Raw genomic sequence first — 72,089 nt, forward strand, 5'->3', positions numbered from 1 at the left:
ATTAGGTGACAAAAGTATCAATGCTAGGAGTGGGAGTTATGGGTGGATTAGAGATAGGAGGAGGAAAAAAACCATTTGAAGAATTAGGGACCAATTGGAAGAACAATAAAAGAATAATCTCATTTTTTAAAAAGTGTTTTACAGGAATACAATCTTATTAGTCAAGGTGAACATCTATACATCCTCATATGGACTAAACCAATACAGATTGATGTTAACGGGCGGTAAAAACGATGCCCTTTTTACCATTTTTGTAGTAATAACACAGTGACATTCCAATCAAATCAAACGACCTTCATTTAAACTATACAAAGGAGTGCATCCTTAATATGCTTACAATTAAAACCAACAAGACTGGACAGAGAGTATTTTTATTTTGGAGATCCATCAACAGTGTTAAAGATTTCACAAAAGAAGTTCAGTATCCACTGTGGTCATGATGTTGTCTGTTTTAAATTTAAATGAACATTTTTGAATGTTTTTGAAATTCAAAATATTTTATTTGAATTTGTGTTGTGAAAGTTTGCTAACATATATAGCAACGACAACATGTTGTTTCCATGAGTTTAACACATGCCTCAAGAATAACAAATTAGGTGTAAATTACACACATCACACCTAAGCTATTTAGTCAAAGTTGTAAGTCCAGTCCCTCAAACTTATTCAACAGATGATTGACTAAAATGAAGTTATCTCACTTACCGTCCTGTGATATTGTGTCTTATGTATAGACTTCATGCTATTCAATAGTTCGCTATTATGATGGAGATGTTGTTGAGAATTATAGTACTAGCTGCAGTGTAATAGGAGGTTAGTGTAGTTCCTGACAATTTTACCAAATATTGGAGAGCTCTGTTCAAAGTGACTCTTGTCCACAGTATTGTAAAATGCAGTGAAAGTAGAAAGATCAATTTATCAAGTTTAAAATGTTCAGGTAAATAAATCATACATTATTTTATGCTACACATACAATTACAGATACATTATGTGATACTGAGGTTGGCTTTCACTTTTTTTGAAATTCCAAGGAAAAAAAGTACGATTTCCACTCAAATGATTTTAACAGACAAAGTTTTTTAATTGTACTGGAAAAGTATATGGTTGGAAATGGCGACAAGATGGCATTGCTAATTCAACTGTCTTCAAATTACAAGTATGGAGAAGGATAACCAATCAGTTTCATTTGATAGGATCCACCCTAATATATCCAACCTGAACCAGTGATTATCAGTCAAAGGATATGAAGAGTCAGAGTCCACATACCTGTCAGAGACTTATGAATAACTTACTCAGCCAGGAGATTTCTTAGGAATTGATTCTATGGATAGATTTTCTAATATTGCAGTACTAGCTAATGAAGTGACTTTCTGAAGACCTGGATTCCTCAAAAGCCTATGGGTACAGAGGCCAATAGGAAGTGTACTAGAAGTTAGCAACAGTAAACGCTACTTTGATCATGCTGCGGCTAACTTTGCAGCACTTTTTACAGAAGGTAAATACACATAAAAAAACCTATATATCATATTTTTTTCTTTTATTTAGGAACCCATACTCAAATGGCTCTGGTAGAGTGCATCATTTTATCATCAGCTGTCATCACATCATCCTTGGCTAATAATCTTCCCTCAAGTGGGACTTTCAGCAGACTAAAACATACCCCCTTCAAGAAGTGATCAAACCAATATAGATAGTCATTCTACAACAGGTATTACTACATGATACAATGTTTCTCTGACCAGTGACATAGTTTTTTCACCAACAATAGATCTATTATCATACAGACATCACTATCTCAATTACTATCAGCTTCGCAGCATCAACATTTCAAATATTCTCTTCTGTCACACACTTCAATATCTCAACTTCTTTTTCCCTCTTCAAGTACCCATCAACACCAATCTTTTAACATTACAACAATGACCATTATTGGAGCACATTTTATTCTTACAATGCTTTATTGTGTTCATATTATCAATAGTTATTATGATACATAAGGCAGAAAAGAAAAGAGAAGACAAGAAGTCGGGGTGTTGTCAAACAGTACTAGAACTGAACAATATCCCATGAAGTACCATATGATAACAATGATACACTTAATGTTTATCAACCAAATAAAAGACAAGAAACAACAAGATTCTATCATGAACTTGAGGTTAGCATTTAACAATACTTTGTATAATTATATTATATTATTATTAGCCTTCCTCTCAATCACACAGACTACTGAGGATTTTGTAGTTGTTCCTACAATGGTAAGACTACTATAGATTAATAATCTTAATAATGTCAATGAGATATTAATAGAATCAACGTCAACCACTATCACACCAATATACCAACATAACTACACACACAAAATGACAAGTTTACAGTAAGAAAATCTTATAATTTATTTTAACTTTACTGGTTTACTTTCTCTTAGTTTGATAGTAACCAATTCTTTGTTAATGAGTCCATCTTTTGCAAACCTGCTCAAAATGAAGGAACAGCTTTACTGTCAATTAGCTGAGAAAAGATACAGAGAAATACCACTGCAAAATATTATGTAAATTATTGACAAATTAGTACCTATAGTATGGTTGCTGGTTTATAAGTGTGCTAATAGAATATGATACTTTATAATTGATACTATAATATAACAGTATTGAAGCTGTCTTTCTTTTGTAGAGTTACTGGTGTATTGGGATTGGTAATTTGGTGTGTGGTTTATAAGGAAACTGGTCTACTTCAGAGGGTAGAGTAGCTGTGGCTATGAAAACATTAAAAGGAGAAGCTGGTTATGATGAGAAGATTAGTTCCTTCAAGAGGCAGCTATCATGGGTCAATCAATCAAGCCTATAATTATTAGATTGCATGGAGTCATCACTGTAGGAAAACCAGTAAGTTGTATATTAATTAAGGTGTGTGATAAGTGACATCAGCCATGTTATTACAGTTAACAATGGTACTAAGTTATGGAAAATGGAGATTTAAAGAATTACCTTGTCTCATCAGAGAAGGGGTAACCTTTAATGTACAACTTACTATTAATGATTGATGCCTCTAGGAGCTCTACTATAGAAACACAGCCACTTTTTATGAAGTTTTCCATTGAAATTGCCTCTGGTATGAAATATCTGGCCAATAAATCTTTCATTCATTGTGATTTGGCTGCCAGAAATGTGGTACTAGATAACACATTTACATGCAAAGTAAGTTAACAAAAGTGATGCCATTTTGTTAAGCGAGTGTACATACATTCAGATTGGAGATTTTGGAATGGCAAGAGATTTGTTAGGAAAAGATAATTACATCTCTAGCAATCACTTTTTGATTCCTGTGAGATGGACTGCAGTTGAAGTAAGTATTAAATACTAGTACAGGTTTTAGCTATATTATGTCTACACAGGCTCTCCTGACATATCAATTCTCTTGGCCAGTGATGTATGGAGTTATGGAGTAGTTTTGTATGAAATATGGAGCACTGGAAGAGAAACCATTCGAGGAATTAACAAATGTAGAGGTAATTAGAGCCATGCTAAGTAAAACAATAATATACAAAGGAAGGATTTGGGTTAAAGTTAGAGATTATTTTGCAATAATTAGAGTGTAGTAAAATTACTGTGACTCTATTGCAGGTAGTTGATCATGTTAGAAGTGGTCATAGAATGACCATACCACCTGGAAGCTGTCCTGACACAATAAAGAAGATAATGACACAATGCGGTAAGTAGTTTCGTGTAAATTTTGTACTTATGGTTGGTTTATCATTTTAGGTGACAACTCCTTCTAGACGACCTAGTTTTACTAATATACTCAAATTTATTGGAACAAAACAGTTTCTACTGCACTGTATTCCTCTCATCTGTTGAAGATGAGAGCAATCATCATTATGCTATACTCTCTTCTTCCCCTCCACATTATTTTTGTATTCAAAATCCTTTAGAAGAACAAACCAACACCCACTCACAATAGTATTAGCTGACGTCTCTACATCCTCTGGCAGCATTGTACTATGTTCCCTAATTAACCCTATCTCCTTTATTGAAGAGTATCATTAGTAATATTTGCATAAAGTGGACATCAAATACAGTCATTTTAGTTGAGTGAGTTTAATATTCTCTGATTGAAATAGAACTTCTGATAATTAATATGCAACATCAAGAGAGAGAGAGAGAGATAGAGAGAGAAGAGAGTGAGCTTCAAATTGTAAGCGATAAAAGATTCCATCTAGGAAGATATTTTGACAGAGTGGTTTGGGTTAGAACAGAATTGACAGTCAAAAAATACTGAAGGTCACTGGGTAAATTGAAGGAGATTTGAGTAAAAGAGGGATGATCCTGCAATAAAAGTAATTGAAAGTTTTGTCGAAAGAGGTTTTCTTACTTGAACAATTTTGTACTTTTCAACAAGGAGTGAATTGTTGCTCATGTGTAATGCCTTCTACATTCCCCAAGAACTTTGATAAAAAGTCAGTATGGAAGGCAATAAAATCAACTTCAGCCATTTTGAAAATACAATGAGTAATGTCTTCTTGTAGAAGATCGTGTGATTGACGAGTGAGAACTTGCATGAGAAGATGAAGAAAGGGTCACACATATTGCAGCGGAAGTAATAGTAGATAGATAGATAGATTAGATAACAGAGAGAGAATTTATTCAATATAGTGAGAATTAAACTACCTTGGAAAATAGCTTGTGTTTTTCATTAAGATTTTCGAGAGCCTCCAAATTTTTGTCTGAAAATGTTAATATCAGATTGAAGAAACGACTGACCAAATGCCTAAACATATTAATCAAATTAAATGGAGCAGTCCTGTGTCATTTATTAGCACCTCCATTTTGCAGAGAAGTCCTCCTTGTGGTGCAATGTTAGATCTTTATCAATCACTATCTTTGTCTGTATTAATAGATACATTACTAGGAAAGAAATATCTACATATAATAATAATAAATAATAATAATAAATATTTCATAATAACCTCCAATTATTCAGCAAGAGCTGATACAACAGATCATAAAGAGCTAATTTGACTTCTGGCAATTCTCTATCTACAGAACAAATAGAGCCAGTAATATATTCTATAATTATATTGTTGTGATACTTACAGTAGCTACAATAGGATAAATTTGTTTCATTGCAAAAGTAATAATATTAGGAAGAAATGCCTTCTCATTGACACTGTAATTTTGGACTAGTAAACGTAACAAGTTCAGAAATCTGTGAAATTGATTTTTAAAAAAACATTTAAATAATTCATCATTTGAAACTTTACTTTTCAATAACTCTCTCATTACCAACACTATCCTCTTCTAACATCGATTGTTCTAGGTGTTCTCTAGATATTGAGACAATACTGATATTATATTTATTATATCTATTACTTTGTGAGTAAATGTCATAAATGTCTGTGTTGTACGTTCTGTAAGTGGCTGGACCCACTGAGCTAACAGTCCATGAAATAGAGTGTAAAAGAAACCCATTAAACACTCCAAACATCTTTAGAAGAAAGAAATAGTCAAGTAGAATTCACAGGATATTATAATGTCTGTTCATACAACAACTATCCTATCTGATAAGATTATATAACTATTCATTCATTTACCAGGTTCATTTAGATAGATGTGAAAGAGTGGTGTGATGTTCTCTACAAATGTACTGATGCTACGATAAAGAATGTTTTTTGATCGTTTCCTCTCATAACTGACAGACACAATCACCTCTTGAAGTAGAGAAAGAGTACGTTTTGCTTCAGGTTTAGCTGCAAAAAAAACACAACAACAGTTGATTATGAAAACATCATACCAAAACCTTCTTGAAAATATTGAGGATTTTGGTTCCATCCTGGTGTACTGAGATACTGTTGGAACCTCATTGTAGCACCTGATATTACTTCACACAAATCTCTATAACGTACTTCCCGTTCTAAAAGAAAACTAATATAATAACTAGTACTTAATATATGGCTCCTTCTTCACCTGATCTTCATCAGTTACATTGGGCCAAGGGAGAATCAGCATACCAACCATGCTTCATGTATCATGGTGTTGACCTTATATGGTAGTTGATGGAGTTGACCTCGAGAGGCACGAAGGAGGAGATCACGAATGAGAGGAAGTTGAGACAGGAAATGAGGTCGTATTGTAAATGCCAGTGAGATAAGAAGACGACAAGCGGCTAAAGCAATCTTTTTCGGGTACTTCATGAGAAATAACAGGAACAGAGACTTCATACAAATGCCGAGAGAAGATACTGGAAGACATCATAGCGCTTTTCTTGTCTCAATATTGCCAGATAGAACTTTGATAGCCAATGCTGATAGGCTTGGAGTGTACTAATGCTTGAGCATGTCTACAGAGAACAAGACAGTATCATTTAATACTATTTCTGTCTCACAATTCAATAAAATCATGTTCCAATACTAAAGGAACTGGGAGTATCAATGTTAAAGAGAAGGTTTCAGAAACTGAATCGTGCTATCATAATAAAACCTAAATGAATCAAAAAAGACTCAACAATATCCTGACAGTATCCTAATAATATCCTAACATACTGATTCATAAGTTGTTGAGCTTCAGACAGTCTCTCAGTAAAGTGATCACATGAAAAATGTTCCGCTAAACGACCCAAGCTTGAAGAACTGAAGTGAGGTCCTTTAATGTAGCATGTAAAACTCACATTGTGTCTCTTGAGAGACTATTAAAACACGATCTATAAAATATAATAATACTGGAAGCAAGACAATGGTGATAATAAATGGTCCATATAATTACAAAGTTATTATCTCAGGATTTAGTCCTTTGATAGTTAGATAGGATTACTTACTTTTTCCTCGATGTGAGATTAGCTGTGAGAGACTGAGATAAACTTGAGAATACTGGTTTAAGAGAGGAACCTAGAGACATGTAATTATATCACATGATAGTCATGTGACTGGACTCACAATCATTTGAAATGATTCTGTTGGAAATAGTTTCTGCTACTTTCCCTACAAATTCTAAACGATTTCCGAAGAAAGCTTGTGCCATTCGGTTTCATTCTGTAAATAGCATGGTCACATGATAGTCACATGATTGTCATGTAGTCTTACATCATCAATGGTATCATCATCAACTTCTCTCAACTCATCCATATTAAAATGTAGTTGGATTTTCTCTAAAACGCTACTAGTCATGCCTACAAGAATATCTTTATACCTAGAGAGAGAGAGAGAGGAAGGAGGGGGAGGGAGGGAGAAAAAGAGATTCACAACCCAGAAACATATCAGATGTACCTTCGTAATGTTTACTTGAGTGAGGAGAGAGATCAGTTTTCCATTGTCTTCAGCCATCATTATCAAATGGTCCAAAAATGCTCCCCATGTATCCAGACACACACAAAAACTATCAACCTCTGGTTGCATACAATGTATAACGATAAAACAGAGCTAAGAACTCAAGTACTGGAAAGTGTGGATTAAATTCAACTCGTTTGAGATGAGAAGAGACAACCAATAGAAAAAATCTGCACATTTAGCAAGATACCTACAAGAGATAAACATATAACTCACAGTGCACATGACATAATAACCTTTCATCAAGTCGTAATAAAACGTTCTTTTTCTACCAATACTATCAGTTCTAGTCAACTTTTGCAAGAGAGTGAACGACTGATCAAATAATTTCATCAAAAAACACATCAAATTCTCTTGGGATACAATTCTTGACTAGTAACTCATTGACACAGTCCATAGCTAACGATCCTAACTCATTGTAATAATCTGAAGCAACTTCATTGCTATAGCAACCCAAACAAGCATAACGAAATATGGTTTCAAGAATAGCAGGTGTAATACAGTAGAAAGAGGAATCCAACTGAAGAGATGATTAAGACAATGTAGACTTGTTCACAGATTTCTGGAGCTAGTTCCAATGAATAAGCAGATGAGAGAGGGGATGCTTTTATTGAGCTAGGTGAGGAATGTGGCTTAATAGCAGTGTCTAAAATTTGTACAAGAGTGTTCAAATAATAGGAGACTGTTCCATCATTAGAGAGAGGAGTTCATCTCGACGAGTAGATAAGATTAGAGCCATTTTGGTGTGGCTAATTCTTCAGAGGTTGTCTTTAACAACAAAAGTCCAAGTAACATGTACTATTTTGAGTTGTAAGCTAAAAATAAGATCAAATACATTGATAACTCAGATTAGTATGTAGTTATTAAGCTCCACCTACTTGTATTATATGATTAATAAAGTCAGGATAATGATGAGGCCCAATCTGTTCGTCCAATCAGAACAACCACATGTATAACTTTGTTACGTATAAATGGCAACAAAGTAGAGAAATTCTGTATTAGAAAATCAATTAAAAATTGTCGTAGCTCAAGTTTGTGAGTAAGTGAAAATAATGACCACCTGTAGACAATAATAGTCTAGTGAGTGAAAGAGAGAGAGAGAGAGAGAGAGAGAGAGAGGAGAGAGAGGAAGAGAGAGAGAAAGAGAGAGAGAGAGAGAGAGAGAGAGAGAGAGAAGAATCAAATGACATTAAAGAAGACATGTAGACTTACCTCCATAACATGTAGAGCATACATTAATGTGTACTGATTGGTAGAATGTTTAGAAAAATAAACACAATATTGCCATACATCTTCTTGTTTACTGAATGCATCCACATTTTATCTACAAGTAAGTTAGAGAGAAATATGATCACAATATGTACAAGGCCTTACTAATATCAAGTCGTTCTTCATTAGAACAATCTGGTGAAAAATGTCTCTCAAGTAGACTCTCTAACTCCTTCAAAGTTTGAGCTTCAGTCTAAATATAAGAGACAGAATTAAATACAGTATAATTTGTATATGATGACCATTCTGAACCAAGATAGTTCAGCCCTCAATCTTCCACGATTATCAGAGGGTTAAAAACACGACCGTCTCCAATAGTAATTATTGCTAATAAAAATTAATGATTAATTATTATTACTGTTAATTTTTAATTACTAAAAAAAGAGGGGATATTTCTCACTACTATATCGTTACTTTAGATAACATTAATTACATATAATCATTGTCATTAACTACTGATAATTGTTCATATGCAATATTATCTTGTGTTGGTACTAGTTCAACTAATGTGACTTGATGTTCTCTTCATTCTCATACTCAGTATTATCATCATCAGTTTTAATGGGGGAGGTAATATAGGAAGGATTTACTGCAGTAGGTGGATCACTCTTCACTGCTACAGTCTGTAAAGAAAATAGTTTTATATAACATGATGTCATAGAAGACTTACTGAATGAGGTGATGTACTATGTGTGAGAATATCATCATATTCCTCCTCAACATTATTGGTAACTATTTCAGTTGTAATATCATTTAGTATAAAGTACTATTAATAACTAACCATTATATTGTTTTTCTATATCTTATTATAACTATTATAAATACAGTACTAACTACTACTAATATAATAGTTAGTAGAAACTACTAGCACAACAAGAGGTAGACCATGTATAGTACAAGAATTAATGATGTGTTATCAAGTACTGTAGGAATTATTGGAGTAGAAGACGTAGTGAATATTTTTATAGTAGAATATGAGATTGTAATATCATTGTTATCAATTAATTTTTAACAAATATATTAAGTTGATTTGAACACAACTCTGACATAATTAATAAAACAATGAGTTTTAATACTAAGTTACTTACTGTTACTCATTGATAGTAATGTACTGGTAAATGTTTGTGTTAATGACAGAAGGAGAGATCATTTTGAGAAGATGACCACAGATGATAGCTGTGGATGACATCGATATGATGGTAGAGATATTTTGAGAGGAAGAGACATGTGTGATATCTTCAGATAAAACAGAGACAGATGATGTATTAACAATGGTATTAGAAGACGATGGAGAAGGTTCACTATCAGTAGTTTGTAGTTGATGATATGAAGACTATTGTTGATGTAGAGGATGATGATATAACTATAAAAGTATATTAATAACTTATTATAACTTGTAAAAATATAACTTACTAATTTCAACAGTAACAAGAGGAAAGTATTGATTCTTTCTGTCATTGGAATTAACAGGAAAATTAGTTAGTATGTCATTAGCAGTTATTTTTGTTCATAATATTCAGGAGCATTTGAGCCTTGATCAATAAATAAAGGCAATAATCTTGTACGTAGATTACCACTGTTAGGGATAATTCTCATTCCTAATATATCACCAGGTAATACTGTGATAGGTCGAGTGGGAACATATTGATATAATGAGGAACCTAATGATGTCACTTCTCTTATTAAAGAACCAATATGATTTATTCTGTTATAAACATTATTGCTATTTTTTCTCCATATTTCCATTAATGGATAGTATCGTAATTGTACTAAAGTTGTCTCTTCACGGGCAGCAATTATAACTTTAGATATTTCAGTCTCACAAGTAAAATTCATAGAAAAAACAAACAACAGAAAACCAGCTCTTTCATGGTAGCACCATCTATATTATCATTTATGAATGATTGAGTAGGAAACCCTTCACTACATTGAGCTTGAACAGTAACTATGGACAAATATAAAGTGTTGTCTATGTCAGTATCTCTTAAGTTAGAAACTAACCTGATGAACAATATAGTAAGTAGACAAGACATAGGTAGACAAAATGGAGTAGAGAGAACATTGTTTTCTTTATTCTAAGAGAATCCTAGTAAGTTAAAAAGGAAGTTAGGCCTTACAAAGTAACACTTGATAATTTCACCACCTAACAATTATAGATAGTCATGTAGTCGTGTCTTTAGTTATGTGGTGATGGACTGTCTCATCAATTTTTTCATATTAAAAAAATAATAAATTTAATGTCTGTTAGGTGCTTCATAAAATACAAAGCAGTATCATCCAGTCATTGTAAAGCTCTGAAGAATAAATACTAACAATGTCACCTATTAAAATGAAAAAAAAAAGAGTAAAAGAGTACTGTGAGTAACAACAAGTTGTAGTAAGTTGTAGATAGTTTACCTTCTCTCTGAAATAAAGAGAGTAATCAGATTTAGAATCATCTTGACATATACTTCATCTTCAGATTCAGTATCATTAGATACTGGTGTCCACTTTATGATACTTAACAAAAGATGGACCACCCACTATAAATGAGATCATTTACTTGTCAAGTGTAGTACTCTCACCTCGACATGATTTTATTCTTTTGTACTTCAAGAGCCAGTCTAATTCCTTCAAAGTTTGAACTTCAGTCTAAATGTGTATAAGAAAAAGAGACAGAAATTAAATACAGTATGATTTGTATATGACTGATCATTCTAAACTGAGATAGTTCAGTCCCTCAATCTTCACGATTGTCAGAGGGTTAATAATATGATCCATCTGATATTATTAATTTATTAATTACTTATCATACAAGGACAGAGGGAATATTTCTCACTATTATATCAGAAAACATATAATGTCACTAATTAAATATAGTCATCATCATCAACTACTGTTAATTGTATATATGCAATATTAGGTGTGTTGGTACTACTTTCAACTAGTTCAAAATCATCATATTCCTCCTCAACATAATGGTAACTATTTCTTTATTTGATATGTTGTGGACTCAGTAATATCATCATCAGTTTTATGGAGGGGGTAGTAAGTGGATCACTCTTCACTGCTACAGTCTGTAAAAAAATAGTTTTATATAACAATGATGTCATAGAAGACTTACTGAATGAGTTGATGTACTATATGTAAGAATATCATCATATTCCTCCTCAACATTATTGGAACTATTTCAGTAGTAATATCATTTAGTATAAAGTTACTATTAATAACTAACCATTATATTGTTTCTATATCTTATTATAACTATTATAAATACAGTACTAACTACTACTAATATAATAGTTAGTAGAACTACTAGCAAAACAAGAGGTAGACCAATGTATAGTACAAGAATTAATGACGTGTTATCAAGTACTGTAGGATTGTTGGAATAGAAGACGTAGTGAATATTTCTATAGAGATATGAGATTGTAATATAATTGTTCATTTTAACAAATATATTAAGTTTGATTTGAACACAACTCTGACATAGCTAATAAAAACAATGAGTTTTAATACTAAGTTTACTTACTGTCACTCATTGATAGTAATGTACTGGTAAATGTTTGTGTTATAATGACAGAAGGAGAGATATTTTGAGAAGTATGACACAGACATGATAGCTGTGGATGACATTGATATGATGGTATAATATTTTGAGAGGAAGAGACAGACATGGTAGGTATGGATGACATTGATGTGATGGGTTTACCAGTCATTACTAAAATAGTTAAACTAGATGTTATTGTTGTAGAGATATCTTGAGATGACACAGAGACTGATGGTGTATTAACAATGGTATTAGAAGATGATGGAGAAGGTTCAATATCAGTAGTTGTAGTTGATGGTATATGAAGCTATTGTTGATGTAGAGGAGGATGATATAACTATAAAATTATATTAATAACTTATTATAACTTTGTAAAAATATAACTTACTAATTTCAACAGTAACAAGAGGAAGTATTGATTCTTCTGTCACTAGGATTAACAAATATATCAATTAACATAGTACTAGCAGCTATTTCTCGTTCAAATATTCAGGAGCATTTGAGCTTGATCAATAAAAAAAGGTAAACATCTTGTACGAGGATTACCACTACTAGGGATAATTCTCATTCCAAATATATCACCAGGTAATAGTGCAACAGTTTGATTAGGAGTTATATGATATATTGAGGAATTTAGTGATGTCACTTCTCCTTCTACAGAACCAATATGATTTACTCTGTTATAAAGTCCAGTATTATTTTGTCTCCATGTTTCCATTAATGGATATTCTAGTGTTTGTGGTGTAGACATATTATAATTTTCAAGGGCAGCAATTTAAAAAAACTTTAGATATTTCAGCCTCACAAGTAAAAATCAATAGAAAAAAAAACAGCTGAAAGACCTTCTCTTTCAGTGGCACATCTATATTTCATTTATGAATGATTGAGTAGGAAACCCTTCACTACATTGAGCTTGAAACAGTAACTATGGAGAGATAATATAAAGTGTTGTCTATGTCAGTATCTCTTAAGTTAGACTACTAACCTGATGAACAACAATATAGTAAGTAGACAAGACATAGGTAGACAAAATGGAGTAGAGAGAACATTGTTTTACCTTATTCTAAGAGAATCCTAGTAAATTATAATGATGTAATATAGGAATTTATAACATAAACAAGATACAATGGTATTAACTTTATATAGTAACATTTGACAATCCCATCATTTATATAAATATATCCTAATATTATACATTGTCATGTAGTCATGTGTTAAATATGTTGTGATGGACTGTTTTATTGATTTTTTTCATATTAAAATAAATTAATAATTTAATGTCTGTTAGGTGCTTCATAAAATGCAAAAGCAGATATCAATCCAGTCATTGTAAAGCTCTGAAGAATAAATACAATACTAACAATGTCACCTATAAATGAAAAAAAGAGTAAAAGAGTACTGTGAGTAACAGCAAGTGTGTAGTAAGTTGTAGATAGTTTACCTTCTCTCTGAAATAAAGAGAGTAATCAGATTTAGAATCATCTTTGACATATACTTCATCTTCAGATTCAGTATCATTAGATACTGGTTGTCCAACTTTATGATACTTAACAGAAGATGGACCACCCACTATAAATGAGATCATTTACTTTTTCAAGTGTAGTACACTCACCTCGACATGATTTTATTCTATTTGTACTTCAGAGCCAGTCCAAAGAAGAGATTACATAAAATGGACATACATAATAACCCTACCATCCATACTAAAGCAACTTTATGTGAATGATGGAGTAACCAAATACCCAGGAAAAGGAAACATCTAGATAAAACAATATTAAAATTAAAGGCATTAATTTATAAACAATTAATAACTCACATCCAAGCAGAATGATACAGATAGCATTGATACGATGATATATTTCAAACATTCTCCGACTAAACAAGCAAACATCATTACAGCAGATTCTCTTTTAATAATAGACACAATATTACTTACATTAAAGAGTGATCAGGATGAGGTCTGAATAAAGCAATTATTACTATTTAATAAAATAATCTTAACTAGTTACTATTATAATGTAGCTGTTATATTGGTACCAAATTGTTAGAATACACTATAGACATTTTCTTACTTGAAATACACCAGCTCCTATTGTAATGATGCCAATAATTGGGTGAAGACCCTTTAATTAATAAAATAATGCTATTATAAATGGTTAATTATTAATTGTTAATTAAATGGTTATTATGGTTAATTAATAATGGTTAAACATCTAATATAAAATCTAATTAAGTATCCATTAATCTTACCACAGAGAACTTTCCTCCAGTGTGTCCTAGTATAAAGCCTAAGGCCATCAGCATACAGAACCACGCCATCATCATCAATATCATGTGACCCTATGGAACATTTTGTTGTTATCATTAACATAATAGAGGGTGTGGCCTACTTTGAACCATTCAGTAGGGAATATGACTTTTATAATATCGTGCTAATACAGCTGCTAATGGTAGCAATAACACGAAGACAATGATCATTAATGCAGCTAAGAGAAAAGAGAGATGAGAGAGAAGAATGATGTTAACAACATTTTTTAAAATCAACAGTATGATACAAGAATTAAAAAGGATGCCTACCATGTAATTTGAGTTAATAAATATCTAATTTTGATCAATACACAGACATTGTTGAAGCAGTCACTGATCTTACAAGCACAAGATGTAGTGAATTCCAATGGCATGTTTATACATGGAAGGATTACTTTCTATATGATCAATAAAATAAATGAAAAGTAACTAATATAAACAATTTCAAATTATCAATATATATATTATGTTAATTTATATTATGTTAATTTATATGTTACAGTATATAATATTAGACTGACCAGATGAGGTGTCCAGCTGTCCCCATGCTAACAAGACATACCAGCTCTCATTTAATGGTTTATTCATGTTTAGAGTGATTTAGGGGTAATATGTGTTTACGAAAAACTAGAAGAAAAAGAACATATGAATATTGAGAGAGAGAGAGAGAGAGAGAGAGAGAGAGAGAGAGAGAAGAGAGAGAGAGAGAGAGAGAGAGAGAGGAGAGAGAGAGAGAGAGAGAGAGAGAGAGATAGAGAAGAGAGAGAGAGAGAGAGAGAGCGAGAGAGAGAGAGAGAGGAGAGAGAGAGAAGAGAGAAGAGAGAGAGAGGAGGGGGTAAGAGAGAGAAGAGAGAGAGAGAGAGTGCGAGGAGAGAGAGAGAGAGAGAGAGAGAGCGTGGAGAGAGTGAGAGTGAGATGAATACCACGATACCACACAACAGTAAAAAATGTTCTATTGTAAACATTCCAGTCTGAAAATATTACTGGCATTTACATAATCCAACAAAAGAGGAACAACTTCTTAACATTTAATTGTTTGTAGTACATAATATAGTACCAGTAATTGACTCACTTGCAAGAAAAGATTCCGTTGCTTATAGTTACCATAATGTAACTGGATCATATTCTATGGAAGAGATCATATCATATAAAACAACAAACATAAGGTTTGGATAATTACTAAGGAGGAAATTGTAATGCTATTACTCTCTCTCTCTCTCTCACAACACACACACACACAACATTGTTCTGTTCCTTCTTACTTGGTCTTCATCTTCCCATTGACAGCTATGTCCTATATCAGTGTTCCATGCATTATATATACTGAATGGATCCTTTTGTTGGGATGATACCAACATGTCACTACATCACTGCCAGCATAGTGAAAGACAGTAGATAATTATCACCAACAATTTGAGGTCATTATTACTACAGTGTGAGTTGAATGTATTATATAACATTACTGGATATAGGTTTAATGGCATACTGTATATTGGATAGACCAATAAATAAAGGATGGATGAACTTACCATTCTACCATCATCTGAAAACCCTACAGCTATCCATACAGACTCTCCTTGAGTTTTGGCCCACAGATGAAACTCCACCCTTCGTTATGATTCCTGTTTGTTTCCCATTTAAACTGCAAGTGTACAATCGTAGTTGCTATAGCAATGATGAGGGTAAAGTATGTATATTCCATACACAGAGGATTGACAGCACTCTCGTGTAAATGACGAGATGAGAGCTTAGAGAGAAAGGTGTCTGCTATGATAGATCTGTAGCGAGAGAGACATCTATATGCTAACAAAGAGTAATTTTAGCTTACATGACCAGTAGTAGGAGAGATAGCAGAGAAACCTAAAAGAAAAGTATTGAAATAAAAAATAACGGTAGATCTTCATGGCTTAATAATTGAGCGCATTGGATCGAACAAGTAGAGTGTTAATGGCATTATTGAAGCTCCACCCCTTACTATGCTAATTAATAATAATTAATAGTTTTATTAGTTTTTTATTTATTACTGACTATGAATAATAATTAGGTTTGACTATGAACAGTTTCATGGAATACTCTCATAAGTGTGATCAAAACAGTTTCCTTTATTTGATAGTTTCTCATATGCAACATTTGACTGCATTGTTAACTTGCATTTATGGCCATCTATAATCACTTACAATGAGTAAAGAGATATTATATAGTAGGATATGTGTGCTATTTATAAAGTAATCTCTTCACTCACAACACTACTACCTCTAGGCTCTCTGATGTCATAAATCTCATTATACAACATATACTACTATGATGTTTTTATCTTGTCCAGTAATATTGGCAACAGCTGCATTAGGAAGCTCTACTAATAATAGTGAATAGAAGAGTTAATGGATTCCACTTCCCAATCATACTCTACCTTCTGTTATTCTTGTTAGCCCTTCATCTTCCATTACGATACCCACAAAGAATCCCAACACTATTAGACTAGAGACTACTAGCAACAAAGCAATACATCCTCCAACAATTAAGATGATATTAACAGTAGAGAGATGATATCTTGGCTCACTACTAATACCAGTAGCTGAGTAATAGTTAGTTGGTTTAAGATCCTGTGGTAGGACAGTGCCTGTAGGATAAATAGTATTGACTAAACTCATTCTGACAGCTAATTCTGCCAGAATATTGTGGAGTCAGTTAACTAATGCAGTTTCCTTTGTTATTTTGCTGTCTAGGTGGTCATCACATGACCTTTTCATTGACCACTATGTTTACACAATTGATATAGTATATACTGTCCTGTATGATAGTGGAAACCATTCATTCAATGGTGGTCATCACATGATCTTTTCCATTGATCAGTATGTACATATTTACTGATATAGTACTATACAGTATATGTATATGTTCAAGACAAGAGTTGCATGCTATAGCTAATGGCGGAAACCATTCATTCAACAAAGCAGCTGTACAGAGCCAGTAATAGATGACATTGCATGGACAATGAACCTATGACAAATGATGTCATCATATATTCAATATAAATTTATGTGGTATTTTACACAATACATATTGCATAATAATACATTTATGATTATAATATAATTTAAATGCTTTCATAAGTATGGTCTAGTGCTCGAGGATCAATAGGTAATGAAGGAGAGGATGGTAGTTCACCTAAATCTGATGGTACATATTTTGAATAAGATTGATTTTTATTAATATTTATGGACTGCCCCTCTTGTTATGAATGATAACTACACTAAGAATCAATCATGTGATCATTAGTTATAGTCATGTGACATTACTAACCTTCTGTACAATCAGATGGTATATACTGTGCATTATAAGTCATATCATCTACATAAATTTAGAATAGAATAGAAAAAATGCTTTTATTTACCTCTTAAATGCAGCCGTATTCTACGATATTGTTGATTTCTCTTCCAAATTATAGTACACATACTTGAATTATAATTATTAGTAAACGAATACTATGAAGGTCAGAATACTACCAACACTAACTCCAACTGATTGTTGTCTAAAAGTTGGAGTAAGTGATGTAGTGTTGGAAAAATCATCGAAGATAATGGTGTGTAGGTGTGTGAAGAGATGGTTTATTGTGGACACTGACTGCTCAGCTAAAATATTGATTATAATACAAGTGTACTACTTAACAGTATACTTACCTATAATGGCTCTAATAAGAGGTATTATAGAATGATTATTGGCATCTGTTGTTCTTTTCATAGTAATGATGTTCTCATAAGAAAATGCCATGAACATATCAGAGCTATTGAAACCAATTACATCACCTTTCTTATTTGATAAGGAATGTCAATAGACTCACATCACATACAAGAGGATCAGAATGGTGGACTTTCTTTGTTGTTACAATTACCTCAGTATCACCTTGTTTAATGTATGTATTGCCATCTGAAGACAATCTCCAGACACCAATATAGAGACGAAGGTCGGTCTCTCTACATATCTGTAGCAATATTCCCACCTTTCAACAATGCCATTGCATTGAGATGGAAGCAGATGATTCAAAAAATAGCGCTGCAGATTTTTGAAATGATGTGCAAATGCTTCATTTACACCAATAAAACATTCATTTGAAGCCAGATCTGGAGGTGGAATACCAGAGTCATTGTTAGGTACTGGAATGGGGTAGACGTGGGAGGAATTGAGGAACTGAAGAGATAAGATGTTTCCAGGATATTTGTAGTATGAGACTGAATTAAGGGATTCTATAGAATAAGTGTTAGTTGAAGTAGTAATAGTTGTTATTGATGGTTGAACTGGTGGTTCTATTGTTTCTATATACGCTTGAAAGCTGAGCACAAAGGTTGGCTGGTTTTGATAAGAACCCCTTTTGAAAATAGAGTTAGGAAAGGCAACAGATTTATATAAATATCCATTCTCTGTATCATCAAAGAACTTTATAGTATGCCAATGTAGCATAAAATGCTAATACATATCCACTTTGAACTACCAGCTGGGATCAGCAGTAATGTTGAGACAATCACTGTTTTGAAGTTGTAAAAAAATAGAGTTGATCCTTTCTTGGTAAATGTGTTACCATCACTGTCTGGTTCATAGACACCTATTTTAATAGTGTCTGAAATTGCACCTTGGCTACTTTTGTAGCATAATCTCCATTTTGTTATAATGCCATACAAGTGAAAGGATTGTTCAAATCAATATAGAATGTTATACAAGCGCTTTTCCAGATGTGAGATGATATAAAAGGATGTATTCTGCATGTCGATAGCTCCTGTCCATCCAATCCATTGAAGAAGACAGACAAAAGTACATTCACAACCAGTAGTATTGAGACGTATAATAGACTTAAACATTACAAACATGTTTGACATTAGATCACCCTTATGAACGAATGTTTTCAATGTATACTTTCAGTACAAACTCCCCTGAGATAAGAGAAGGATCATACCATTTTGAGTTTATTTTAGCACATTCCAGTAATAAGTTATAAGTATAAGGTTTTTATAGTCAGCAAATAAAACAATGCCATTATAAATTCTTTAATAAAGCTGTCCTTGCATGATAGAAATATTAAATATATGTTTACAGAAATGTGTTTTTCTGTGAAGTTTATCTTAATTAACCTTTGAACTGTTGTTTTTTTTTTCAATTCTTTGATCTTTAGACACTGACAAAATCACCTTGAAAGGAGAGGATGTACCGAACAATTTGTCTACATTATATATGTGTACACATACCCAAGAATACCATAGGTCAATTATTATTATAAAAATTAATTTAGATTTTCTTTTTAAAAATCTTACAAAAACATGTACATAAATGGATTGAAAGAGATAATTTAACAAATAATATATATACACACTTGCAGCTGTTCTAATTTACAGAATATCAGTATCTTCATAAATATGACTAAATGATAAATATTTTGATTTGGCATATTATTATAAGATTGATTATCAATACTGTTATAGATATGATCATTATTGTGATCGTCAACATTGTCATAAGTATGACAATACTTCAATGCTTTAACACAAAAGGCTCAGGCTCGCAATAGTCCTGTACTTCCTGTATTTTATCAATATCTTTGACTTCATTATATATTTCTTCTGAGCATCAATGGGTTCATAATATATTCTGTTAGAATCTTCTGGTATTGTGTCCATATTAAGTACAGTGTGCATACGATAGCATGGATTGACTCCAGTAGACACATGTCGATCTAGTTATGGTATGAGTAGGAGTAATATATGGGATATCAAAGTGGTGATATTGCTATTCATTGCACATACATGTAGTAAGTTACAATGATATTTTGAGAATTATGGTAACCTTTTTGAGAGTTGATATCAGTTTTGGGTAAAAAGACATCTTACAACATTGAGGTTTTGTAAATTGTCATTTTGGGAGATGACATTTACAGAAGTGGGATATAGAGGTTGTAAATGATCATGTTTATGTGTACAACTAGTCCTCCTACTGATTTATCACATTTTGTCCCACTGAACTAGATGAACTTGCATGCATTACATAATTAGGTCTGTTTCTGATCAGTCACTTCAAATTATAATTCTATTTGCTTTTTAAAACTGTTATTAATATTATTTTATTTGTTAATTTAAATAACAAATAACTACTGACTTTGTTTGATATTGGACGTTTTCTTGTGACCAAGTCTACGTGAACATCTCAATAATAGTAGGACACTTAAGATGACGGCAAGAAAAAGTGACAATATGAAAAGAACAATTACAGCTGATATTAGTATTAATTGAAGTTGAGACACCTGTTGACTAGAAGTGGTAGGGGTTGTGGAAGGAGTCATAATGGTTTCAGTGGAACTTTTTAGCCAGGAATTTGTAACTAGATAAAGAAACAGCTGTATAAAAGTGATACTCTTGCTAAATATAACTAGTAGTAAAGTTAATAATATGTTTATAGTATCTATGAAAGGAAGACTGTAGAGTTGGTTAGGTAACGACCACTGGCATGTGGCAGGGAATCAGAGTAAATTACATTTGTACTTTTGTAATGATCTGTAACTAAGTTATGCTCACAAGGTAATATTATAGTGTTGATAGAATTAGAAATTTGGTCATAATTACCTGCAGCTGTAGAATGGTGTGTTGTGTGCGGTGAGGTAATTTGTATGTGAGTAGAAAAGGTTCCAGACATAGAGGAGGTTGTTGAGGAAACAGAAGTAAAGGAAGAAGATTCTGTAGTTGTTGTAGGTAGTATACACTCTGATACTTGTGCTTCAGTACAATAGTTAGGATTAGCCTGTTTTACAGCTGCCAGAATAGATTCATATTGTAGTAATAGAGTTTCACTAGCATCTCCTGCGATAGCCAAAAATAACAAAATATAATTTAATTATAATGAGTAATAAAACTTACTAAATATCCAACCAATTAATGGATTTATTCCTTTCATGATCTTTGCATTACACAATGATAAGTCACAGTCTCGTTTTGTTACATTCTCCCAGTAATAAATGTCTACATCTCCTGTATCTTCATATAATAAATGTAACTGGTTTACTATATCTGGTCTAATATATACTCCAACTATATAACCAGCTCTTATGGGAAGGAATATATTCCTGACATTGTCAACAGTAACATTTATTCTGTTATCATCTGGGCCATCTCCTCTGTATGAGTTTCCATAGACAACATGATAGATATTGTCTTTGACAGAGTCTGGTTTAAACACTTGAAACTCAATGCTGTTAGCAATGGTTGTGTTACCAGTAACATGAGCATACCATTGATCAATAGTTCCATTACAAGAGAAGGTCCATGAAGGAATAAGTAGTTGTATACCACCAGTAAATACATCACCAGTGAAGGTGGCTTCATTGTAAGATGGAAGAGAGCGACTACAACTACTGGCATTGACTGATGGGAATAAATAAATAGTCAAGTTTTGCTGCATAAGAACTGCATCAAACTAACCTAACTTGATGATGATGACAGAGAGAACTGCTAAGCAAATAGTTGTGTTGTAGATCTGCTTCATACTGTGTCTTCTTGTCTGATGCTAGCCATGAAAGTAATGATTGTTGTAAATAGTTTTATTATCATTTATATTAGCTAGACTAGACCTCATTACAAAAGAATAATAATTAATGCGTAACGCGACGTCACCGGAATACAAAATGGCGACCTCAAATGAAGACATTGCAAGTGACGATCCATTTTCATTATGGAGAAGTCCTTTATCCAGTCGTTATGCTAGTGTAGAAATGAGACATAATTTTTCTGAACGCAAGAAAATTCAGCACGTGGAGAAAATTGTGGTATTTCTTAGCAAAAGCAGAAAAGGTGAGTTGAAACACCACCCACACTCTACATTAAATTTTATCAGCTGTGTACATAAAATGCTACTTTCCAATAGGAATTGGGATTAGATATTACAGATGAGCAGTTGGAAGAGATGGCAAAAAATATTGATAACATTGATTTTTCTCGAGCCGAGGAAGAAGAAAGAAAGCGACGTCACGATGTAATGGCACATGTGCACACATATGCAGCTTGTTGTCCACGAGCAGCAGCCATTATACATTTAGGAGCAACATCTTGTTATGTTGGAGATAATACTGTTAGTACTAGATAATGTATACCATATATGGAAGTATTGCCCCTATTATTTAGGATATAATTGTTATTAGAGATGCCTTGGACATTCTTTTACCAAAGGTAATAAACTTAATATTATTATGTCCTTTAATCATACCATCTATATCTGTCTATCATCTGTGTTTATTAATTTGTATATCAATTAATTCATCTGTCCATTAACTAATAATGTATCAATTAATTCATTTGTCCATTAACTAATGTATCCCATTAATTCATCTGTCCATTAACTAATGTATCCATTAATTCATCTGTCCATTAACCTGTGTATCCATTAATTCATTTGTCCATTAACTCATGATAGCACGGATTCCTTGAGCAGTTAGTTCTGCATGACTATCAAATTCATGCTATCAGTTTACTGCTTTGTTAAGTAGACCAAGACTTGCTTTACTACAAAAACTATGAAGTACTTAATTTCTATCTTTTATCAAGACAGTACAGTGTGATCCTATTATAAATTGTTATTACATAACAATTCTAATATAATTAATAGTTGGTAATGATAGTATGTTATAATACTTATTTACATTGCACAAGTCATCTTATTGTTAAGCAAATTGAATTTGAATTTGTTATACCAAAGCCTGACTTCATTTCTATGGTTCTAGCATTGTCATTTTACGTTTCAATTTTAGTTTTGTTACATCCGCCCACTTGTTAATTAAATTTCATACCACATGTCAATATGAGGTATCTTGGTGATTGTGAGTAAACTATCTTTTCCAATCTGTGGTGTTCTAGTTGGCAAGATGCATTGCCAGAATAGGTAAATTTGCTAATGACTACAAGTTACTGCTACACTTGGTTTCACACATTTTCCAGTAAGTATCATACATAATACACGCACTAACTATATCACTCCCCCATCTCTCCCCAAACAGACCAGCACAATTAACTACCGTTGGAAAGAGAGCTTGTTTATGGGCCAATGATTTACTTATGGATATCCGTAATCTTCAACGTACTAGAGGAGATCTTCGGTTTCGTGGAGTCAAAGGGACAACAGGGACACAAGCTAGTTTTTTAACTCTCTTTAACGGTGATCATTCTAAGGTGGAACTTAAATTATTTAATTATAAAATTCCCGTACAATAACTGTCTGTCTGTATGCAACTTTATGACATTGTAGGTTGAACAATTGGATCAGAAAGTGACTCAAATGGCTGATTTCCAAAAGTAAATTTTATATTTTTCCCAAAATAGTTTGACAGACTTGTTTGTTTTTAGTTGTTTTATAATTACTGGGCAAACATACAGTAGGAAACAAGACCTCGATGTTTTGACTGCTCTAGGTGGACTGGCTGCCTCTATACATAAAGTAAATAAGTTCATATTAATCAGATACATTATTATAAAGTATTATAATATTAGATTTGTACTGATATTAGATTGTTAGCGAATCAAAAAGAAATTGAAGAACCATTTGAAAAAGATCAGATAGGTTAGTAGTGATATACAACACTAGTGTATGCATTGTAGTATATCTGTAGGTTCCAGTGCTATGCCTTATAAACGTAATCCCATGAGAAGTGAAAGGTGTTGTAGTTTAGCTCGTCATTTGATGTCTCTTGTAGCTAATACTCAATACACATTAGCAGTTCAGTGGTTAGAACGGTCGCTAGATGACAGTGCTAGATGACAGTGCTAACAGGAGGATTACATTAGCTGAGGGCTTTTTAACAGCAGATTCTTTACTTATTACTTTGCAAAATATTTGTGAAGGACTAGTGGTTTATCCTAAGGTAGAAAACTCCACCTACAAATAATGAGAACAGCCTTTATTTTGTGTTCATTCTGTGACAATTATATGTTTGTTGTGTTGTCCATTATGCAATTACTGCCATTATGACTTATGTCCAATTAGTCCATTATGTGCTCACTATGTGTCCATTATATGTCCATTGTATGTCTATTATGCGTCCATTGTATGTTTATTATATGTCCATTATGTGCCCTCACTATGTGTCCATTATATGTCCATGTGTATATGTCTATGTTATGTCCGTCCCATTGTATGTGTTCATTATATGTCCATTATGTGCCCACTATGTGTCCATTATATGTCCATTGTATTATATTGTATGTTCATTATATGTCCATTATGTGCCCACTATGTGTCCATTATATGTATATATGTCCATATGTCCATTATGTGCCCACTATGTCCATGTTAGCGTCATTGTATGTCCCATTATTATGTGTCCATTATATGTTCCATTATATGTCCATTTATGTGCCCACTATGTGTCTAACATGTATCCCATTATGACGGTCTATGTGTCCATTTTATGTCCAGGTTATTGAGAGACACATATCACAAGAATTACCTTTTATGGCATCTGAAAATATTATTATGGAAATGGTCAAATTTGGTGCTGATAGACAGGTTTAATTTTAGACTACAATTATAATTATATTTTATCCACATCATTCAGGAATGTCATGAACATATACGTGTTCTCTCACAAGAAGCAGGAGCCGAAGTTAAAGAACATGGAAGAGAAAATGATCTTGTAGAACGTATTAAAATGTCATCATATTTCTCTCCTATTCATGACAAACTTGATGTTCTATTAAATCCAACGTCTTTTATTGGGCGTGCCCCACAACAAGTAATAATTAATAATTTTAATTAATTAATTTGGTTGAATTATTTCTTGAAGGTTGAAGATTTTTTAAGTAAAGAAGTACAACCAGTTTTGGATTGCTACAAGGACATGTTACAAATTGAAGCTAAATTAGAAATTTGAGATTTTAATTTTAATATTAAATTGATTACCTAATATTGACGTTAATAACTTCACCGAGCATGCGCAAAATAACTAATAATTTACGGAGAGTCTCCTGGCGTGTCCTACAGCTCACGTTGAAGCGCCATTCTCTCTTTCTCTGATTTTGTACATTTTAAAAGTTTTTAATGTGTTATCGTGTCTCTCTTTAGCTGATGGAGCGAGCAAATGGACTAAGTCAAAGGTAAGCAAGGAATTTTAAGTTTATTAAGAAGACGAATGACTTAACTTGCGTATACCAATAAGCGCGGGCCCACGTGTACTTTATTTTTTATTATTTTCCAGCTCTGATACGGAGTCTATCAGCAAGTATGACCTTCATACAAGTTATATTTATGCAGCAATGCAGTCATCAAGTCCACTAAGAAAAGAAGAACACGAAAATTTCAACTTAATTGGGAAATCCTTACAGGGTACCTTTGAACTCTCTTCAGAGTATGCTCTCAATGATACAGTATCATCTTTACCGAGCAGTGAGTTAGACTACTCTCATATAAGTGTTGCTGAGAAGGATTCACTGAGACAACATTTCAAATTGAAGAACTTCCATATCCCAATCAAACGATTAAGTCATTTACGTGTCAAACAGCTCAAAAAGGCTATGAAGAAAGTCTCATCGTTTTGTGATAGAAAAGGTATGTATCTAGTTGACAATGGCTGTGACAATCAGAGGAAGTATCCTGAGCCAATATTCAAGAAGTATCATAAAATAAAGAAGAAAAAGAAATCATCAAAAGATGACGGATCATGTAAACATCGCAAGCTTAAATACTACTTAAAAAAAAAAAGTTATCAAAATAAAAGAAAGGCGCAAAAAGTTGTTGGTTAGTACATACAATAGTTTTATAGACTATTATCTTTTGATATTATAGGGATCTTCTCATAGGTCTAGAGATCAGAAATATCATTCCATGTTATCAGACTCTATTAAAAGTTTACAGGAGTTGTTAGAAGTTACTAAAGAGAAAGTAGTCCCTGTGATTGTCCTAAGTGGAAGAGATTTTGACGAGTGTGAAGATGAATGTATGATAAAAGACTCACCAAGGTAATGAAGGGTGTGTCTAGCACAATGCCTTCATTGCAACTTTTTGTTTTTAGGAAAAGAGTAAAATTTTTAGATGAGAATAATACACCTGAAGAAGAATTACTTGATTCTTCTACCTTGTTGACAGAACTGAAATCTGATGATATATCTATTGTGTCTGAGGAACTTCAAGGTACAGTTATAAATGATATTAAGTGTGATTTGATTATTTTTATAGTGACTGACCCTGTGATCACAAAGCAAGACACCCTCAAATGCACCCTCGGAAGCACCTCCCAAATCTAGTTTTACCATTTTATCCTTTTTACTTACCAGATCCTATATTGAGAGATCCATCACAAAGAACTACAACATTTAGTATACTAAAAAAAAGAAATCGAAAAAGGTTTTATATCGAAAAGAATTCAAATCAGAATATGAATGTAAAAAGGTATTGTTTAAAAGATCAACTATAAATTATTTACTTCTCTTTAGAAGAAACAAGTTTCTTTTATTGGACTACCTCCTTTGAGGATGGAAGACAATGGAGATAGTGTCTCCCTAATCTCTGACCTAGAGACTAATGAGGATATTGATACTGACATGATAGCTGTTACAGAAGATTATAATGGAGATTGGAAAAAGGTAACAAATAGTTCAGTATTCATTTATTGTAATTTATTTGTAGAAAAGTGCTAATAAGAGACGTCAATTAAGAAAATTGAGGAAACGTCGAAAACATCGTGAGAATCCTCGACTTCGAAACAGAGGTTGTCAGGTAACTATTTCATTGTTGTAGTTTCTCAGAATTTTATGTCATCCATTGTTTAGACTGGAAAATCAGCTGATGACAATCCTTTAGAATTGACTTCTCAGCTTGTCTCTGATATCTATCAAAGAGGAAGACGTGGCCCAGTTCCTATTACAAATGTGGTCACACAAACTGGAGAGGATAATGGCGCTATCCCGATAAAACCAAAGACCACACCCACTAAGGGCAAGGTAGAAGTGAGTGGTTCAGTATGGTTAGCAAACGAGCCCTTGTATCTCGGTTTAACGAGTAGGTGTGTCCCTATTTGTACTGAGCTTTATACGGTCATACAAAAGAAGCAGCTGCTATCACATGATCATGCCCACTCACTTAATGAAGCTGTTGGCAAACCTCATAACAAACCATATGGTGTTGATATAAATGTGCCTAGGTCTCCTGATCCTCCGCCAATAATTGTTGATCTTCCTGATAAGATTATCAACCAATGTAATCAGCTGCAGGAACTATATTATGAACTCAAACAAGTTGATATAGAGTGGCCATTTTGGCGTCACGTTAGTTGTCTGGCTATAGCATTAGAAAATATAGCATCACATCTCCCGTCTAATCTTGGTAAGTATGTCTTGAGACGTGAGAGTTATAAATATCGTACCACTGGTGTATCCACTTATATATTAGGGTCCTTGATTGTTGAACTTAGTGATAATTTAGAAGGTCTTTTAAAAAGTATTAGTGCTTGTAAAGAAGAGATTCCCCAAATCTTTAAGGAATCTGTAGAAATGGGTTTTCAAATGGCTTGTTATGTTCGTCTGTATACTGGGCGTGGCTGTCGTGAGCCAATGCGTTTTCTTGATAGTTACAAATGTCAGAAATCAAACAAAAGTAAGTCGTACATGGAGGCTATTTTGGCAGAGGAAGAGGAGAATGCAGAAGACAAACCTTTTGCTGCTGTTCTTCATGAATGTAAAGAAAGAATCTGTCAGCTAGAAGCTCGTATAATGGATGCTTCTGAGAATGAAAAGATGGTTGTCAGTCGAGTTATTGATGATTTCTCAGCAAATGGCTTGCAGTCTCTGAAATGTCCATCTCGTTTTTATGAGTCGTCAGATAAGTTAAGTTACTCTGCAGTCAATGCCTCTTGTTCCGGTAATAGTCTTACTAATAGAAACAAGAATACTGCTAATGCTATTAAAAGAATGTGTAGAACAGTAAGTACAAGAGATATACCAGTTAAAAGTGTTATGATTGGCAGTACCTCTTCTGCTGACACGTGTGATGATTCTGTTGACAGTATAATAGTTGTCGACACTACAGATGATAGAGTAAAAGGCAAAATTGCTGCTAATGGTACGGACAATAGTACTATTGCCACTACAACAAGCAATAGCTCTGTAACAGGTAGTTATGGTAGCTCTGTAACAGGACGCCTTGGTAGTTCTGTAACAGGGCGCCTTGGTAGATCTCCCTTTGTAACAGGTAGCTCTGTAGCAGTCAATAGCACTGTACCAACTAACAGTTTCAAAGTTGGCAAAACATTTAGTAGCAGTACAACAAGGGATTACAGGACACCTCGCCCTGGACCCTTGTCACCTGACAAACTTAGAGTGTTAATTAAGGAGCGTCAAGTGAAGCCTCTGTCAACTAATAATATCATTCCCATTTCTTCTCGTAGCCATCTGAAAACAGGTCGATTAAATCTCTCAGGTGGTAAAAGTCAATTTATCGACATAGAAAATCTTATGTCAATGACAACATCAAGTCACTCAACACTTATTAAACCACAACATGTTGATACTCAAGTTGTTGCTAAGCATCCTTTGCAAGCTCTTCTTGAGCAGAACAAAGACAAGCCGGAGGAAGAAGTATCTTCTGCTCCTACACAGAGTCAAGGACTTGTTACTATTAGTAATGACCAGTCTTCTTGTGGCCATTTGAACAAAGGTCAATTAAATGTCTCCAGTGGAAGAAATAAGTTTGTTGATATTATGTCTTCTGTGTCATCACCACAATCTCTTAAGCCAAGTAAAGAAGACAAGGAAGGAGAAACATCTACTGGCTTATCTGTTCCATGCAGTCAAAGATTAGTCACCGGATCAGAGCAATGTCGTAAGCTTCCAGTCCAACCTAACATTTTAACAAAAACAAAATCTAGTGCTAATGTACCACACAATATATTTGACTTGACTGAAGACACACCTCCTACTTTACCATTTAAAAGAACACTAACTCTACCCAAGATTGTTACAGCTGTGCAATCTGGGCCCAAGAATGCAGCATCCATCTCATTACCCAAATCCTTACATAGCTCTGAAAATTATTCTAGTCCTACTTCTACACGTGCAGGGACAAAGCGGCCATTTTTATCTGGTCCTAAACCCAGTAACGTAGCAGTAATAGCAAATACTTTAAGATCATTATCTACTTTGTTGTCATGTAAACTAGCTGATATGGGAGTTGAACCTGATATCAAGACATTTAGGAAAGTAATATCTGAATATACTGAGTTAATGAAACAAGAAATGTCTACCTCCTCCTCCTCCTCCTCCTCTTCCTCCTCTGGAGTAACAACAACAACAACATCTACAACGTCTGGAACATCAGTCCCATTTTGTTCCTCTTCTGAGTCTACAAATCCATCTATATATTCCACAGTACTGGCTGCACTTTGTTCAGCAATAAAAGTACAAAACAATATATTACTGTCTAATATAAGACAACCTATTTTAGTTAAAGCACAGCCCTCTTCAGTTAATGTATTACCTTTGTCAGTTAAAGGACAGCCCTCTTCAGCTAATGTGTTACCTTCGTCAGTTAAAGGACAGCCCTCTTCAGCTAATGTGTTACCTTCGTCAGTTAAAGGACAGCCCACTTCAGCTAATGTATTACCTTCGTCGGTTAAAGCACAGCCCTCTTCAGCTAATGTGCTACCTTCGTCAGTTAAAGGACAGCCCTCTTCAACTAATGTATTACCTTTGTCAGTTAAAGCACAACTGTCTTCAGCTAATGTATTACCTTTGCCAGTTAAAGGACAGCCCTCTTCAGCTAATGTATTACCTTCGCCAGTTAAAGGACAGCCCTCTTCAGCTAATGTGTTACCTTCGTCAGTTAAAGCACAACTGTCTTCAGCTAATGTGTTACCTTTGCCAGTTAAAGGACAGCCCTCTTCAGCTAATGTATTACCTTCGCCAGTTAAAGGACAGCCCTCTTCAGCTAATGTGTTACCTTCGTCAGTTAAAGGACAACCCTCTTCAGCTAATGTGTTACCTTCGCCAGTTAAAGCACAACTGTCTTCAGCTAATGTATTACCTTTGCCAGTTAAAGGACAGCCCTCTTCAGCTAATGTATTACCTTCGTCAGTTAAAGGACAGCCCTCTTCAGCTAATTTATTACCTTCGTCAGTTAAAGCACAACTGTCTTCAGCTATGTATTACCTTCGTCAGTTAAAGGACAGTCCTCTTCAGCTAATTTATTACCTTCGTCAGTTAAAGAACAGCCCTCTTCAGTTAATGTATTACCTTCGTCAGTTAAAGGACAGCCCTCTCCAGCTAATGTATTACCTTTGCCAGTTAAAGAACAGCCCTCTTCAGTTAATGTATTACCTTCGTCAGTTAAAGAACAGCCCTCTTCAGCTAATTTATTACCTTCGTCAGTTAAAGAACAGCCCTCTTCAGTTAATGTGTTACCTTCGTCAGTTAAAGGACAGCCCTCTTCAGCTAATTTATTACCTTCGTCAGTTAAAGAACAGCCCTCTTCAGTTAATGTATTACCTTCGTCAGTTAAAGGACAGCCATCTTCAGCTAATGTATTTCCTTTGCCAGTTAAAGCACAACCATCTTCAACTAATGTGCTACCTTTGTCAGTTAATACGAATCACTCTTCAGATCATCTACAACAACATTCTATAATTAATGTACAACACTCTTCAGCTACTGTGCAACATTCATTTACTAATACACAATCTTTCTCAGCTAATATACAACAACTTCATTCAGCTAATATACATCGTTTAGGTACTGTCCAACCTGTCTCTGTTAACATACCACCTTGTAAAATCAAATTACTATCTAATCCTAGCTTAATTATTCCTCTCCTCCTCTCAAATCCTCACCTGTTCAAACTACAGTCTATGCAGAACCTGTTCATCCTAAACCATATGTTCCTTCGACTGCTTATGCTCAACCAGTCTATTCGCCAAGTATTGTCTCCTCCTCAATCCTTCCTTCTCCTATAATGACAACTGCTCAACTTTTAACAGGTGATCAAAAACCATTTCCCACATTAAAATCATGTGACAATGAGCCCATCCCGGATTGTATCAGACCTCATTTTAGCTCTACTTATAGACACACACAACAGTCATATCAAGAGCATATAAATTACACTTCAAAGCCTTCTACTCAAATCACTAATACTATTACCAATAACTCCAGTTCAAAGAACCACCATCAAGAATATCTGCAACTACAAAAGGTGTCACTGTTCCAACCACACCTACTCAGACATCAGTTGTGTCCTCCAGCAGTGTAATGTCTCCCTCTACCCAGAACACTTCAACTAAGCTATTAAAAGGTCCTGCCAAGTTGATTTTGCAATTATCACTTGAGGACAATGCCGCACGTGTGAATTGGACCCTTCCTTCTGATTCTCTTCATTTACAGGATCAGATTGAACACTACGAAATACGCTATGCTAAATTATATCACTCTAGTTTGTTCACAGTACAGGGTTGCCGTCAAGCCTCATGGTGTACATTAGGGTTAGTACCCTGCCTTCCTTTACCTATGTCTGTAACTCTTAGTAACTTTCAAAGCAACTCACATTATGTTGTCGTAGTGATCGGGAAACTTCAAAGTGGTGCTTACCTATTTAGTGATATCAAATTGATAGAAATGAAGTGAACTACTAGACTTGTTTTATTAAATTGTTTGTTACATACAAAGATGTTTGTTTATCACTTTGTCTGAGATCTGTACTTGTCATAAATTAAGCGACCAGTTACAGCATCTTCTATAGCAATACCTATATGTAGTTGTAATACATTCACAATAGATCTCACCATATAACATCAATTAACATAATAGAAGTTTTTACTTACCAAGAGATTTGAACAGAAGGAACTTTTTCCCTATAGAATGTGCTGTATCTAGGGTCAAGGGTCCCTTAGCAACTAGTTCACCTACTTCACAATATATATCAGCCTATAGTGTGTGTTAATTAACTATTTAGTTATAAAGTTTATTGTATCAAGTGACCTTTGATAAAATAATATCACCTGCTTCTTTTGAAGCAGCTTCTTGACTGTCAACAACTACCACTGCACTTTTCATTACCTGATCATCCAATTCTCTCCAAACAGATCTACAAGCACCAACAGCTGCACTATTTTAGATTATTGTAGTATTCCAACTCACCAAGGACTACTGCACCATCCTTTAGCCACTCCCCTTTTAGAATAGGTTCTGTTGCTATGGTGACTGTAACAATAACATCAGCATCTTTGCATGCAGTTTGTAGATCCTGGAAAATTTTAGTATTGGTACCACCAATATCACTGGCACAATGTTTCAATCTATCAATATCACGTCCCCAGATACGAATCTAAAATAGTAACATCATAATTCTATTTTTAGAAACAGCTAGTATTATATTCTATTTTTAGAACATTCCCTTCAGATGCATCTTGGATATTTGAATAGGAAAACAGTGTCTTTCTATTTTACAATTAAACTAGCAATGGATTCTCTTTTTAGAGCATATCCATCAAATGCATTGTAGACAAGAGTAGTTTAAAATTATATTTTAAACATGCAACAATACATTAGATACTAATGAGTGTAATTAATTAACAGGGTCAAATTCTTTATATTTACAATCACATGCACACTAAGATTACCTCTTCAAACTGACAGACAACTTGGAGTGCCTCAGCGTGACCTCGTGCTTGTACTCCACTTCCCACAATACAAAGAACACGAGGATTAGCTGGTTTCATGTACTAGAGGAAACAATAAAGAGATACATCTACCACTGACTAACTTTTAATGCCACTGCAGAGGCTGCTGCTGTTCTCATATCAGTGACTGTGGCGCCATCAATGATCTTGAAATGAAGTTTATTTGTAATATAGATTAGATGTTATGGTATTGATATTTTGTACACATATATTATATATCTACTGTACTAATAGTATCATTCCTTACTCAACTGCAACAACAGTTCCAGTTGGTGGATCCATTTGTATAATAACTCCTTGATGAGTTGGTATGCCTTTATCTCCATTGTCAGGATATAAAGTAATTACTTTAGTAGCTAAACAATCTTTAGCATGACAATAAGCAGGCATCAATCCTAGAAATCTAAAAAAACTCAGTAATAGTATTCAAGACTTTTCTACCCATTATGTTCTGAGGTTTGTATTACACTGCGAACTGGTTGGACGACTTTTTGTGCTGAAAATGCTGCCAAACCATCTTCAACTGCATCTATGACGTCGGCCATAGAAACCAGCTCTCTCACTTTCTCACTGGATATGTACACTGGACTTTGAGCCATGTTGCAAAGATAGGTGTGGCTAATAAGTTATTAATTTTATTAGTTTAAACTAATGCCCAAAAAGGAAATAAGAGGAGGAGGAGGAAGATAATCTCTGAAAGTTCAGGTCTTTCTTCCTCGTATCATTCAGACTTTATCTACTAGATTTTTGACCGTGTAGACTGACCAGAGTCCGCGGTCAACAAACAGGAGCATCATATATATATATTCAAGTGAGAATATAGACATTTTCAGAGAATGAGTGGAAAGGAAGTTCATGAGCTATTGACAGAACCGATAACCTGTCATTGTTGGAATGGTGATCGTACAAGTGAGTAATATTAATATTAGTATATAATGTAATTAGTTAACTGATACTGCTGGACTTGAATCATAACCAGCTTTGTTTCTAAAATAGCCAGATGTCATAATGTTACTATATTTAGCATTTAGGCAGGTTATTATTGTCAACCCTATATTTTAATCTGTTGCTATAAATAGATCACTTACAAGATGTTACTATTAATAGTAATATACACACAAAAAATTCCTCATTGATGATGAAATTGTTAATGACATCATAAGCTAACCCAGTCTATAATTAGTAACTACATGATGACTCTGATACTATAAATAAACTCCTAATCACATTCTCTAGAACTGGCCATTTCTCCTAACAACAATGAGATACATATTTATACCAAAAAAGCCGGTAAATGGGAAGTTGAACATAAACTGACAGAACACACCTCTCGAGTAACAGGCATTGATTGGGCACCAAAAAGTGGCAGTCTAGTCACTTGTGCAGCTGTAAGTCACATGTTAGCTAGGCCACACCTACTTTTATTTGGAATTACCACGCCCACTTTGTTTAGGATCGTAATGCGTATGTGTGGAAATTTGAAGGTGGGGCTTGGAAACCTGTTCTTGTTATCTTACGTATCAATCGTGCTGCCACAATTGTCAAGTGGTCACCATTGGAGAACAAATTTGCAGTTGGAAGTGGTGCCCGCATCATTTCTGTTTGTTACTTTGATAAAGATAATGACTGGTAAGTCACAGATGTCCTCTAAGATTGGGTTATACTGTTGTGGTTGTGATAGGTGGGTAAGTAAACACATCAAAAAGCCATTACGTTCCACTGTGACGTCTTTGGATTGGCATCCTAATAATTACCTGATTGCTGCAGGTTGTTCTGATTTTAAAGCGCGTGTTTTTTCAACTTACGTAAAGGAGATTGAGGAGAAACCAAATGAGACTGTTTGGGGTAAGAAAATGCCATTTGGAAATGTTATGGCAGAATTCTCCAATGGAGGAGGTAAGCGTCTTGCTTATGAATAATTCATCATTTTATTCCCAATCTTTAAAGGTGGTTGGGTACATGGGGTATCTTTCTCTCCTTCTGGAAACAAGCTAGCTTGGGTGGGTCACGACTCCAGTGTCTCTGTTGTTAATATGGCAGCTGGTGGAGCTGACTCGTAGGCTTAAATAACACGTTATAAAATTATCTTAATTGTATTATTCTAGGGTAGCTATTGTTAAGCATCAATATCTCCCATATCTTGCTTGTCAGTTCATAACTGAGAACAGTATTGTTACCGGAGGTTATGACTGCTATCCTGTTCTCTGGAGCCATGATGATAACAATCAGCTTACATTTATCAACCGTTTAGATCAGGCAGAGAAAAAGACAACTGGACAGCTATCGTGAGAGATTTAACACAAACTTTGTATGGTATCTTACTCTCTCTCTCTCTCTCTTAGTGCTATGGAAAAATTCAAGGGAATGGATAAACGTGCAACAGCTGGAGCCTCTGACACTGCTCTTGATGCTACACACCAAAACTCAATTACGTATGTTAGAGATTATTAATTAGATCATTAATTACTTTGATTTCTTCTATATGTGTGTGCAGTCAAATTTCTAAATTTGAAGTTGATAGATCTGGTAATACCAACAAGTTTTGTACTAGTGGAGTTGATGGCCGACTTGTCATATGGAATTGCAAGGTAAAATCAGAGAGTTTGTCTTTGTGACCAAATTTTTGTTTTGAAAAAAAATTAATTCTAATTTTATTTTTGATTTTAGTCATTGGAATCTCAGATTGCTGGTCTTCGATTTTAAATGATTTGAAGTGACACATGTATAGTTCCTTTTTAGCAGCTGTCAAGTAGTTAGTTTGTTGTCATAGCAACAATTATAGTAGTATTAGAATAAACTGTTGATTATGTAGATTATTTTGATTTTAATAAAACAAAAATGATTAGAAGTTTCTCAACTCAATCAAATAATTTTCTAACAACAATAGAAGAAATATCATTAGAAAGTTGGCCTTTGTATATGTTGGGACTTCACAACAATATTGTAATTAGTGGTTTGTTGAAGGTTGATAAACACTATTTGAAATCATTCAATATTTCTTTTATGATGAAGGTAAGCTTGTTAGTTGATAAATTGTATAATAACTGATTTCTGTTCCACTGTTGACAGCATATTTTAATTCAGAATGAGGAGCTAAATCTTGTAGTCTCTTAATAGTGTCCAATGATGGAAAAGAATCACAAGGTCTGAAAATGACACACACCAATAATAATAATAATAATAATAATAATAATAATAATTTATTGTTTCATAATCACAAACTCATAAATTCTAAATCCCTTAATCTACATTGGTAGTTATAGTGCTGCAGTACTGTTATAATACTATCTTATGTATCCAGCTGACCTTGTTACTATGATAACAAAATCAGGATGTCTTTGAGATGTTTTCTTAAATGATTTCAGAGGTTTGAAGACATCTAACAGATAGCTGCCACCCACATCTGGTAAGCTTTGCCTACACAAAATAATGAATCTTTCATTGTCATATGTATGTATGGTTAGTAATTTCATTAACTAAACCATTTTGTTGTATGTATTAGTTATATGCTGTGTCTACTGAAGTCACATGGACAACAAGTCCATTGGTATCAATGGCACCTCTCATATAGGAACACAATATATTGAGGACACTTGTTCTAGTCCCATACTAATACTCTAGTGTATTATACAACCTCTATATCAAGGACACTTGTTCTAGTCCCATACTAATACTCTAGTGTATTATACAACCTCTATATCAAGGACATTTTCTAGTCCCATACTAATACTCTAGTGTATTATACAACCTCTATATTGAGGACACTTATTCTAGTCCCATACTAATACTTTAGTGTATTATACAACCTCTACATTGAGGACACTTGTTCTAGTCCCATCCTAATACTTTAGTGTATTATACAACCTCTATATTGAGGACACTTGTTCTAGTCCCATACTAATACTTTAGTGTATTATACAACCTCTATATCGAGGACACTTGTTCTAGTCCCATACTAATACTCTAGTGTATTATACAACCTCTATATCAAGGACACTTGTTCTAGTCCCATCCTAATACTTTAGTGTATTTTACAACCTCTATATTGAGGACACTTGTTCTAGTCCCATACTAATACTTTAGTGTATTATACAACCTCTATATTGAGGACACTTGTTCTAGTCCCATACTAATACTTCAGTGTATTATACAACCTCTATATTGAGGACACTTGTTCTAGTCCCATACTAATACTTCAGTGTATTATACAACCTCTATATTGAGGACACTTGTTCTAGTCCCATACTAATACTTTCAGTGTATTATACAACCTCTATATTGAGGACACTTGTTCTAGTCCCATACTAATACTTCAGTGTATTATACAACCTCTATATTGAGGACACTTGTTCTAGTCCCATACTAATACTTTAGTGTATTATACAACCTCTATATTGAGGACACTTGTTCTAGTCCCATACTAATACTTTAGTATATTATACAACCTCTATATCGAGGACACTTGTTCTAGTCCCATACTAATACTTTAGTATATTATACAACCTCTATATTGAGGACACTTGTTCTAGTCCCATACTAATACTTTAGTGTATTATACAACCTCTATATCGAGGACACTTGTTCTAGTCCCATACTAATACTTTAGTATATTATACAACCTCTATATTGAGGACACTTGTTCTAGTCCCATACTAATACTTTAGTGTATTAGATATACTTTATATATTTAAGATGGTTTCCAAATTATCTGCTATAGAGAAGTGATATGTAACTGTTACTGGACTCTATATGACATTGTACTAATAAGTACATGTACAATATTATAGCCAATTATTACATCTACTTGTGTGTGTACTATTAATTACTACATTACAGCTGCATATATAATATAATTGGTCAATCCCCTTATAAATCCTCAAGGGTAATATTTGTTATATGAAGTGGTCAATTAGTGAGAAGCTTAAATGTATGTTCATATGTCACTTGAGCTGTTTCTTGTGTGACTGTTTGACCAATTAACTATATAATTAGAGTAATATTTGTTTATCTTAGTATTTCTGAGAATTAGAGGACATAACTAGAGTAACAATACTGTACTATTTATGCCATAAAGGGTTATATAAATGACATATTTGAACTAACTATCAGTCTAGTGGTTGAAATAACCTTTCCTTGATAATGACATGAACCAAATTACTGGAATTACCTATATACATAACAAAAGATAATAATAGTGAGGTCATTTAATTCAATTTTAAGACCTGTTTGTTTAAACAATAAAAAGGTGTAGGCAGCCAGCTGTTTTAGATGAGGTGCAGTACATGTATTGTACATGCACATGTGATGTGTCTTGTTTTCAAAGTAGTCATGTGGTTACCATGACAATCTGGTATGATATAACTGATAGGGTTGAGAATTGTTTGATATGGTCAGACTAAAAGAAGAAGCAAGTTTAGATAATGGTAAAGGAAGCCAGTCTCTGGGTTAACCATGTGATGGTTTGAGTTCTCTCCCAAGAGGTTTCTGGGTTTCTGTAACCTACACCAAAACAAACCATAGTTAATGATCTCTAATGGAAACATTTTCCCTTGCATGACCAAATCTAATCAGACTGGTTTTGAAAACTGGTTTAATATCAGCTCACTCTCCACACTTCACTTTGAACTGATCATATATTTATCAATTTTAATAGACAATACAGTCTAGAACTATACTCTATGTAGCTACTCAATTTGTTTTGATGTTATCAACTACAGATATGACACCTGCACTCTTTTCCTCAAGTCTCTATTACTAATCTTGGAGTGTCTGTGAATTGCAGAGTGTAATAAACTCTGATAGACTATCAAATGAGTCTGTTACAACAGTAACTACAGTAGTCACGACAACACTGCATTACATGTACATGCATGTTTTGACCACCGAAAGTCCATTATCGTGCATGGTTAATTTCATAAGTACTCATACAATGGACATTTGCACTTTCTAATAATATTGTATGCATGTGTCCTATCACTGCTATTGTCTATGCTGTGTGTATTGCTGTACTGTTGTCAAAATAGTTACAATAGCCATAAGTCATAATAATGTGTTATAATGTTGTGTTAGATTATATACCCAATAGGTCACAACTTGCTTATCTAGTATAATACGGTAACAAAACGATGAATTTATTCAGTCCTCAGTTCTGAATTGAATCATTACAGTTGGATCAACAGACTATTGTTGCATGCTGTGTAACCATAGTTACACATTTTTCTGTAGTCTTTATACATGCACACAATAACAGCTATTGATTGACACAGGTGTTTGGTCAAAATGGACAAAAGTGTATTAAATTTTAAAAAGAGACCATCCCTTCATCATTTGGTATATTGCCAGCTGCTTCAAAATAAAATATTATTAGTTGAGTTTGCCTGCTTGCAGTTGTAATAGTATAAATGTATAATTAATAACTGCTTCACTGTTAATAGTAACTACCCTACAGCTGGTGATATGAATCCAGTTAAGTTAAAAATGTATTTGTACAGAATATTTACATGACAACGTACTCAATTGGTTTGTAAGTTGTAAGTAATGACAAGACACCAGATATGGAATAAAACCAATTCATAAAGAAATAGTTTTTTAGTGGTTCATCACTTCAAACAATGTGACAAGAAATAAACAATAAAATATTCTGCCTCTAGGCAGACTTGAGGGCTGCAGCCTTAAAAATGTGGCTTTAATTTTCTTATTATAGTAGGTAATCTTATTATGAAGACACAACCAGGTGTCATTACGATACATGTGATCTGTAGACCAATACATAATCATAATTTGAGTAGACAGCATTAAATAAACCTCACCTTATCAGACATGTGTAGGAGCAGGTGTGTGCATTATACATCATAACTTTGTTTTATCATAATAACAATCTTTGTTATAGAAAAATTATTTTTTAATAAAGGACCAAAGGTCACCTCCATTACCTCTAGTGAACTACTAAAGTTAGTACTCTAGTGATTAGGGAATACTTTTGATACAATAACATAATAATATTAGTTATATATAATTAGTGTAGACATCTATAGACAGGGGATTAAAGTTACTGACATCTCTTGTATATTTTACTAATACAGATGTACATGTACATGTATTGTATATGTATTAAATGTACATGTATTAGTGTACATGTATTGTATATGTATTAATATACATGTATTAGTGTACATGTACTATATGTATTAATATAAATGTATTAGTGTACATGTACATGTATTATACATGTATTAATATACATGTATTAGTATACTAGTACATGTATTATACATGTATTAATATACATGTATTAGTATACTGGTACATGTATTATACATGTATTAATATACATGTATTAGTATACTGGTACATGTATTATACATGTATTAGTATACTGGTACATGTATTATACATGTATTAATATACATATATTGTACTAATATATGTATTAATACAATATATATTATGTGTATTATCTTTACTTATGTTTCCACTGCACAATATAACCAGCACGTTTTAAGTTTGCATATACCTAGATTGGAAACAGAAAATGATTACTTCTACTGAAAGATTGTTATTATTATTAATAACATTATCAAAATAGTGATTCTGTATTTATAATGATAATAACAAGTTGTGTTCGTTTGTTAAATAAAATAAATATACATATTATGTAGTAATGATATTCTGTTGGGTTAAAAGTATGTCTTTAAAATAAACTTATCAATCTATTGGTATGTTTATTTTATCTATTAATAAATGATTATATAAGGTACTTGGACTATATACATATATATGGATACTACTCCAATTGAAATGTTATTGTACATAAGTGAAATGTTGACATTGTTAAAGATGAGTGTGTGTGTGAGGTGAGGAAATATGGACACCTGGTAAGCAGACAGCTGGTCCTTTCCGCTGAGTAATGTGTGGTATGCCTGTAGAAAGTGGAAACTAAACTAAAGCAATGATAGTCTTGGGTCTAATACAAACAGGGACAGTTTGTTAAACTAATCAACAAGATTGAACAATTTTGAATGATTTTGTTAACCAACAAAACAGACCCAATATATTATAATGAAGGTGATATTTATTCAAGAATACTTATTACACACTTTTACTCTGAATGTAATCATTGGTAGTTAATACACACAATGAAATATCTGTTCTTGCTATCAAGAAGGCCCACCTTTTGTATTGTCCAAGGCACTCCCCCTTCAGAGAAAATCTGCATCACTCCCTAAGGAGATAAAGAACAAAACTAGCATAAACAAAAAGGGAGGGTATTAATGATAATAACAGCTTACACATTCAAGCAAATATACTGCTTCCTCTGGGTGTAAGAAAGTCTGACCATTGTTAGTGTGACCATGATAGTCCCAGTGCCCTCCCTGTGTTTTGAAAAAGGCAGCTGATTGTTAAACAAGACAACTTCACCCAGTAGTGTTATGGTCAGCCCAGCCCTACTTTAACCAAACCACAAATCAACTTAGAAACTTAACATGATGGATTGTGTCAAGTAATGACTATGATAAAGAATGATGTATGAGAGTTATGAGGTTTTTTAGTTATTGCTTTAGAAAAACACTGAAACAAAATCAAATCATGTGTGTATATCAACAACTCTTTCAGTCAATTTGCTCATGAGCAAACATTCATTGAATAAGTTGAGTATTTTGTTTTACACAAACACATACAGTAATAATAATATCCAACAATTTTCAACACAATCTGTACACATTATCAAACAACAACTTTACTATACACAATAATAATTATGAAAGCAATAAATTACCCCAAGAATGAATACTATTGTACTGAAGTCATTGTACTATTTGTACTATTCATTGTCACACATTACTAGCATATGATTATTTAAATGGTAGAATGGATATTTATAAAATATATTCATATTTTTATCTTGGGAGGTTTGTGTCATGTGGAATACAAACATGCTTGTGTGAGGCCTTTAGCTATGGTCTAGAAAATTAATGTACACTTATATACATACATATTTACTTTCTTATTACAAACTCGTATTAAGCGATCCTGTTCCAGATACTCAGCTACAGAAAGGTTTTTTCTATAAAGAATAATGTGTAAATAATAACATTTTAAAGGTATTTGAGGGACTTGTATTATATGATTATCTTTGATCAAGTTCCTTATGAAAAAATAACAATGTTAGCATTGAAGTAGGCATTGATATCAAGATGTGAAACTTTCATGATGTGTGTTTTTTTTTGTAAAGAGTACTTATCCCAAAAGCTTTGTTCATCTAAGGCTACAATCATTCTGTTTCTAAAAGGAAGCAATACCAAAGAGAAGCTATATAACAAAAGCTACCTCAGTTGTACAACTTCAATCAACCAATACTGGAGAGAGCTATAATAGCTACCTGTTACTACATATACCACAGTCCTGAGTCTATTGTTTTTGCAGCTTCATTAGTCAGTATAATATTATATACAGTACACATAGACACCTGATTATGTGTGGGTTGATTTAATTACACACAAGCAAGACCAACAGCCACAAAATCAATTAGCAATCACTGTGAATCCCATGTCAACTGTAACTAGATTATCAACATATGTATCGAACAGCTATAAACAAGTTTATAGTCTATTGAGTATTAGTAGAAATGCATTGCTAATGACATTTGTTATACAGGTGTCTGGTTTGTGTGTGTATGTGTGTATGTGTGTGTGTGTGTGTGTGTGTGTGTGTGTGTGTGTGTGTGTGTGTGTGTGTGTGTGTGTGTGTATGGAGCATGTTGCTTAGATCTTGTATTATATGTGCATGTATGTTTATAATATAGCAGTATTAACAATAGGCTATCCTTGTTCATCTTAACAATATTCATTGGTCTAGCTTACAATATGAATTTAGTCTAGAAAGTTAATTGGTTTTGTTGATATCAAAATAGAATTTTCCACTAGTTTTATTATCATAACACAATCACATGGTATTTCATTTTTAAGAGCTCCAATGTCAATGTGTTGACAATATTAGCTTACAAGAAGAAAGGAGATCAAATTGATTGTTGATAGCTAAAGTATCTCTCATATCTGACGTCAGTTGTTTAGTTGATACTCACTTTACAACTAGTGGGTCTGTTTGTAATGTTTATAGGTGTTGCTAAAATGTCAATTATTCATGCTATGCAGGATAATAAACAACTAACCACCAACTGTTGAAAAGCATTTTCAAAAGGATGGTGGGGTGGCCTATTAAACTTTGATGTGTGTATATACTGACCTAGTGAATACACCTGTACAACTTACTGTAGAGTTCTTCTTTCAAATGATACTAATGTCTCATATTCTTCTAGATGCACGTTTACTATGCTTTGTCCTTCATCAGTGAAGTGTTGTGTTTTTGGAGCTCTCTGTTTAGGCAGCTTTGCTTCTACTGATTTCGAACTATGTGTATTGGTATGATGAAATAAAATAATATAGCTGTTGTATGATGAGAAGACTCACTCTGGTACTCTAACTAGAGCGCCTATTGACTCAATGTAGGTAGAGTCTTGTGGTTCAGCCATTGCTGTATTGATTTAAATGAATTTCCTGAATAGATTTTAAAAAAGAAAGTGTAATAATTATTCATATTCCATTATATTGGGATATTATTTGTAAATGTTAGTTGAGCCCACCCACGCAATTTGTGAAGATGAAAGAGCTCGGCTCATGAATATCATTATAACCAACGAGCTATTATTTATACAATTAACGTACAGATCTGTTGCATGTTTGTGTGGTCTGTGTAATGTGTTTTGTATGTTTAACACAAGGCCACACATGGCCGGAATGCAGGATGTTCAAACTCCCATCCGCAATTTTTTAAAAAATAAACACAGCTAGTTCAGTGAGAGTATAAAAAGCGAGACGCTACCAGTTGAGTTCTTCAGGAAAACTGTTCAAATCATCTGATATTGTTCTACGGTTCTTGTTTTACGAGAGTTCTTTTCGCAAGCAAATTAAAGCAGTAGCAATATGCAGTTAGCTATGGATCCAAGCAAGCCATATGCTCCTCTTCTTCTACCTCGTACACTCTCTTTGAATCCGCCAACTCCTCTCGAGTTTCCAGGGAGGCCTTTGTTGCATGCTATCGACAACTCGAGCTCTATAGCGTTATCTATTCTAGCCAGAGTCGTTTGCGACGGACACCAGAGAGTGCTGGAGGTACATCAACGTCCTCCTTTCTCTTATATCACTCTGATCTCCATGGCTATTAAGAGCTCTCCTAAGAAGAAGCTAACACTGAACGAGATTTACACGTACATCATGGAAAAGTTTCCTTTCTACAGAGAAAACAGACGAGGTTGGCAGAACTCGATACGACACAAATCTCTCCTTAAACGAGTGCTTTGTCAAAGTCCCAAGGGACAAAGACGATCCGCCTGGTAAAGGCAACTATTGGACACTAGCTCCAGAATTCATGGACGCAAGTCCAGAGGTGTGTGAAACTGAACAGGAGAAGGAGAAACCGCGGAAGACGAGATAGATCTAAAGATGTTCCTGAAGAAGTTACTCCAAGACCTTCCTCAACTGGTAGTACATTTAGTGAAGAGGATGATAGTGGTTCAGTAGTAGGTCGATCTCCTTCCACCTCGTCATCTGCTGGTTTGCTAACTCCACCTTGCAGTCCTACGGATATGGTATTTTCAGATTCACCACCTCCATCTTCAGGGTCTGCTCATCATCATTACCAACCTCCTCCCTCTTCTCCTCAATCTTCGTCTCGAAGAGACTCTACGTTGGATTTGAGCGATCGCTGCAAAAGATTCTCAATTGTTAATTTGCTCTCTTAACTATCAAAATGAGCAAACTATTGCAATAAAAGACAATTTTTATTCTTTTTTATTTGTCTTCATAATCAACACATCTCAACATGGCTGTACATGTTCTTGAATGCATGTATATTATGTCATTTTCTCTGTAAATACCCTTTTTTTCAACCCACATCATTGTTGTCATTATGACATAACAGGTATAATATTAATGTTGCACTTGATTTAGTCAAACAATAGATTCTCTTCATAAAATTTATATCACACGTATTATTATTATTATTATTATTATCACTATCATTTTGCCGATTCTTTTTGTACCAAAATGTGTTTATTTAAATAAAACAGATCTAAAGAGTGAATATTTATTTATATATTATAATTATGTATTTGTAAAATATAATTATCAATGAATAAATTAAATAACTAGCTATTAAACTATTAGACAAACACGTTGCTATTTGGGGCTAACCTCTTTTGGCATCAAAGCATAGCAAAGTGCTCTTCAATCAGTCCACTTGAAGGCTTCTCTGTCTGGGCATTAATTAGAAAAAACTTAACTTCCTCTGTGTCACTTACTAGAAATAATGGCGAGTCTTCTTGGTGAAAGTACTGCTACCAGTAGTGAAGACCTGATACATTTAACGGGTCCACTAACTCAGGAAGCAATCCTCAGACAACTTCATGAAAATTTTCATGGAGGGAAGATGTTATGTGAGTTTACTCTGTTAAACTGTTATTTTAAGCCTCCCACCCTGCTCATTTAGACATGGATTGGACCAATTCTATTGTGTGTCAATTCTTTTGAGAATCCCAGTTCAACTATGATGGCAACTTACAGGAAGTGGGCCGACGTGTTGTAGAGGAATTGTATCACAGTAGACGATCTCGTATGGTTGTCTTCAAGTATGTCAATTTTAATGACTGTATTTTATTGATAGTAAATATGTTAATAATGTGTCAATACATCTTAAGTACATGGGTGTTGTGACTACATTAATAAAATGTAATGAATATAATTAATCAAGTTAATTTGGTATAATGCATGTACATATGCATGTATTCTATTATTTCAGTGGGATGAGCGGAAGTGGGAAGTCATTCACAGCAGATCGTCTTATTGTTAAAATGTTTGCCGACTCAACAAAATCTGAATGGTTACAGGACATAAGAAAAGTGCGTCCATTTTCACAATATATATATATCATTGATCCATTTTAGTATTGGCAAGTATCTTTCTGTGGTGCTCAAAGCTCTGGGTTCAGCTGGAACTGTCGCCAATAAGGATGCAAGTAGAATTGTAAGTTCTCTATTGTACAGATATGTACGTGTTAATTTGATCATGTGATGGTCACATGACTTATTTGTTTAATTTAGGGTCGTTTAATTGAATTTCACTATAATGGCATGCAGATCACTCGACTCAAAGTAAACTGTTATTTTCTGGACCAAGTAAGTATGAAAATTCAATAAGAGAGAGAGTAAGTGTGTGAACAAGAACTAGATAAACTGAATCAACAACACTCTTGTCCTTGAGCAAATATTTGAGTAATTCTCTGGTTGAGTTGATTTTCAAAGCTGCTACATAATTTTATATGGGGTAGGTAGTTTTTGTGTTAATTTTGATCAGGGACACATCCAGTAATATAGTGAATTGTTTGACAAAGGACTTAATTGTAATGAACTGCATAATGTTGTCTTTATATATATATGATCTATATCCCTCCTCCCTCCCTCCCTTCTTCTCTGTCTGTCTGTCTGTCTCTCTCTCTCTCTCTCTTTCTCTCATGTAGACTCGACTAGTTAATCCTCCTCAGAATGAGCAAAATTTCCACATATTTTATCAAATTCTTGCTGGTTTAACAACTGAGGAGAGAAGTAAGTAGAGTTGTCATGGTGACAAGCTTTGTCAAAACTTACAGATCACAAAGCATTCTCACTATACACACTTTTCTCTGATAAGTTTATCTAAGAAATAACTGGTCACTAAGTAAGGAATAATGTACTTCAACAAAGAAAGACTGAAGTTATTATAGGAAAGTACATAAAAGCATCTTTTACCAGGTGCTCCTTACCAGGTGAACATAGTGGTGATCTTTCTAATGAGTTGTAAACAATGCCAACTATGCTCATTTTAATCCTTCCAGCTGCTATAATGCTCTTATGTTTGTGTGTGTATATGTGTAGTACATCTTTTGTGTCTGGTTTGAGTAAATTCATTACTTGAGGGTATTATACATTTCATAGTTTGAGAGTACACCCACACACACCTATTAACGTTTGTGTGGTCATGAATTTATAACAAGAGAGTTATCATTCATTCAGTGGTGGATGGGACTTGTTGGACTGGAAAATAGTTTGCAAATTTTATTTAGAGTCAAGTTTTATTTACTTCCAAGAAATTGATATTATAGCTAACTGTTTTTTCCCTTCATTGTACATGACCAGCTGTATCATCATCACACTCTATTATTTAATTGTTCACATGTTATATTTTTTAATTGTCTCTTTATTGTTCTGTAGGTAAATTTCATTTTCCTCACTACGATTCACGATCTCTTCATTACCTCTCTCAGGCCACAGATCCTCCTGATAGTCCCCAGCAACTTCAAAATCATTTTGAAGCTTGGAAAGTAATATCATTAGTCCATTCATTCATCCACCTGCTTATCTATCCATCCATATCTATTCTCTTAGTGTTCATAGTTGCTATGGAAACAGTCATGTTATTAGTCATGTCTAGAAGGCAATCTCAAACTCTACTCTATTAGTGTTCATAGTTGCTATGGAAACAGTCATGTTATTAGTCATGTCTAGAAGGCAATCTCAAACTCTACTCTATTAGTGTTCAGTCAGTAGTTGCTATGGAAACAGCATGTCATTAGTTATGTCTAGAAGGAAATCTCAAACTCTTTAAACTTCAAACAGATAACTGACCCCTTTCCCCATAGTATTATATAATATAACGACAATGTCTCCATGGATCAGTAGTATTTTATGTAAACAGATTCACTAAATTTGCTTTGTTACATAACCATTTACAAATTCTTTGTACTTATCTAATAATGTAGAATTACTGACAACAGTCATTTCTTGTAGTATCTCCTGTGTATTAGTTAATGCTCTTCTTAATGTAATTATATACTTAATATTATAAATATTATTTTATGTACAATTTGTATTCCCAGTCTAGTTTAGCTCAATTGGGTATACCACTAAATGACGTTATGAAGGTATTGGTTGCCATATTGTTGCTAGGCAACGTCCTGTTTTATGAAGCGAAGAATCAAAAATTATCCTTCCAAGGCATTGATGGTAATAGACACACACACACACACACACACACACACACACACACACACACACACACACACACACACACACACTATAAAGTGTTTTGTGAGGCCAATAGCATTGTTTTTGTGGGAGGTTGAGGGTAGGAGTCAGACTGTCTCCACTGAGAGAAGATAGCTACACTTAAACTCACTTTGATGTAGGCCCTGGTTTTGAGCACCTGTTAATAGCTCATGGCACAATTGCCCTTATCACCCTCAAGATGTAGTATAGGTTAGAAACATTAGAACAAGTAGGACAAGAGAGTTATTGTGAATTCTCTGTGATAAACCAGCCAGCCTGTCTGTCTATTTAGCATTGTTACAACATTCCTACCCTCTGGACACACTTACCATGTAAATTGTCCTTCCATGTCCAGCCTACCTTGTAAAAGGAACAAAAGACTTCATACTAACATGAAATGAAATCTGCTTTATAAGTTGCACTATCATAACAAACATGTAATATTCTTGAATGGTTGTAATACATTATAATGTACATCTTCTGATATTGTTATCACTTGTTCACAAGCAGCTGTTTTTAGTTAATGTATCTTTGGAAGCTTGTTTATCTGTTTATTGCAAGTGCCCTCTCACTTGTGCAATAAAGTAGAACAAATTTATTGCAAAGGAGAGATAATTGTGTGACAGTTTAGTATAATCATGTGACAAGTATGTGATATGTTAATCTATAGCGTTCAACATATGTGAACTAAATTGAGCATTTCAGGTTAACCTGTGTTTGTTAAATTGTCTGGTAATATTGTATGACAGACTTTCACGTACACTTTCCTATATAAAACTACTTTATATAATTGAGTTTTCTAACAATTAGTTTACTATAATACTAACATGTGTGTTACATGTAAAGATATATTCTTTTATTATATGGTAGATTTGTAATAGTTAGGTATAGTTTTTATGTTTGAACATAATATCAAACAATAACACAACATTCACACGTTGTATTGTAAACATGTCACAAATAAATGACTTTCCTTGATTTTACATATTTAGAGCAATAAGTTATAGATAGTTCTAAATTAAGGGAACGTCTCTAAGTTAGCAAACAGTTATAATTAGTTCTAAATTAAGGGAACTCTCTAAGTTAGCAAACAGTTATAATTAGTTCTAAATTAAGGGAACCTCTCTAAGTTAGCAATCAGTTATAATTAGTTCTTTATTTATAGAGTTGCGTGCTGTGGCATCATTATTAGGAGTACAACCTCATGTATTACAACATGGTATCACTATGAGAACATATCTGTCACATAATGGTTCTGTCAAGTCAACCTGCTCAGCTGCTGGGGTATGGTAGTTGGTAATGATCACTTTAAGATCTCTCTCTCTCTTTTCCATAGGCTAACAGTGCTCGGGATGCATTGGCAAAGGCTCTTTTTGTACGGACAACTGTAGCTGTAATGAGGAGAATTAATACTTTATTAAAAGGAGCAGGAGCTCAGTCTCCTCAAAAACCTCACCACCGTTCTATTCCTAAATCCGATTTTTTACCACCTCACACTGAAGTTAGTGACATTGCAGATTACAATGTAAAAATAAAAAAACACACATAATTTGTACAATATACAATTAATGACTACAATGTGTGATCTCGTAGAGTACATGTAAAAAATACATGTACTTGTGTTACAATAGCATATATCATTTATACAATATACAATTAATGACTACAATGTATTACATTGTGACATCATATATTATTTGTAAAAATACATATGGATTATACAATAACTTGTATCATAATAGTGTATCTCTTGTTTCCTTTAGAACATCATCAGTATTGTTGATTTGTTTGGCTTTGAAAAGAATGAATCTAATTCTCTTGAACATCTCTGTATTAATTGGACAGCAGAGAAGCTGCAATATTTCTATTCTCAGACTGTGTTTGATGATACACTCAAATCTTCCCAGTAAATTTTGACGATCCTATAACCACATGTAATCACATGTACAATATTGTCTGTCTATTTTAGGATGGAAGGAGTTGATCCTTTGTTTGAGAGTGAAGTTCATGATTGTGGTGTCTGTATGATTAATTGGCAATAACGTGAGGAGTTCCCCATTTGGTTTATTAAGAATATTCGTTTTGTTACAGCATAGTGGGTTTGTTAAAAGAACTCAATCAAGAAACCGTATCGCCATTGTATGTTATCAATATTCAATCACTGCTGTGTCATCTCCCTCTCTCTTTGACATCATATATAGAGTGTCGTCAGAGGATGTTAGAGTTAGAATGAAACATAAATTCAGTTCTTACAGCTGCTTTACTCCACCAGCTGGATCTTCTTCAAATTTTGTTATCAAGCATTTCTGTGAGAGGTATCTTAAGAACCATCTATTGACAAGAATTCCTTTCACTTCTTCCTTTCGTTTTCCTCCCTCCTCACTTTCTCTCCTCACTTACACTTCTTCCTTTCTTTTCCTCCCTCCTCGCTTTCTCTCCTTTCTTTTCCTCCCTCCTCACTTTCTCTTCTCACTTAGGTTACATATGATACATATAATATACTAAATGCTAACGCCGATACATTGGCTGATGATATAATCGCTATTTTCTCCAACAAAGTCAGTAAATTTCTATGTGTTACAAGTTTTCTATCTGCTTCTTTAGGAATGTAATTTGGTTTTGTGGCCTCATTATTTGCTACTGAAACTAGTAAAGAATTACAGCGTAAGTACATTGTCCTACTATCTATCACAAATTGTCCTCTTCCTGTAGCTGATGGCAGCCCCAAAGGTCAGATGTGTCGTATAACGCCAGCATCACTGCAGCACTCTAGGTACATCCATGTTATCTATAATAAATATTGTTTCTCTCTTTTCAGTCAACTAGAAGCTAGACAACCATCTGCTTTTGTACAAGACTTCCAGGTATACTGTTACTCACTTTTATCTTTGTCATTTTGATTATACACAGGCTCATATTGAAGATGTATTGAGTGCTTTAAAGAAAGCCAGACCTTACTTTATAAAGTGTATCAAGGTAGCATTTTGATAAATGGTAATACTTTCATTGTATCTGATCTCCTCTTTGTTTAGTCTAACACTACACAAACACCTGGACATTTTGACCGGTGATGTAGTCGTCAACAAATTAAGGATATGTTAATCTTTGAAACAGTAGATCTGATTCAAGGAGGTTGGTACTATCACAACAGTAACATGAAAATGAGATTATGTAAATATGGAAGCCTCACTAATAACATGTTATTTATACAAGTAGACACGTACTTGTATTGTATTGTTCGTATACAAAATATACAACAACCAATGTACAGTTTGGTGGTAGTGTTCAGTTTGCTATAGAAACTATAGGACATGTGTTATGATTCATGTAGTTTGTATTTTCACTACAAACAACATCATTATATAGTTCATATAATTTCAATACAATACTAACTTTTGTTACTCATTGTTATATATTGTAGGATATTACCATCACATGTATTATAAGGATTTTGTTCATCGCTATCAAGTAATTGCTCCTGAAGCACTTGAACGACTTCGTAGTCGAGCTCATGAAATGACTGAAGTAAATTATATGCAACCACTGGTGTCTACCTATTGCTCCACCCATTTATTGTTAGGACTTGTTGGCTGATTTTGCACGTATATTGCAGAGGAAGTCCATTACTGAAGATATGGTGGGCATTAGGACACACTAAAGTCTTTTTAACGTAATTACCCCCATACTCTCTCCTCTCTCGGGTCTCTCTCCTCCCTCCTCTCTTCTCTCTCTCTCCTCTCTCCTCTTCCTCTCTCTCTCTCTCCTCTCTCATCTCTCTCTCTCTCTCTCTCTCTCTCTCTCTCCCTGCCTCTCTCTTTCATTTTCCTTTCTCTTTTTAGTGAAGAACTTAGACAACATTTAGAAAGTTTACGTTATACTGTAAGAATAAAGGCAGCCATTAAAATTCAGAGTATTGTACGTCGGTATTTAACAATGAAGCAATTGCCAAGAGCTAAAGCATCTCTACAACAACGAAGTAGTGGTAGTCATCTTCGACCTCATCGTCTCTCAAACTCGTAAGTTAACACAATACGTATCTATTGGTGTATTAAATGGTTCCATCTCTCAGAGATCAGGCCACACCTTCTCCTCCACCCACAATCCCAGAGAGGGAGAGAAATGGAGATCCAACTAGTAATGCAGGACCTCGTAACTATACTATAGTTGGTAACTTCAAAATTGCTTTTCCACAATGGAGATTAATCAGATATCAATACCCAGGTTAAAATGGACAAACAGACATATTAAATGATAAATAATACATTCTCTAGATACCGGTCCACCTATCCTACGACCTGGTGATGAAGTATATGTGATAGGGCGGAGTCAAAAGCGGGGTTTTCTCATTTTGAATATGGTGGAAAAACAGATCCACTTACCTCACTTTTATACAGAGTTAAGAGTGAGTCTATAAATTATAATGTTTGATACATTGAAGGTATTGCATCTCAAAACATGTTAATTCCTTCTAAACACTGTATTAAGAATATCTTTAAACTATTTGAGGTCTCAAATTTTCTCAATAATTTCAGAAGTAGAACTAATAATATATTATACTTTAGTTGATCTGCTAATGTAAAGAACCAATTTCTCACAGAATGAGTAGACCCCTTCAATTAGTTTGATGTTATTTGTTGTTGTTCAAAAGTTGAGTTTATTTTGTGTCTCTTGTTGTACATGTATTGTGTAGTTTGTGTTACGTTATTGCTTACAACAGAATACTTTCATGCTCAGTAGAACAAAAGTACTAAGTCACGATTTGTAACTAGTGTTACAACATCTGCTGCCGTTAATGAAGTGAAACAAGGAAAATGTGTTAAATGTAGTCATATTGACGAATATGAGGATTTTATGGATAAAGCAACAATCATTATAATATTAGAGTGCTACTGTATTTGAAATAATCTGCATGGCTGGGATTAAATTATAGACTATTGTGTTAGTTTGAATAATTTTAAACCTTTTCTCTAGTTGACTCCGCCTCCCATTCAGAGTCCATTTGCCATGCCCACATCACCTCATCAACCACTTCAAACCTATAGTGAACTATGAGTCATTCATCAATTGCTGTTCTCATAAGTTTAATCAGTTACTGAATTTTCATTATTGTCTTTTTTCCTCCTTTTAAATTTTATCATAAATGTTTATGTGTATTGGGAATGTGAATAATTTATTTAGTGTTTTTATGAATCATAGTTGCTATAGTAACTTTTATTGAATTCTCATTTTTTTGAGAGTCTTTTTACTTTGTCCAGTAGTTGTTGGTTTCTTTCTGGTTGATATTCCTTTGGGATCTGTTTTTATTGGAGGGAGAGGTATACGTGAAGAGGGACCACCCATATCCCTTTTACTATCAGATTGCATACGTGAAGAGGGACCACCCATATCCCTTTTACTATCAGATTGCATATGTGAAGAGGAACCACCCCACATCCCTTTTACTATCAGATTGCATACGTGAAGAGGGACCACCCACATCCCTTTTACTGTCAGACTGATGGGAATTACTCTTGATGATAGTCTTGTTAGAATCAACAGGCTTTTGATTTATAAGTTTCATTTTTGTTTTTGTATTAGTTTTCTCTGCCATCATCTCTTTATCTGAGTGTTCTTTTCCTTTCTGAGCGTATGATATGTGATCTCTTTGGCACAGAATGACTGGTTCCACCTTTCTTTTCTCTCAAAGATTTCAGAGTAGCAGAGGAAAGACGATTAGTTTTTATTTTCCTTAAAGAAAAACATAAAAGATAAATCTGTATAATTATTAAGATTTAATCACCTCAAATTTCTGAACCTTTTATCAGCTCTAAGAACTCTGGAGTGTGTTATGTATGCCATTCTATCAGCTACTGGTATGATAAAGAATATTTTCATGTAATAATAGCTTAGTCTGTCTGCAACTAGAGAAAGATAGAGAGAGAGAGATTATGTATCAAATCCTCCACACAATAATTACTTGATTAATAACTCGCTGTTGAAGGTCAAAATCTTGAGATGAAATAGGATTATTCAATGATTGTAGAACCACCTCAGCATCCTAAAAAATTGATAAAGATACAACCCCTAATATTAGGTACCTTAATTGTTTTTAGGGGGGGGGGGGAGGTCTTTGATCTTCTCTGTTTTGAAGAAAGACGTCTAGTGAGAAATCCCTTAGCCATAGCAGTTAATTTCCATACTGGATCCTATATTTAGAAAACAATTAGAGAATCTGATAGTACAACGTTTACCTCAACATCTCTACTTGTTCTTCGTCTTCTTCTGGTAGTCTGCTGAGAAAATACATTAATCTGATGGGTCTACCAGTTGGTCTCTCTATGGATGTAGTGGGTCTGTTGGTACATTTGACTATTGGTCTGTGGAGCTGTGGCAGCTATCAGGGTGGTCTTCTCCGATGTGTGGTTATCATTATTAGTGGTCTCTCTGATGTAGTTCTGTTGATACATTGGACTATTGGTCTGTGGAGCCTGTGGTATCATTAGTGGTCTCTCCGATGTAGTCTGTGGTACAGTGGACTATTGGTCTGTGGAGACCTGTGGCACTATCAGTGGTCTCTCGATGTAGTCTGTGGTACATTGGACTATTGGTCTGTGGAGCTTGTGACATTATCAGTGGTCTCTCTGATGTCGCTGATGTGGTACATTGGACTATTGGTCCGTGGAGCCTGTGGCACTATCAGTGGTCTCTCCGATGTGTTCTGTTGGTAATTGGACTATTGGTCTGTGGAGCCTGTGGTTCTGTGGGATGTAGTCTGTTGGTATATTGGACTATTAGCTATTTGCTGATTAAAGTAATGCTGTGTGGGCCATTTTGCTGCTAACAGAGGTTTATTCTTTCCTGTAGTAGTGATATTATTAGTCTCCTTAGATGATGAGTACTGGAAGACACAGGAGTATTGAGGGAGGAAAAAAGTTAGTTGAAATCAGGTGGAGGTCATTATTGTAATTAGAGACATATTCGGGGAGGGTTCTCCTCTTTTACTATGTAAGTTCTTTTCTTTGACTCCCAATGTTTCAAGTCGAGTCTTGATGTAATCTCGCAGCTGGGTTATTGAGCGTCTTCTGTTGATTGATGATTTCATTTTCTCTCTTAATGGCCAACTCTTTATAATGTAACAACTCATCCCTTTGAGACTCTAAGTACTGAAACGGATTAGATATAGTAAATTTGTTAATTATTATATACTTACAGGAAAAGGAAAGTGAACGAAAAAAACCAAACCCATCGTTTCCATTGTGAAATTTTGCATTTCCCCCGCTATTTTAGAAAGCAAAACAATATTGAAAGGAATGTCTTTAATTAGAACAATGTACTGAAATTAGAATAAAATACGGTATTTGCTCCCCGGGGATGCTTGGTGAGAGAAGTTTAGAAGAACCAGTCATTTTACCATAATGCCAGTGGGATCAATCCTCACACAAAACCAATATGGACGGTGAGATTAGTATACGCATTCTACTCTAAAAGGTTCCAATATTGACGTGTAGAAAATTGTATGTATTTTGGTAATGTTAAAGATTGGCATGCAAGGGCTACCATATTAGTCAATAATGTTATCAAAATAATTACATACTCTACTTGTTTCCTCTCTAGTTATTTGCTAAGGTGTTTCGTCAAGCTGATACTGATGAAACTGGCAATGTAGAGGCCTCACTTATCACTGAACTAGCAGCTTCTGTATTGGGTTCTCAAATCAAAGACTCCGAGAAGCAACTTATTAAATATCATTCCGATTTAAGAGTTGGTGCGTATAAATAAACTTACAAACGCACATCAATTTATGCTACACTAACACTAAATCTTAACAATAGTTATAAAAAGTTAGAATTATGTTAAGTAATTCTCTTGTATCCTTACTAGGCCAGGCTACGATTGCATTTGCTGACTTTTTGGAAATGATGGGTGAAATTTTGTCTGAGACCACCCGCTGGGGGAACCTCTCGACTCGTCTTGATGGTTACGTGGTTTTTGACACCATACAGGAACAGATCCGTTAAAAAGTCTCTAAAGAGAGGTTTTGAATTCAATATCATTGTCGTTGGTAAGCACTGACTTGTAATAGTTTAGAATTTGCCAGTTATCTTGTGTGAATTAACTAACCCTCACTTAAACTATGTCCTCCCTCCATACAATATACTCCAGTGTATAATAAGATTGTAATAACATTATAATATGTTATTACTATACTGGTAATAGAGTAGTAGTAAGGAACAGATGTCATTTCAAACCCCTTTGGGGATGTTTGTTAACAACTAAGTCAACTGTGTCTCATTTTAGCCACACCCACGACAATAACTTAATGTCAAATTTAAGAGTGTCCAATGTGTTTGTCTATTAAGTTATCTTCTTCTAAACCACACCCCTTACTTTCTCCCACTTTTAGGTGAGAGTGGACTGGGTAAGAGTACGTTGGTGAACACTTTTATTTAAGAGTAAATCAGTCGTACCTCATGTACTCCTGGACCTCACATTATTCCTAAAAACTACTGAGTCAACTCTGTTAGTCATGGAAGTGGTCCAATATGTTAGTAGTACACCCTTATATCAACATAGCTGTCATACTTCAGTGTAACATAATGATGTCTAAAATGGATACCACTACTATAATATGATAGCATTGTATAAAAATATTTCTCACTATACTACTAATTACTTTTATATTAATTTAGTTCTTGTATTATTGTATTACTATATTTTGTTGTTATTATAATGTTGTTTTGTTGTCTTTAGTGATTGAGGAACAGAATGTTCGTCTTAAACTCACAGTGACTGATACTCCTGGTTTTGGGGATCAAATTAACAATGATAAATGGGTAAACCCCTAGTTAACAAGTTACTAATTATTTATCAATTATGTTTCTTAGTTGGACACCTATTCTTGAGTATGTAAATGATCAGTTTTGCTCATATTTACAAGAGGAGGTCAGTAATCACTAGGAAAAGGTCATTCTGACAGCGAGGGTTCATTGCTGTCTTTATTTCATCCTCCCAACTGACACAAGTAAAGATAGATTGATGGTTGGATGAAGGGTATGTGTGTTAGTATCATTGATATATGGATAGTATCTATGAATATCTGTTAAATCTGTGATAGTATCATTGTATATTTTAATATCTGTGATAGTATCATTGATAGATGTGATAGTATCTTGATATATGTTAATATCATAATTCTGTTATATGTATCCATTTGATATATGTTAATATCATATATCTGTGATAGTATCATTTGATATATGTTTAAATCATTGATATCTGTTATGTAATTGATATATGTTAATATCCTTGATATGTGATAGTATCATTGATATATGTTTATAGCATGGATATCTATGATAGTATCATTGATAGATGTAATAGTATCATTGACTAATATCTATGATTAGTTTCGCGTCCTATTGATATTGAGTTTATGAAGAGACTTGATGAATTCGTCAACATTGTACCTGTCATAGCTAAATCAGACACAATGACATTAGAGAGAGGGATACCTTCAAAAAACTAAGGGTATGTGATATTGTATATGTATTAATTAAGCTATTGTTTATTGTGGATAGATTCGTCAAGATTTGGAATATCTAATATCGTATCTATCCCAGTGCATATGGTGCTGAAGACGAGGATGATGCAGCAATTAATAATAAAATTGAGGTAAGAAAATGTTTGATGAGTTATGGTTGTTGTTCATCTCTCTATCATTTTATTTAGCAATATCGTCTTTTGCTGTCATTGGCAGTGATTAAGGAAACGAGGTTGGTGGCAAACGAGTGCTTGGACGACAAAACAAAATGGGGTTTTGTCGAAGTGGAAAACAAGAAACATTGTGAGTTTCTCACCTCAGAGATATGCTCATTAAGTGAGTGGGAAGATAAGGATGCGTGTGCTTGAAATGAGCTCTCTCTGTGTCTGTCTAGGTCACACATGCAAGATCTGAAGGAAACCACTGATAAGGTTCATTATGAGAACTACCGTCAGAAACGTCTACGGGAGTCAAAAGTTGTGGGTGAATTCAACATCTGATACTTCTCCATTTGTCCTCTAACTAGAACAAGAATCAATGGCTACAGTTCATTAACTATATTTTTTCTTAATTTTTTTTTTCAGCTAACACATAGTTACCATAGCAACCCTGTAGATTTATGACTTTAGGCAATATTAGTATTTACAATTTTTAAAAAAACAACAAATTATAGATATTCTCTTTATTAGTTTATTTGAAATTTTTGTAAGTGGTGATTTATGATTTTGAGTTGTGTATAACGTACTCTCCTTGTTATGTAATGGATTTTAAGATATTATTTTAGCAAAAGATGTGAGAGTAACACATTATAATTAAAGTCTAGTCTGAGCCCCAGACTTTGCTGAAGGTATGTAGATCTAGAAGAACTGAGACCACAGTAATACTAATTGTTAATTATGAGAGAGAACATGACAATTGTAATACAAATACTAACAAAAATTGATTGATTTACTGTTAGAGATCTGAACAGAGTTCAATGTAAAAAAATTTCATAAGTGATTTAGTGTGAGATAAGTGTTTGTAATTGTTCAAACTTTTTGTCTGGTACAGGGCTAGAAATTTAGTGGCTAAATATTGAAATGGTTTGTCAATGTTGTCTTGTTCTTTCTACAACAACAATAACAAGACTATACTAAGATTATCAGAGATCAACTTACAGATGCTGAGCACTCAAACATATTCTAATTTCATTTGCTTTTGCAAATGCGCGTCCTTCTTCTTCAGTCACTACTCTTTCGTAGAACAAGATCAACTTATTAGCTACCAGACCCCTAGTAATCAGATTATCAAAGTGAACCATTAACAAGAATAACAATACTCAATAACAATACCAGGTAGAAAAAAGTTCGGGAGCAGCTTTTTGTGCTTCACTTCTCCTAGCCATTTAGCACAGCTTTTGAAAAGATTGTTCATCAGTAACTCATACACCACTACGACTAAACTAGGGTGTGCCCACTGATAAATAAAATATATCTATGACAAATTGAGCTATATACATATCTTTACAAAGTTCTGAACAAATTCAGAATACATTTCTTTTCCTGCTGAATCAAAGATATATAATTCCTAAGGTTGGATGATTATAGTTATAATAAACAATTATTTAAATGACCACTATAGCCTCTGTATCTGTACTGGTATAGTTTTAACAGATATATCAACACCTAATGTCTGTAACAACAAGTATAGTCACGTTATATAAATGAGTATCTTTACCATAGAATAGTTCTTGGCAAATTGAGTCCCATCACTTTGTAATGACTTTATTAAAGCTGTTTTACCAACAGTAGAATCACCTATAAAGTACATACATATATTACAGAGATAAAAATAGATTATACTTACCTACTATAATACATTTAGCTCTTAATACTAGTGGCATATATCTCTGTCCTCTTGTGATTGCTGTGCTAAGCAACTATTCATATACCAGAAAATATTGATTTTTTCTAATTATTGGTCATTGAAAAACTGATCGTACTGAGGTAAATAAACGGAAATTTGTAAATACTATTAGCTAGAAGACAAAGAAACACTCCCAGGGCACTTACTTGATTCCAGTTGTATAGGTAAGCGATTTTATTTGCAATTGTCTTCACTGTAACTAATGTTTAATATGTGACAATTTTCTAATCATACATGAACTGGTTTTAACATATAGTGGTATTATATGATGTTAGTATGATGTACTAATTGTAGTTCATAAGTGTTACTTGATTACAAAAGTGACACATAGAATGTCAGACGTGTGGTGTGTGCAGTACATGTGTAAAAATAAGTATAAATCTCTCATGATTGTTGTAAATGGGTGTTAAAAGTTCTTGCAATAAAGTATGGCCTCCTTGTGCTCCATAATAAGTAAGGTGCAGAGTAAATGCTAGATTGTTATTTGATCTTCCTTTAGTGATGCATGTTCTTTTATAGCTTTTCTCCATGCTTTATGGACATGCCATACACAGATTACTTGAGTATCTCTACCTCAAACACACTGTTACCAATCATTAAAATATTGCTCTGCATTATTGGACATAAACCAACAAAGTACAATATTACCACATTTATCCTTCTTATCAATACTAAAGTGTATTCTTGATTTGAAAATCATCCAGCCTACAGGCAGTCCTTCATCATACTTGTCCAATAGATGAAAATTAGTTATCCTTTGAGTTGGAAAAAAGTTGCAAATAATTTAGCCTTTGTTGGCTATAATTGTTGATAGTAGTCGGCAAAATGCCCATGCAGATTCAGAAGTGATTTATTGTTATGCTGACTACTACTATAGAACAATGAGACAATAGTTGTAGAGTTCAAAGGTCCTGTCCTTGAAATGAGGGTTGGACAATTGACATTTGCAGAAGGTATGAGCAAACTATGAACACACTAGTACCAAAAAACAATGTTTTGCTCAAGAAATGTTTTTGAGGGAGGTAGGTTGGCTGGCTGGTTTTTTCAATTTAGTAGATGTAGTTATAGGAAAGTGTCTATGATGGCACTTATTACTGACATTTTCAGAAAAATATAATAATATTACTATTTTTCATTATTGAATAAAAAAAGGTTATAAACAATTTATATCCTTGTTTACGTTAGAGAAAAGCAACTGTAATATCTGTTGGCCACAATTCAAGTAGAAAGAAGCAAATAAACAGTTACTTAAGCGTTTTATCACTGTTTAGGCAAATGGAAAATAATTCTAAAAGTTGAGAATGTTTCTGAAGTATTATAAGCATATTACTTTTTAAAAAGGTGTGCTGTGTTGTTCCAAATGACCCTGCTGGTTCATTTGTGGGGCCTCCATACAACTTATTATCCAGGATTCCCTGCTATTGGTAGCTGGGACTGTTGCACAGCATGGTAACTCGTCTAAAGGCAAGGTAATCCTGGCTGAAGTGTTGCCCCTCCACTTCAAACCAGCCAGTGTACTGAAGATTCAAGATAGGATCTGTCAGTAGAATTGAGGATGCAAACACACCAAGCCTCTTCATATTTAAAGGTAATCAATAATTTTTTTAAATAATTCCCAGGGTACCATAACTACTGCACTCCATTGTATTTTAATATCATATCTTAACTTTTAATTAGATTCTCAATATCAAACATCTAATAAACAACAGTTTAATTTAAAATTATTATCTGATAAAATTGGTGCTAATAATAATTTTATGAAATTTTCTTCGTTAGTTTTTATATTATAATACCAATTGTATATTTTGTATATACCGTACAACTTATTAAAATTTGTGGAATGTTCTCTATGACAGACTTAGGACTGACATTCCTTCCCAGTAGTAATAGAATGTAAGATTAAAAAAAAAAAAAAAAACCTTGTGTGTTGCCCAAACGATTCCTACCTCGCTCACCCACTCAGGCTTCCACTTAGGCTCCAGGATCCCTGCTATTGCTAGCTGGGACCGCCACCTGGCTTGGTAACCCTCGTCTTCGCGAGGTAATCCTGGCTGGAGCGTCGCCCTAACTTAAAACCAGCCGTACGGGATTCCAGCTCTTAGGGAATGTCGCATTCAGGAACCGGGAACCACAAATACACCAGCCTCATCTCGTTTAAAGGAGACTACCAGCCCTATCCTAGTCGGCCTTTCGGATACTCCGTAGAGTATGCTGGTAACCATCTCAGAGGTCTGATGCATTGCAGAACGCTGGCCACAACACACTGGCACTCATGACTGTTTTGGTTTTCCTTTTATATGTACTTACGATTTTGTCTTCAGTCTCTTGTGGGGCGCGCTGTGTACCGCTATGAATCTCATTAATTATATGACTGAAAAGAGCTCTTTGGCATGTGAAATATAGGTATAATTTTATTACAAAGATAAGTTGACACATGATAACTTCAAAAACAAATCTATTAATAAATAATACACTATATTTTATAACTCCTGATGGATGGACAACTTGTGAGATTGTCGAGGAATGTACAGTGCTTCTGAATTATCTACTGTAACTTCATGAATTGCTCCACGAAACTTATATTTTACTCGTAAATGTTTTTTCTCTCCAATACAAGATCATAAAATCCGGGGAACCATACTTTTGGAGTTTTCTCTCAATACTAGTTTAGAGTCTAAGACAAGACATGTAGAGGAATACAAACATCTATAACTTTAGCTGGAGATAATGGATCAACATTTGTCTGAGTGGAAAATAAGCAACCGTACCACGCCTCTAAAATAATTAATCCATGTCTGGCTTGTTCTGTAGATATAATACGGTGTACTGTTTCTTCCATCAACTCGAAAAAGCAGCCTCAGCCTTCTCGTTTCCTTTCTTTCATTTCTTTCTCTCTCTCTTTTCGTTTCTCTTCCATTTCTTTAAGTCTTTGTGATTGTAAAAGTGGTCCTAATGCAAAGGCCCTATACAGCCATATAGTGCTACAGGAATAATACTGGCATATAGTACAGCTGGTAAATAAATGAAAGGTGACAACTGAATCTTCATGACATAATTCATGGAAGCTCCGTATAAATCTTAAGCGCAGTTCCACTCCATTTTTTGATGAGATTAACACTCGAGCACCCACTTGAGTTATTTATCTAGTGTATGATCAACTCCATATGTCAAAGAAGGCCCATAGTACTCAAACGAACAGCACAACTTCCTATGTAACCTTGCCTGGGTTGGAATTTTGAAGATATTTGGATGTGAGATGTTTGATATCCAACTTGGACTTCTCCGACATATTCCATTTTTCTTTAAGCTGTCCGTAATGACCACACCTACTGCATTGCCAGACTCTTTACATGAAATACAGCTGTTGTTTGATTGTCCAATTTACGAGCCAGTCGTCCATTTAAAGAGATACCCAAACCATGCGGAGTCCACTGGAGGACATTTTCACTTGTTATGTACATACTACTACTTATGTTCCCGATAAAAGTCCACACCCAGTGATGGGAAAGGGCCCAGCAAGAGCTGTATACTTGATCCAGTTTTGGTTTTCTAATTGTTGTCTCACACTACATTGTATACCAGTAAATAACACATGATGAGTACTAAAGGCTGATCCTATGATATTAATCCCAAATTCTTTGTCATTTGAGCATCAACTGACTGTGAGCGCATAAACTTTCTTAACTGATAGCTTCTCTCCTCCTCCCTCAGATCCCATAATGAGGGGAGTAGCATCAATATTTAAGTGGAAACAACCACGGGGTGACTTCTTGGATGTACTCCCCCCCGTTCTTCAAAAAGGGCCTTTAGTTTCTCATACTCTTCTAATAGTTCTGTAGGTAATATTTTTCTTTTCTATAATAGCACGATCATCGTTAACCCCTTTCTTCCCACGTAAGTCGTACACAGCTCTGAGACGAGGATCATTTATACCTCGTATGCTTCATGTACCGCTTGAAAAATTGGCTAGCAACTTCTTGTTTCTTTTCATCTTGGTATCTACCAGTAGGAATGACAAAGTTTATGAGGGGTGTGGCTTTGATCTAGAACTACAGGTGGAGTACATATGAGTGGTATGTTTACCTGTCTGGGTGATAGATTCGACATACCCTTCGATAGGCAGCACGTATCTCATCAGATGAAGCACTTCTTGGTACATTCGTAGAGCGTATATTCACTTTGCTCTTCACTCGAGAGCTCCCTCTCAAATTCATCTGCTTCTTCAGCCATGTTATTGAAAGTATACGGAATTGCCATTTTTTCACTCATTGTCCTTTCTATACAAATTTCAGAACGTTTCCGTGTATTTCCGTAAACGTTAAACACGTGTGAGAGGAGGAGATTTAGTTATTTGTTTGGTAGCTAAGAGACCACCAGCCCAAGTAATTATGGCGGACCAGAGGTATGATCTCGATGTTCTCAAAAACTTCATCGAGCAGTAGCTCAACCGTCTCCACAGGACCTCAAAATCAGTAAGCTTTATCAGTGAAGATGGTTTCAAACTGTTCACCTTCACCAACTTAACACTAGAGCTCAGCAAGCTCAGAGGATTATGATATTTTATCTGATGAAACTGCAAGAAAAAAACAAGTAAGTAACAAAGGAAGGTATTTAATCAAGTTCTAATATTGTAACATTTTTAAAGAACTCTCAAGCAACTCCGTCAAAAAGATAAGAAGCAAGCTGAACTTTGAACAAGAGAACAAGTTTTTCTATTTATGTCAATGGAGCTAATTCTAAATCAACTCAAATCCTACCATCAAAGTGTCACCAACTCAGCAACGAAAATCAAAGACAGCTGGTATCTAAATAATGAATGTAAATTTAAAGTATTATTGTTGGTAATTCTACAGATTCTAGAAATCAACCAAAATCTCCTAGTTTTCAAGATATTAGGAAGTAAATTAGATAGGAACATGCACTTTGTAATTATTATTAATTGATAGGAGTGTTTTCCCGAAGAAGAGAATGGGTCAAAGTTCGTGGATTGTAAAAACTGAACATGGAGAAGCCCTCCATATTCCTGTACCTTGTAAGAGTCTAAGAGAGTGAGAGAGAATCATACTAACTTTGTTACAGCTATAGAATACAAAGATGATTTTGAGGATGAGCTTTCTACTTCACTTGAACAAGTAAGTCACGTTTGAATTTAACCCTTTTAATCTATGCACCATAGACAATAGACCTCTGATAGCATCGAAGAAGAAGATGATGATGAAGATGAAAAATCTATATCATCTTGTCCTCATACTTCAAATGTTAGCATTTAGGTCAGAGCCATCAGGTAATATTATCTTATTAAGAGCTTAAGAGTCTATCATATTACTTTATAGTGCAATATAATGATAGACAGTTATCAGGTACTCATAGAAAATATTCAGGTAAATATATGTACATGTTCATATACACTTGATGATTTTATTAACAGCGGCAACCCGAACACTTAGTGCTATATCAAGGAAGGACCCTCGTCATCAGGAAAGGATTCTTTGGATAGTTCTGTAGATGATGATAGTCTTATAGAAGCATTAATGGTTGAGAATCAACTGATACCACCCGTCACTAGTGGGTGTGGTCTTAACTCAACTGTAGCGTCACATACTGTGAAGCTCTTTTGAAAACTGAATCTAGTTATTTAAACCTGAGGACTCATTCCCAAATAATTCAGTCCCAGTCTTGAATCATCCTACGGACACATTCCCATGTATTCCAGTCCAGTCTTGAATCATCCCAAGGAGGATTCATTCCCAAATAATTCAGGGTCCCAGTCTTGAATCATCCTACGGACACACTCCCATGTATTCCAGTCCCACTCCTGAATCATCCCAAGGAGACTCATTCCTAAATAATTCAATCCCAGTCCTGAATCATCCTACAGACACACTCCCATGTATTCCAGTCCCACTCCTGAATCATCCCAAGGAGGACTCATTCCCAAATGATCCAGTCTTGAGTCATCCTACAGACTCATTTTCAAACCACTCATTGTCAGTAGTAAAAGATATGGAAAAATTTTCTGATAATGTTCACAAGATACCAATGAAGAGTGTGCAACTAGCCCCACCCACTCATTAGAGGAACAATTCAAATTGTTACTGAAACTGTTTAAACGACTGGATAACAGTGGTGTGTTACATGTAATTAATTGTCTTTAAAATTTTGTTACAGGAACAGAAACAATTACTGAATGTTTTGAAGCAAATAGATACATCTGTTACCATGGATACTCCTGTTATCTCTTCACCATTGTCCAAACTACCTAACAATGACACGTCTCTCAAACTTCCAGTTATGCGATCATGTCAGAGCAGTTGCCATTATTAGGTCCATGTACTCCATCTTCCTCACTTCCAGCATGGCTAAGTACAGAAGTGATAAGTAAGTTAACTATATTCTAAATATAAAACGTTACATCATATTGTCTAAATATAGAACCAGATACATATTATGATCTAAATATGGAATTTTCTTTAGAACCACCCAGTTCACCAGCTCCGTCAATCAATGGATCTTTCTTTTTTACCTTCTCTTCTGATCGACCTCGTCAGGTCGTACTACTGGATTAAGAGGGACTTTATTAAAACAGAAAGACAACTTACGTTCATCGAGTGATACTCACTTATCTACTTTTCTAGATTCTGAGGATGACAATCAACCACGTCTAAAACAGCTGTAAGATACAATATAATTTGATATATTTTAATAATAATTCAACAGGTATTAGCCCAAGGTCGTCGTCATATTCTCTATGGATCTGATAATTGTCTTGTACCGTCTGCTGAAGAAACTCTTGTCACAGACACAACAGAAAGAAGCACTACATCACTGATGTTTCATACTTCGTCTCTTACCACCTCTCTCCCTCCACTCACATCTCTCACCTACACCTTTCTCCCTCCACCCACACCCTCACTAGACGAACCTGACATTGCTGGTAAAATCAATCATGCTTCCAAATCTGTTGAAGTGTTCGAGAATCACTTGCTTCTGTTCACAATTTGACCGCAAACACTGGGAAATAGTCCATGAAGATCAAGGTACTTTATATAACTAATGTATTATTGTTATGATTTGTGTATTGTGGTATAGATGATATTCTGGAAAACTTTCTAATGGAGTACAGGAGAAAGCAATCACTCCTTGTGATATAGTTGAAGATGTACCTACTTTAGATAATAACAATCTGACATCATTTATAATACCAGAACTACCTCAGGGCAAGAGTTAGTGATGTTGATACAGAGTACGTGGGGGATAGATATTATGTGGGTCTCACAAGTATTGAAATATTTACTAGCAGTGGTGAGAAAGCCCCTATAAATCAGGTACTTAATTAACCATACATTCTTACTTACAGTTTGCATTTATAGTCTCAGTAGTACTTGATATATTGTTGTAATTATGTTAGATTTCTGCTGATCCTGCTGATATTAATGTCCTACCAGAATATAATGATGATCCTCGTGTTGTCACTAACCTCATTGATGGAGTCAATAAAACGAGGTACAATTATTACAGTCACTCCTCACTTGCTTACACACACTTATCTAGAGATGACCTTCATATGTGGCTAGCTCCATTCTTACCCTACAATAATCATCAAATTAAAATAATATTTAAAGATCCTGTTACCATAGCAATGATCAGAATATGGGTAAGCTAGTTATACAAGTTATTTCAACTTGTACCTTCTTTTATAGAATTATAATAAATCTCGGATTCATTCTTATCGAGGAGTCAAAGATATTTGTTTATATTGGATGGAGTGAAAATATTTGAAGGAGAGATTTTCTAGGTATGATCACATTGTACAGTAAGATATTATATTAACATATTTTGTGTACTATATTGTTAGGGCTAGGGAGGTATTGATGGTGAGATTGAAATGTTTGCAGAAGTAAGTTTTTTGAAGAAGATATGAACGTATATATGATCATCTCGCCCTCTCTCTCTCTCTCCTCTCTCTCTCTCTCTCCTCTCCTCCTCTCTCTCTCTCTCTCTCTCTCTCTCTCTCTCTCTCTCTCTCTCTCTCTCTCTCTATCTCTCTCTCTCTCAGACAATACTCATTCACAATAGATGAAGATATTTTACTGGATGTTGCCTTAAATGATGAATCATTCCTTTCTCATATATCAGATCATATGAAGAGGAAGAAACCAATGAACAACGACCTTCAACAGCTGACACCATTCAAATACTAGAGGTAAATTTCTTACACATATATTCTTCTAAACTTTATTTGGATATGAACAGGATTTAGATGAGAGACCCTTTACATCCACTGCTGGACCTTCTAATGTCCCTCCTCCTGCTTCTATTACTAAATCATATACTAGTATAGGACAACAAGAATGGACAGAAATAAAAGGAAAAGTACTGTCTTATTTCCTGACAAATTATCCATTTTATTTGATTTTATAGCTGTTCTTTTCACACTTTTATCATCATGGGGTGATCCTTCTTGTATTGGACTAACAGGGCTGGAATTACTTGACTCCACCCATACACCTATTCCCCTATCCCCTTCCCAACTTACACTCTCCCCCAGTGGAGAGAGCAAAGGACTAGAGACCCTTCTTGATGGAGAGAAACATGGTCCACTAGTCCCACCACATGTGGTCTGTATCTTCTGTTGACAAAGTAAACTATTGAGATTAGGATTGGATGTACCTCATCAAATAGGTGGAGTCATAATATGGAATTACAACACAGTCCCCAGAAGATTCATACATTGGAGTGAGTAACATCCTCATTTCTATGCTGACATGACTAGACTGAGATCTATACTGCATTAAGACTCATACTATACTGTATTAAGACTCATACCTATACTATTTGATTTTCATAATAGGTTAAATTAATGACTATCCATATTGACAATAGAATTGTCTCACCAGAAAATGGATTCTACTCAGAAGAGGTATATTACATGTAGTACATATACATGATATACATTTAATTGCATTCTTTTATTAGCTCCAGGCAATGATCATTATGATTATGGATAATATCTTCAGTTATTATCATGTCCATATATGATAATATTGAACATAATTAGTACATCATTAACTATACCTTGTGGATGTATCCATTTTGTAGATAAATGTATGGATGGATTGACAGATGTATGATGGAACAGATGTATGGATGGACAGATTGACAGATGTATGGATGGACAGATTTCTGGATGATAGATGACAGATGGATGGATAGATTGACAGATGTATGACAGATTGACAGATTATGGATAGATTGACAGATGTATGGATGGAGATTGACAGACAGATGTATGGATGGATAGATTGACAGATGTATGGATGGACAGACAGATGGACTGACAATAGGTGTTGTATATTCTTAACTCTTATCAGTTGTATTATCAGTTCCAGCTGCTCTTCATGGGGAGACCCTTATTATATTGGACTAACGGGACTAGAAATGAGAGATGAGAATGAAGAAGTATTACCTCTCACTCCAAAAAGTACTAGCAACAGATCATGATACAAATTATTATATTTATTAACTCAACACAGATATAGCAGCATACCCATATAGTGTTAATGTATTAGAGGGTATTAATGGTGATGTACGTACTCCTGATAAACTCATTGACAATATCAATGATAGTCATGAGACCAGACATATGTGGTTATCTCCTATTTTGCCTGGAGTTTGTAATACTATTTATGTCATATTGATAGACCACAACTAGTAACTAGCATAAAGTTATGGAACTATGGCAAGACACCTATTAGAGGTGTGAAAGAGTTCTCTGTAAGTATAGTTATCTTCAAATAGTAATATAATTAATGATTTATTTTTTCTATAGATATTAATTGATGATCTATTAATAGGTACTGATATATTACCAATGGCACCATTACCAACAAGTGGTATCCTACCAACAGTAGCTCCGCCTATTCGTCCTCTGGTGGTTCAACTCTCTGAGTTCTCAAATCATGCAGATACTCTGTTAGTAAAAAAGAGATAGAGAACAACACATTAGGATGTTAAATATTCTGTTAACTATGGCTCCTTTCTATTTGATAACCAATATTTCTTACTTATTTCTTTCTAGTGTATGTTCATTATCAGAGAGATGGATTAACTATCAATGATCGCTCACCATTTAAACAAACAACAACAAGTTCTAATGTTCCAAAAGGTTCTCTTAATAATTATATTCATAACTCATTGTACTACTCTTAACAGGTTTACGTCCTTTGACTGGTGTCACAGCTGGTTCAACCAATAAGACAAGATTCAGAAGACGTTAATAATATTTTTGTACTGTGCAAGATATTTTTGTATATCTTGTAGAAACTAACGTCTTTTTAGCAAATTCACAAAATTATTATCATATATTGGATATGTATCTGTGATTAGATTTGCAGAAGAAAGACCACACTTAGTAATATTGAAGTAGAGTAGTTTATATTACCTAGTAAAGGCATTATATAAACTCTACTATCACATTTGAATATGTCATAATAATTGATAACATGTGGACAAAAAAGGATAGTTTATTCTAATGCAACAATGTGTGAATGTATGTTCTAATCAACCCACTCTTCGCTATAACGCCTCTCATTATTTACAACTATACCCCATTCCATATATGGAATGCTAATGATGTGTTGTATCTAATGAGACAATGAAAACCTAAGGATAGCTGGCAATGGTACACGACTGTCTCAGGTGTGGTTAGGACTGAAGCCAAACAATTGCAGTAAACACTTTGTTATATAACTCAGTGTAGTAGTAGTAGCCAGCTCGTTTTGATCTTGTTCAATAAAGTGATGTCATCATTTCTTCGTAGTTTGATTTATTATCCTGTATTGTTGTGTTTTGTAACAATACAACTGAAGCTGGTCATAGGTATGCAGTCTATCACTACTTTTTAGCATATATATATATACACCTCTGCAGCTCACTCAACTCTACAATGTACTCAAGGTTTTTCTGGAATTTGAGAGTCTTGCTACCAACTGGGTCTAGGTTTTCAACTAATAAATCTCTTGACTACACTGTAAACTTACTTGGCAGTGAGATATTACTAGTTTCCTGATATGAAGTTTACTTGTAATGCAAAGATCAGAGGGTGTTTATGTACTGGACGAATCAAAGCTTTAGAGACAAATATCCTGAACTCCAAATATGGAGGAAAAAATAAAGGTGGTGTATTTGGTCTTGTATCGAGTCAAGAGATTCGTCTTACACCAACTAACTTCTCACCTAAAGGCTATTATTATTATATTTTCAATAATTCTATTACATTTGAGAAGGATGATGTTATTGGAATCTATCAACCCTCTAGTAGTAGCAGTTTACAGATGGCCTATTATATTTCATCAACTGATAATGTATCAACAACTACTTATGATTAGATATACCAGAAAACTTACCAAAGACAACATCATTCAATATTCAGAGTTCAGAATGGTGAAATCATTTGAAAAACCAAATACTGATGTTTGAGACCAGTAATCAGTGAGTAAAATGAATGGATGGACAGATAGATGAATAAATGGACAGGAAAATAATTATAATGAATGATTTATTGTTCTCTACATGTAGATACAAAGATGCAGTGTTTGGAAAATTTTCCGAGTTTAAATGATATCAAAACTATAGCAAATTTTGTTACAAAAACTAACATCAAGAGATAATGAATTGAGATTGTTTCCAAACATAAGATTTACATGTAATGGTTTTGTTACCAAATGGACAGTGGGAGCAAAGAGAATGACAGGAGAAGAACATAACAAGAGACCACAGCTGTTAGTTTGGAGACCATTGGGAAAAGGAAGATATGCACAAGTACATTCTACCACCTTGATTTCAAATGGTGCTTCAAAAGGAATGAACATTTACAATTATTATCTAACCCTCCTGTCTATGTTCAATATGGTGACTTCCTAGGTGTTTTTCAGCCTGAAAAAAATAATAGTGATCTCATAGTATTTTATCAACAATATAATGGACCTAATAATCTTGCTATCCGTAGAATATCTGAACCTGTTCCAACCAGTATAGCTGGCTTGACCACTGCTAGTGAGAATGATTCCCACTTATCACAGGGTGTTTTAGTATGTTATGTAAATATCATGATGTAATATTAATTTTTATTATTTCTTTTTCAGACACAAGTTTAAGCACCACGTCAAGATTATTATCAACTATAGCAATTCAAACACCTCTGATGTCCTCCACATTAGATATAGAGACATCCACTTCAAGTGGGAATAACTTATTGATCATAATCATTTCGTTATCAGTGGGTGGAGTCATTTTTATTCTTATAACTATTGTTGTCATAATAATGGTCATTGTAGTCATCAAAGCAAAAAGACAAAAAACACCAGATGAAGCCACACCCACTGAACCAGCAAGAGACATAGCTAATGGTCATACACATGCTGATATTAATAG

At 34.2% G+C, this 72,089-nt stretch overlaps 5 protein-coding genes and 1 pseudogene across 5 annotated transcripts; 4 read left to right on the forward strand and 2 right to left on the reverse strand.

The window, feature by feature from the left end:
• Positions 1-22,131: 22,131 nt before the first annotated feature.
• LOC121391180 (adenylosuccinate lyase-like) lies at positions 22,132-25,311 on the forward strand. Its single transcript, XM_041522889.1, is given in 14 exon segments — positions 22,132-22,185; positions 22,187-22,243; positions 22,317-22,520; positions 22,574-22,618; positions 23,303-23,382; positions 23,443-23,614; positions 23,691-23,737; positions 23,789-23,879; positions 23,933-24,002; positions 24,052-24,179; positions 24,181-24,303; positions 24,858-24,947; positions 24,997-25,173; positions 25,225-25,311. Coding segments are annotated over 14 exon segments (1,392 nt in total). The 5' UTR covers positions 22,132-22,164.
• A 7,214-nt stretch (positions 25,312-32,525) lies between these two features.
• LOC121391169 (ketimine reductase mu-crystallin-like) lies at positions 32,526-33,698 on the reverse strand. The gene is made up of 3 exons (XM_041522884.1): positions 33,567-33,698; positions 33,040-33,141; positions 32,526-32,744 (listed from the first exon to the last, which is right to left on the reverse strand). The coding sequence occupies exons 1-3, from the start codon at positions 33,696-33,698 to the stop codon at positions 32,526-32,528; spliced, it is 453 nt and encodes a 150-aa protein (XP_041378818.1).
• A 237-nt stretch (positions 33,699-33,935) lies between these two features.
• LOC121391170 (actin-related protein 2/3 complex subunit 1A-like) lies at positions 33,936-35,802 on the forward strand. Its single transcript, XM_041522885.1, has 9 exons — positions 33,936-34,008; positions 34,336-34,487; positions 34,553-34,728; positions 34,781-34,995; positions 35,047-35,155; positions 35,205-35,384; positions 35,442-35,531; positions 35,594-35,687; positions 35,767-35,802. Exons 1-9 carry the CDS (start codon positions 33,936-33,938, stop codon positions 35,800-35,802), a joined length of 1,125 nt encoding a protein of 374 aa, XP_041378819.1.
• Positions 35,803-44,090: 8,288 nt separating this feature from the next.
• Positions 44,091-44,896, forward strand: LOC121391171 (forkhead box protein L1-like). Its single transcript, XM_041522886.1, is given in 3 exon segments — positions 44,091-44,429; positions 44,431-44,543; positions 44,545-44,896. Coding segments are annotated over 3 exon segments (804 nt in total).
• Positions 44,897-55,660: 10,764 nt separating this feature from the next.
• Positions 55,661-58,252, forward strand: LOC121391172 (annotated as a pseudogene).
• A 454-nt stretch (positions 58,253-58,706) lies between these two features.
• On the reverse strand, positions 58,707-59,634 carry LOC121391173 (intraflagellar transport protein 27 homolog). The gene is made up of 6 exons (XM_041522887.1): positions 59,598-59,634; positions 59,469-59,548; positions 59,388-59,423; positions 59,259-59,318; positions 59,084-59,207; positions 58,707-58,714 (listed from the first exon to the last, which is right to left on the reverse strand). The coding sequence occupies exons 1-6, from the start codon at positions 59,632-59,634 to the stop codon at positions 58,707-58,709; spliced, it is 345 nt and encodes a 114-aa protein (XP_041378821.1).
• Positions 59,635-72,089: the final 12,455 nt, after the last annotated feature.

Source organism: Gigantopelta aegis, unplaced genomic scaffold (genome assembly GCF_016097555.1).
Source record: "Gigantopelta aegis isolate Gae_Host unplaced genomic scaffold, Gae_host_genome ctg1830_pilon_pilon, whole genome shotgun sequence".
NCBI classification, from domain to species: Eukaryota; Metazoa; Mollusca; class Gastropoda; order Neomphalida; family Peltospiridae; genus Gigantopelta; species Gigantopelta aegis.

Coding starts and splice junctions, on each gene's coding strand:
- LOC121391169 (XM_041522884.1), bottom strand. CDS start 33,698: ATGGCTCAAAGTCCAGTGTACATATCCAGTGAGAAAGTGAGAGAGCTG. Junction 33,142..33,566: donor TCGTCCAACCAGTTCGCAGT/GTAATACAAACC, acceptor TGTTTCCTCTAG/TACATGAAACCAGCTAATCC. Junction 32,745..33,039: donor TTGTCTGTCAGTTTGAAGAG/GTAATCTTAGTG, acceptor TTACTATTTTAG/ATTCGTATCTGGGGACGTGA.
- LOC121391170 (XM_041522885.1), top strand. CDS start 33,936: ATGAGTGGAAAGGAAGTTCATGAGCTATTGACAGAACCGATAACCTGT. Junction 34,488..34,552: donor GTCTAGTCACTTGTGCAGCT/GTAAGTCACATG, acceptor CACTTTGTTTAG/GATCGTAATGCGTATGTGTG. Junction 34,729..34,780: donor TTTGATAAAGATAATGACTG/GTAAGTCACAGA, acceptor TGGTTGTGATAG/GTGGGTAAGTAAACACATCA.
- LOC121391173 (XM_041522887.1), bottom strand. CDS start 59,634: ATGCCACTAGTATTAAGAGCTAAATGTATTATAGTAG. Junction 59,549..59,597: donor AGCTAAATGTATTATAGTAG/GTAAGTATAATC, acceptor TGTACTTTATAG/GTGATTCTACTGTTGGTAAA. Junction 59,319..59,387: donor TATCTGTTAAAACTATACCA/GTACAGATACAG, acceptor ATCCAACCTTAG/GAATTATATATCTTTGATTC.